This window comes from Chenopodium album, chromosome 21, assembly GCF_948465745.1.
Source record: "Chenopodium album chromosome 21, dcCheAlbu1.1, whole genome shotgun sequence".
In the NCBI taxonomy this organism is placed as follows: Eukaryota; Viridiplantae; Streptophyta; class Magnoliopsida; order Caryophyllales; family Amaranthaceae; genus Chenopodium; species Chenopodium album.
In genome coordinates, this window is record NC_137854.1 from 20,108,897 (window position 1) to 20,180,985 (window position 72,089).

Consider the following 72,089-nt stretch of genomic DNA (forward strand, 5'->3'; position numbering starts at 1 on the left):
TAAAAACCTCTAATCGCATTAAAGTGCAGTTTGGTTTAAATATTTTTGAAAACCGCACCGAACCGCAAACCGAAAATTGATCAATTTCAAAAACCGCACTACAATTTTCAAACCGCACCAAACCGTAAAATTGCAGTCTAAACCACACTCTGTACATATCGACATTTAAATGATTGACCTCATAAGTGGACCCATAAGGTTTAACCCTTCCACCGTTGATCATCAGAAGTTCTCAACCCACCGGATCTAGGGTTTTAGCCTTTCTCATATCTAAAATATTTACCCAAACAACTTCACTCCAATTTCCTCTCTCCTACCAACCAAGCTTAAGCTATGGAGTCCAGAGAACCCGACACAAACTACGAGGCCGAGGTTAATGACGACATCAACGATAATCCTTCTTCACATCACAACGATGATGATGATGATAGGTCTCAGCCTCTTACTGGCGATGGCGCTAGTCCTGGGTTAGTCCTTTTTATCTCTACTCTTTTGATCAAATTAACATTGAATAGTTTAATTGATTTGAGTTTTTTTTTTTTTTTTTTTTTTTTTTTTTTTTTTTTTTTTTTCTCTTCTTAGTTAATTGAATATTTAGTGTTTGTTTGAGTATGTGATGCAATTTGAAAGATTTTGAGTAGCTAAATTTGTTAAGAGTTTGATTTCTTGAGAAGTAAATTCTAGGGTTATTCGAAGTAAGAAGACTTGTTGTTTGTAGTTTCCAGTATTTTTATTTGATTGATTTCTTGTTCTTAAGTTTGTCGGCCGAATAATTAGATGTCTGCTCTTATTCTTTGATTTGAATTAAAACCCAGAAAAGTACTTAATGTTACATAAATAATCCAAATTATTGATATTGAATTCGTCTTTAAATTCATATTTGGAAGAAAGAGAGAAGGAAATACTGTTTTTAGCGATCTTGTCATCAGGGATTGGGAAGGTTCGCACAAACTTATAAAAGAAGAATAAACCAATGATTACCCTGCTGGTGAATAGGAGTATTATAATTCAGTCTCTATTTGCCGCGTCCAATGCAAGAATTGTGATTTTCTCTGGAGGAACTAGGAAGAAGCAGACTAAGATTTGGTTCTGTTGTAGATATACAATTTAAGTAAGTATTGAATAAAGAAAGTGGGTGTAAGATAATGTAGGATTAAGTAAAAGGGTGGGGATTGTGTAAGAAAAAAGTAAATAAAGTACGAGTGTGTGTGGAAAAGTGTTAAAACATAGAAATAGAGGCATAAGATGGTTTTGAAGCTCGCTCATGTAGAAGTAATCCCATCTTTTATTTTTTATGTCTACATGGCATGTGCTTGTGGTAGGAATGGTTTGTTTACTGTGCTTTATGACTTATTGGTGTCTAGACGGTACAAAGATTCTAATTCTAGTAAACATTTAATTGCAGAAAGATATTCATAGGAGGTTTAGCTAGAGAAACAACTGCTGGTTAGTTCTTTGTTATCTTCTGTTCTTGCTATATACACTTAGGATGCAAGGTTGCTAATGTGAATGATTTTCAACTAAAATATTCTTGTAGCGCAATTTGTCAAGCATTTTGGCAAGTATGGTGAGATCACAGATTCTGTAATAATGAAGGATCGGAGGACAGGTCAACCACGTGGATTTGGCTTCATCACTTATGCAGATCCTGCTGTGGTGGATGCAGTCATTCAGGATACTCACATTCTAAACGGAAAACAAGTATGTTAAGTCATGCATGCTTCTGTGGTCATACTTTTGTGCAAAAATGTTGTAAAGAAGATATAGATATATGATTGGGATTAAGAATTCAGGAATTGAACTGATCTCATATGTGGATAATGATCAGCCTGTACATTCAAAGATGAATCAATATATACTCAATTAGTTCATATATATTGTAGATCTTTTTAAGCATATTGGTCCTCTCCTTTCCTTGGAACTTTTCTAAATTGTTTGTGGTAAATTTAAAGTTATTTTGGTAAATATTGTACACTTCTCCATAATACTCAATAAATTCTGTCATTTAAACAATTAATAGTTAGAACTATGTGAAACATAATTGCCACAGTTCTAATTTATTTGCTTGGTAATGAATACAAAATGAATGTCAATCTTCTGATAATGTAGAGATCATCTTTACAAGTATATGTTTGTTTGTATATGTTTGTTTCTCATTTTTTTTTTACTTTTGTAAATTTTAGGTTGAAATCAAGCGGACAATACCGAAGGGTGCAATTGGCTCAAAGGATTTCAAAACAAAAAAAATATTTGTTGGCGGAATTCCTACATCAGTGAATGAAGGTCAGGTCACTCTCAATTGCATTTTGTATCGACTTTTTTTCTTGATTGATTCAATTAATAGGGAATCTGATCTGAGGCTTTTTGTTGTATTTAAACAAATTGCAGATGAGTTCAGTGATTTCTTTTCCACATTTGGTGTGGTAAAAGAGCACCAAATAATGCGGGACCATGCTTCTAATCGTTCCCGTGGCTTTGGATTTGTTACTTTTGATTCAGAAGAAGCTGTTGATGAACTTTTGTCAAAGGGAAACCGGATAGAGTTTGCTGGAACTAAGGTACTATCTTTAGCTAGGCAACTGGTATCATTGGAAAGTTTTTTTTTTTCAAACTTTTATATCATTGGGTATATTGGAAAATATTAAATTGCGTATTGTTGATGCGAATTTGGGTTTTTTCATCAACTTCTTTGGTTTTGGTTAACTGTGACTTACCTTATTGATGATACATGAGGACTTAGTTTTTTGGTATTGTCTGAATCAATCTTTACTCACGTGTGAAACTCTAGTGGTCATTTTGTTGACCAAAGTAAAAACTTAGGAAGTACAACTTTTTAGCTTATTAAAAATTTGAGTTGTTTTGGCGTGCAAACATCCAAGTAATAATTATGTGAAGTACTTTGCGGTCCTCACATAATGGGATATGTTTTTCTTAACTTTTGAAAACTTGAAATTTTTATAGGTGTAGTTAACTCAAATGGGATGGGAATTTCCCTTGGGAATTGCAATTTTCTATCAAATCTAACCAAGCTTCCCCTTAGGTAGCGTTCACTTCACCTAAACTTCAATTGTATTATCTCATATGCTTTTATTAGCTATGAACTTATCTTATCTAAACCTATTAGTCCTAAACTTATATAAACTTAAGTCCTAAACATATACTTCGTATTAACTTAGTAGTCCTAAACTTGCTTTAACTTATTATTCCCTTACTTATCTCATATTAGTTTATTAGCTTTGAACCTATGTGGTTTGAACTAGTGGTGTTCATAGTTACTTAGCCTGCAATACCCGACCTGCCTGTTAACCCGATTCAAATGAACCAGGTCATAAGATTAATTCAAATGAATTGGGTCGTTGACCGCATCTTTGAAAAAGCGGGTACCTAAGAACCTGTTACTTTTAATTCCTTTGGTTTGTCAATTGGCAGCTTTTTGAGTTAAGGGTTTTCACTTGCTTCCCTTTCTCACGTTTCCTTTGTGCCTCTCACCACAAGCCCATCCTTACTTAAGTAAATACTTAGAAAAATCCTCTCTTTCACTCGTATTAGTAGGTTTAATCAATTGTCAATCAATTTGTATCGTTGTTTTACTTTTGCAAATCAATCCAATAACACAATCAAGATTTCTTGGTGTCTTCTAGGTTTCGATCGGAAGCTAATCCCTTTGTTACCTTTTGTTCTACGGCCCTATCCAGTTTCCTTTTAGGTTATGCTTTTATGTTCTACTCACTTTGCTTTCTTTGCTTTATTTGATTTATGGTATACCTTTTTTACCATCTTGCCCATTCAACCCTATAAAATCACACCTTTTTATATTTTCTCTTACTTTATTCACTTTATCTTACATTGACCCACTTTTTTACATTCTCATTCTTACTTTTTCTTACACCCATTGACATATTTCAACAATTTTAAAAATTGCATATCTACAGTTTCGGAGTAGAACATAAAAGAACGAAGGTACTCCGTAGTACTTGTATAATATTGAGTTATAATAAAAAATAAACTTATATTTTTTTATGATGGTTTTATTTAAATAATATAATATGGAAAATTGGCAATTAATATAACATTGTATCATTGATACTACCAATACGTATCTAGGGATAATACAAATTTTATTTACAATTATTATTTAACACTCATAATATTTCATTTAGTAATTTTTAGTTGGAGATATCCAAGGTATAACATTTTCTTCCTTTATTCCTAAAGTTCTTTGTATTTAGAATCTTGCAACTCTTCCTAATTCGAAGGAACTTCTAAATTATTTCTTATGTATAGAAAAAAAAAACACATTGGTCACAAAAGCCGAAAGCTGATTGTGACTAGATGTTTATATTAATTGATTTAAAAAACTGATTGTATAATAGTGATTGATTAATAGATGATTGCATAAAGTTATTTGAGTATGCCAAAGGACCATTAAGCTAATTATGGAGGTATGCGAAATGACCAATTAGCTAATTATGGAGGTAGGTAGTGGATACAATGTTTTAGAATAAATGAGAGTATACATGCAATTTTACTTTACAATATTAAATAAGCTAATGAAAAATTTGAACAAGAAAATATTTAGTGGAATAAGCTCTTTGATTCAACTCTCCACCAAACACTCCAAATTAGCTTATCTATTAGTCAATAAGCTAATGTTAGTCAAATAAGCTAATTTTACCCCAATAAGTTATCTTTTAACCACAGCCAGTCATTTGCAGTCTTGTTTATGCTTTAAGAATATTAAACTTAATACGTTGTAGCTTTACTGATACGTAATAATAGAGGGTTTTCGCATAATCAAAGTAGGGAGAACTTTTTGAGACAGAGAGAGTACTAATTTTATTAACATAGAGATTTTGTTAGCATTGACCTTTTTAGCCTTTTGCTTTATTGATTTTACTAGCCCTGAACTTTATTTTATTACCAAGGAACTAATCTGACCTATTCTGATTTGTATTTATATGAACTTATTGTCCCTAAGAATCTGAACTTAGTTCCAAAGTTATCTCATTTGAAGTTATTAGCCTGATGATTTATTAGCTTGGTACGTATTTAGACAAGCTTGAAAACATATCTTGTATGAACTTTTAACCCTGAACGTATCTTTTGTAATTTATTTTCCTGGATTTAATTAATTAAAGTTTATCCTCGAAACTTTATAGGTTGGAACTAAACTTACGTAAATGTAAATAAGTGAAAAGTGGGCGGGGGAATCAAAGCCTTAATGTGTGTGTGTGTGCGTGTTTGACAATTAGTTCCGTATCTTGTTTCCAGGTGGAGATAAAGAAGGCAGAGCCAAAGAAGCCAAATGCTCCCCCACCTTTTTCCAAACGCTATAATGATTCAAGGCCTTCCTATGGTGGGGGATTTGGCAACGATGCATATGGTGGTGGGTATGGAGGGGGTGGTTATGGTCCTGCTTCCTATCGAGCTGGTGCAGCATATGGGGCCCGAGCTGGCGGATATGGTGGGTATGGTGGAAGTGAATTTGGCAGTTATGGAGGATATGGTGCGGGTGGAATGGGTGCATATAGGGGTGACCTCTCTTATGGATACTCTGGCCGTTACGGTGGTGGTGGCTATAGTAGAGGTTATGACATGGGCGGTGGTGGTGGATATGGTGGGCCCAGTGAGGGCTATGGGGCTTATGGAGGGGCTGCGGCTGGAAGCGGATATGGAGGAGGCTATGATTCTGCAATGGGAGGTAGCTATGGAGGCAGTAGTGGAGCTTCTTTATATGGCAGCGGCAGTAGCAGTAGAGGAGGATACAGCGGTGCAGCAGCGAATGGGCGTTATCATCCATACTCCAGGTAGCAAGATGGTAGAAGAAAGGATCTTATGGTTCCCTGGATAAAATCCCTCAAAAGGACTGCCTTTGCTTCTGCTAGTTTGATGTATTCTGTTTGTTTTTCACTTTAATTTTTGCTTGGCATTAAATGATAGGAAACCTGAGCTCTTACTTGTACTGATGGAGGCCAATTTGTTCATTGTACCAATCAGTTGATATTTCATTCATGGAGACTATAATTTACTTAAATTTTACTTGCTAGTTTACGAAGCATTCTTACTGGCGGCTTTTTAATATATTTATGACTTGCTACGTTTACATCATTATGACTAGAAATTTAGAAATTATGCCCAATGCAAAGCTTTGACCGATGATTGTAATTTCCAATAAATATTATTATAAAAAGTTAATATTTAAAGTGACATTTTGATAGGTATTCCGTATTCACATGACTATATTTTTTTTAATGTATTAATTGCTTGGTTAAAATAGAATATGTGAGCAATGAATTAAAATCAAGCTGCAATATTTATTTATAAAATGTTATAAAATTATATTCAATGTGCATGTTCATTATCATTCATAACTCCCTAGTATTATGCCATCCATTGTAACCCCTATATGTAATTATCTCTATTGTAATCCTCACTTCAATGGAATCTTAATTTTTTCTGAAGGTTACATACTTACATTATGTGTGTGTGTGTGTGTGTGTGTGTGTGTGTGTGTGTGTGTGTGTGTGTGTGTGTGTGTGTGTGTGTGTGTGTATATATATATATATATATATATATATATATATATATATATAGGGGAAGGCTCTTGTGAGAATTTTTCTTATGTGAGAACACTCTTTCTATTTTAAATTTTTACTCATATGTTCTAAATTTTAAATCTGATGTTCTAAGCTTTTCCTTAGGTGTTCTAAATTAAATCAAATGTTCTAATTTAGTACTCACATGTTCTAAACCATAAATTAGTTAAGTTTGATGTCATAAATTTTAAATAACTGGTTCCAAAATTTTAACTTATATGTTCTAAATTTTAAAACGTATGTTCTAATATTTTTAATTATATGTTCCAGATTTTAAAGCGTATGTTCTATTTTTTTTACACGTATGTTTAAATTCTTTACTCACACTTTCTATATTCTATGTCAGTTTGTTCTAAATTTTTATTCACATGTTCATAATCTTAAGTCAGATGTTTTAAATTTTACTCATATGTTTAAAATTTCATAAAGCAAATTTTTTAAATTTTTAATCACTTGTTCTAATTCTAAAATCAGATGTTATAAACATATTACTCACACAAATGTTCTAATTTATTACTCATATGTTCAGAATTTTAATTTGAGTCACATGTTCTAAATTTTAACTCGCATGTTCTAAATTTTTACTCACATGTTCTAAAATTTTACTCACATGTTCTAAATTTTAAATCAGTTCTCATATAAGTATGAATTCTCACATATGGACCTATTCTCACCGGATCCCTCCCCTATATATATATATATATATAGGATAAGAACTCAATTGCCTATCCACATCGCTCTCTAATATTCTCCCTTTCCCCTTATTTTATAATACGTTATCAGCACCATTGCTTTAGTTATTGGCAATCGGTGAAAACATTAATCAAACAATATAACAAGGAGGATCATATTGTTGGCTTGTTGCATCAACCTTAATTAACCGAGTTGCTGACACTTTGTATTGATTAAGCTATTTTGTTCTAATAGATTATTTTATCATAGATAAATATGTCGTTGATTATTTGATATGATTACAATTTGCTACTGTTTCATCATGGAAAATTATTGCATGAGTTGATTACATTTATCATTATTTTATCATGCGTTGATTACAATCATGAAATTTTGGTTTTTTTGTTCTGTGCTGAATTACATTCTTTAATTTGTTAATTATTTGGTATCACATGAGTTGAGATTTACTACCATATATTACGGTTAATTGTTTCGTTTTTATTGTTTAATTTAATTTATTACCATGATTCTTTTGTTTCGTGTATTACGGTTTGTGACATACTTTGTTACGACATATCAATATATTTTTATAATAATTGAGATACTGACGGCTAAAGTTTAGATGTAGTATGAATGTCTCTAATCATTTGTATATAATATAAAAGATATTAGCAAAAATTCTTTTTGATATGATCAGCTTAATTATAGCCAACGTATAATCCTCTTGATACTCTATTACTTTTGACTTTTGAATTTATTTTGCTTATAATTTTATTATATTTGCATATCAGTAAATAGTTTGAGTGAACGTGAAATATTAATTTTTTTTTTAAACAATTTAAATTTCAATTATACGAGTATTATGACTCATTAACTTGTTTTTTTTTTTTTTGAGGGGGGAGATTAAAATTCATTAATAATAAGCCATACGGCGGCACTTACATAAGAAATCGTAATCGAATAATACAAAGACAAAAGAACCAATTACAAGTTCGAAATAAAGGAAACTACAATTGCACGCGCAGAATGACTTTCTAAAATACCCTTGGCTCATATAACGCTGTCCTATGCAGCCTCTTGCAAGGGGGTCTGGCAATATGTTGTAGTTTCTGACGAGAACCTTCATTGACTCAAAATCCTGTACTCCTCAACCTGAAATCAAAATTGGTGTCGTACACTTCACCCTTGATAAGACAACCTCCGATTTAAACACAGATATCGGCATGGAAGCAGAACCCTTTAGCCCAAACCAACAGAAGATCAAACCAAAACCCCATAGCCAAAAAACCCGGTTCAAATCCTGCACCAGAAGATCGGTATACCGATCTGCATAACCCATAGCACACCAACACACCACACAAAAAGAAAAACTAACATACCCAAAAAACACACAAAGACGGAAACAGGAAACCCAAACACTACACACACCACTAATAGAAAAAACAGGAACAAACTTAAAAACAAGAACTATGAACGGAACCCTAACAACCCACCCCGCCGCCACTCTGAGCACAACCACCAAAGCTCCGAGGTTCACCAACCCAACCCACCTACCGCCTGACAATAAAACCCGAACCACCAAGGCCCGCCCGAGAAGCCCAAACCCTCTGAGGACTCATGAACTTGTCATGCTATATGACTATTTTATTCTTAATATAATTTATTTAGGCCCTGTTTGATTCACCTTAATTTTGCTGAACTGAAATTATTTTTATTGAACTGAAATTATTTTTACTGAATTGAAATTATTTTTGCTAAACTGTGTGAATGTTGATAGAATCTTTTTATACCAAACAACTATGAAGTATATATTTCTTTTATAAGCTCTAATTTTGAATATTATTTTATATAGTGAAAATGTCGAACCTTGCCAAGTTTGAATTTGTGGCCCTTGATATCACCGGAAAAAATTATTTGTCATGGGTGTTAGATGCTGAAATACACCTAGATGCTAAAGGGCTTAGTGAAACTATTAAGGAGGGTAATAAAGCAACACCTCAAGATAAAGCAAAGGCTATGATATTCCTTCGCCATGACCTCCATGAAGGGCTCAAAAATGAATATATAATTGTGAAGGACCCACAAATCCTTTGGAGTAATCTAAAGGAAAGGTATGACCACCAAAAAACAATGATACTCCCTAGAGCTCGTTATGAATGGTTGAATTTGAGATTGCAAGATTTTAAATCTGTTAGTGAATATAACTCAGCTATATTTAAAATAACTTCTCAATTAAAATTATGTGGAGAAAATATTACTAATGCAGAAATGCTTGAAAAGACATACTCCACTTTCCATGTAAATAATATTATCCCGCAGACACAATATAGAGAAAAAGGTTGTAAAAAATATTCTGAATTAATATCTTGTATTCCTTGTGGCCGAGCAAAATAACGAGTTGTTAATGAAAAATTATAAATCACGTCCTACTGGCTCTACTCCATCCCTGAAGTGAATGTGACAACCCATAATGGGAATGAACCTAAAAAACAAAGACCATTCCAGCAGTTTTGGTCCAGGTAGAGGTCGCGGTCGCGGTCGTGGCCAATGGCGTGGTCGCGGTCGTGGGCGTGGTTTTAGTGGCTATGGTAGAGGTCGTTGAGGTCATTACACAAATTCACATTCCAATCAGAAGTGGGAACATAGGGATGATAAAGAGAAAAGTGAGACCAATATATGTTACCGTTGTGGAGGAAAAGACCATTGGTCTCGGGTTTGTAGAACTCCAAAGCATCTTGTTGAACTTTATCAAGAATTATTGAAGAAAGGAAATAAAGTTGAGGCAAACCTTGTTCTTGAAGATGGTGGAGGTGATTTTGATTTTGGCAATGCCGCAAATCATTTCGATGTTGCTTCTCCGGAAGGGAATGATATTGATTTTGGCAGTACAACTCATTTAGAAGTTGCTGATTTCTTCACTACCCTAGAAGGGGATAATTAAAATTATAATGTTTTGTGTCAATTTTATGTACTAGACTTATGGTTTCTTATTCTAGTGATCCACTTAAGTTATTTTCTATGGTTGTAATAAGGACTTTTCCTTTATGAATTTATGAACTATTTGAGTGTTTTTATTAATTTATTTATTTATCATCTTTATTTTTATGCTTAATATTTTGACATGTATTTTATTTCGTGAAGAATATGGATACTACTCAAGTACAATTTGCTATGAGTGGTGAAGAATTATGTCTTGCTGACAGTGCAACTACTCATACAATATTTAGAAAAAAAAATATTTCTCTAATTTGATGAAGAAAAGGATTAATGTGAGTACCATATCGGGTAGTACAAATATCATTGAGGGCTCTGGAAGAGCCAACATAAAATTGCCTTGGGGAACTGAAATTAAAATAATTGATGCTTTATACTCCCCATTGTCTCAAAGAAATTTATTAAGTTTTAAGGATATTCGCAACAATGGTTATCATATTGAGACAATCAATTCAGAAAATAATGAATTCCTTCAAATCACGAATATAACTCAAGGCACAAAACATGTTTTGGAGAAACTCCCTACATTCTCTAGTGGTTTGTACTACACAAATATCAATATTATTGAAACTCATGCTATAGTAAACCAGAAGTTTACTAATAATTTTATTGTTTAGCATGACCGGTTAGGCCATCCTGGTTCAATAATGATGTGAAAAATAATTACGAATTCATGTGGACATTCTTTGAAGAGCCAACAGATTCTTCATAATAATTTTTCATGTGCTGCTTGCTCAGAAGGCAAGTTGATAATTCACCCATCACCGGCTAAAATTAATTTTGAATAAATTAGTTTTCTAGAACGTATACAAGGAGATATTTGTGGGCCCATACATCCCCCATGTGGACCATTTAGATATTTCATGGTTTTAATTGATGCATCAACTAGATGGTCACATGTGTCCTTGTTATCAACTCGTAACCTGATGTTTGCGAGATTACTTGCCCAATTGATTAAGTTACGGGCACATTTTCCAGATATTCCCATTAAGACTATCCGGCTTGATAATGCTGGTGAATTTACATCTCAAGCTTTCAATGGTTATTGCATGTTCATTGGGATAAATTTTGAACATCCTGTAGCACATGTTCATACCCAAAACGGTCTGGCAGATTCATTAATTAAACGTATTCAATTTTTTGCTAGACCATTGCTTATGAAATCCAATCTCCCAATTTTTGCTTGGGGACATGCTATAGTACTTGCAGCAGCACTAACTCTGAAAGGAATGGTGTCCTTCGGACAAGTGCATTATTCTGATAGTGGGTTCAGAAGTATTAGAAAGCTAATATATTCAGTAAGGTCAAGTGATCAGAATGCCTGGGTGGAGGCCACTTCCGATCAGTAATATTAATGCATAATTAATATTACAGCTTAATCTTGACTGAACCCTTCAAGTCACACCCATAGCAATAAACAAACCGACTCGACGAATTAATCCGGAAGAAATTAATTCGTTGCCCGAGTATTAAATATTTAGACGTCGGAAATTCAAGCTTGGAGCGTCGAAACCGAGCGTCGGAGAATCTCAAATGTCGAGCCAAAATTTAGGATTTGGCGAGACGGGAAAATGCTTCAAGTAACAAGTGAAGTCCTAACCACACAAAAGGCTAGGAAAGCGCACCCAATAGGAACATGCCACGTGGAAACACACATGGAAAAACGCCATGTGCAGCACACGTGGCAGCCACATTGGCAGTCACCTTGTGGCAGCCACCAAGTGGCTGCGCACCACGGTGGCGACACATGTGGCAAGGGTCGTGGACTCGGGTGATGGGTCATTGTCACGGGCCAAAGTATAATGGGCCAACCGAACCCAACTTGGGGCTCAAGGTTGGGTGACACATGGTTAGTTCACATGCAAGGTTAGTTCACATTGCATGTGAAATGCCTTAGGGACCAAGTGAGAAAGTGGTCTACTCCTAATCATGTGACACTTGTTACTTGTTCCTTGGTTTATTTAACTAAGGGTTGAATTCATCAATCTTTCCATGTGGGATACTTTTGTGAAAAGTCCCACATTGAAAGATGAGTGGAATTCACAAGCTATCCTTCCTTATAAATAGCCAAAGCATGGCATGAGAATTCATTGCTTGAGTAGGAGTTCAATAGAGCATTGCATTAGCAAAAACTCTTAAACTCACATAATACTCGGGTTTTGGTCGGACCTCGCTAACTCCGAGGTAGCGGACCTAAAAGTCGGAGTTCGTCCTTGCGGGTGGATTTTCGTTGGAGGCTCAGTATTTTCGGAGCTAAAGCTTTCAAGTACGAGCCCGTTTGTGAGGGCGAAACACGCTTCAAAGGTATATTCTGATTTTACCCTTCTCGTGTTTATTTGTTATGCTTTATGGTTTTATTAATTTCGAGTGGTTCTTTGGGTCGAGGTTGTTTCCGCGGTGAGTCGGACTCACCAAACCCTAACAAATTCGCATTAGGCCAATAAGTTATCACAAGTTCTCCCCATTACAATTGGTTTATGGTCGGGAACCAAATATTTCCCATCTAAGAATTTATGGATGTGCGGTTTATGTTCCAATAGCTCCACCACAACGCTCTAAGATGGGTCCTCAAAGGAGGTTGGGAATATATGTTGGGTTTGAATCCCCATCTATAATTAAATATCTTGAGCCTATAACAGGGGATTTTTTTACGGCTCGTTTTGCAGATTGTCATTTTAACGAGTCACTTTTCCCAAAATTAGGGGGAGAAAAGAGAGAGCTGGAAAAGGAAATTAAATGGAATGAATTATCATTATCCTATCTTGATCCTCGAACTAAACAATGTGAACTGGAAGTTCAAAAGATAATTCATTTACAAAGTTTAGCAAATCGATTGCCAGACTCGTTTGCTGACCCAAAAAGAGTGACCAAGTCACATATTCCAGCTGTAAATGCTCCATTTAAAATAGATATCTCGGAAGGACAAAATAAATTTGCTAATGAGTCTAAACAACGTCAGAAACGTGGAAGACCCATAGGTTCCAAAGATAAGAATCCTCGGAGAAAAAAGGAGCAATAATTGATGATGGTAAAGTTGAGGAAACAATTTCCGATGGAACTCTAGAAGAGACTTTAGACATGATACAAGAAGAAATTCAGGTACCTGATAATGAAGAACTTTCAACATATTATATCATGTCTGGAATTACATGGAACCGAAACCAAATCGACGTCGATGATGTTTTTGCATGCAAAGTAGCATTAGATGTTAAGGATAATAATGAGGATCATGAACCAAAATCCATTGAAGAATGTAGACAAAGAAATGATTGGCCAAAATGGAAAGAAGCAATTGAAGCAGAATTAAAATCTCTTGGAAAAAGAGAAGTACTCGGTCCTATAGTCCGTACACCTGAAGGTGTAAAGCCAGTGGGATATAAATGAGTCTTTGTGCGAAAGAGAAATGAAAAGGGTGAAGTTGTAAGATATAAGGCACAATTAGTTACACAAGGATTCTCACAAAGACCCGGTATTGATTATGAGGAGACATATTCTCTTGTGGTGGATGCAACTACTTTTAGATTTCTGATTAGTCTGGCAATAAGAGAAGGACTTGACTTACGTTTGATGGATGTAGTCACTTCTTATTAATATGGACCACTGGATAATGACATTTACATGAAGCTCCTAGAAGGATTCAAGCTGCCAGACGCAGCAAAATCTAGTTCTCGAGAACATTTCTGTATTAAATTGAACAAATCTCTTTATGGATTGAAACAATCTGGGCGTATGTGGTATAACCGTCTAAGTGAGTATTTGTTAAAAGAAGCTTATAAGAATGATACTATCATCCCATGTATTTTTGTAAAGATATTTGGATCTGGATTTGTTATAATTGCGGTGTATGTTGATGATTTGATTATCATTGGAACTCCTGAAGAGATTTCAGTGATTGTCAATTATTTAAAGAAAGAGTTTGAAATGAAAGATCTTGGAATGACAAAATTTTCCTTGGGGTTACAGATTGAACACCTAGAGAATGGAATCCTTTTGCATTAATCAATATACATAGAAAAGGTTCTTAAAAGATTTTCTATGGATACATCACATCCATTGAGCAGCCCTATGGTTGTAAGATCACTTGAAGTAGAGAAAGATCCATTCCGACCTCAGGAAAATGATGAAGAAATTCTTAGTCTTGAAGTACCATATCTTAGTGCAATTGGAGCACTAATGTACCTTGCAAGTCATACACGACCCGACATATCATTTTCAGTTAATTTATTAGCAAGGTTTAGTTCATGTCCAACCCAGAGGCATTAAAATGGGATTAAACATTTACTTCATTATCTTCAAGGTACGAAGGATATGGGTTTATTTTTCCCAAAGTTGTTCAAAGAAAATTTGATTGGTTTTTCAGATGCAGATTATTTATCTGATCCTCATAATGGTCGATCACAAACTGGATATGTGTTCACATATGGTGGTACTGCCATTTCTTAGCGTTTTATGAAACAAACCATTGCAGCTACGTCTTCCAATCATTATGAGATTTTAGCAATTCACGAGGCTAGTCGTGAATGTGTATGGTGAAGGTCGGTTGTTCAACACATAAAAGAAGTTTGTGGTTTATCATTTGGGAAAGAGACACCGACAACTTTATATGAGAATAATGCAACTTGTATTGCTCAACTTAAGGAAGGATACATCAAAGGTGACAGAACAAAGCACATCTTACCCAAAATTTTCTTCACTCATGATCTTCAGAAGAATGGATAAATAAAAGTATTGTAGATTCGTTCAAGTGAGAATTTAGCAGACTTATTCACTAAGGCTCTTCCGACCGTAACATTTAAAAAGTTAGTTTATCGTATTGGATTGCGTTGTCTCAAAGATCATCAGTGATATAATAATGAGGGGGAATAATTGCGTGTTGCACTCTTTTTCCCTTATCCATGGTTTTTTCCCACAGGGTTTTTCCTGGAATGGTTTTTAATGAGGTAGCATATATGCACATTAAACCTATTTTAGATAATGCTCATCCAAGGGGGAGTGTTATAAAATTATATTCTATGTGGATGTTCATTATCATTTGTAACTCCCTAGTATTATGCCACCCATTGTAACCCCCATATGTAATTATCTCTATTGTAACCCTCACTTCAATGGAATCTAATTTTCCATGAAGGTTACATACTTACATTATGTATATATATATATAGTATGGGCTAATCAAAGGATGAGAACTCAATTGCCTATCCACATCGCTCCCTAATATTCTCCCTTTCACCTTATATATAATAAAAAGTGACTTCTTCACTGTATATTACCGCGTTTTAAAGCAATTCACCATATACTATAAAAAAACTTTCAAATTCAAAATATACCATTCACAAAAATATCACCAAATGTCCTTTTTGATAACTCCATTAGTCATCAAGAGTTAAATGTAACATGTGATAGCCTCTAATTAATTGGCTCTTATTTAAACTATTTAATTAATTAGTTGGTTAAAATACATTTACAAAAATAATTAAAAAAATATAAAACCACCACCAACTGCCATCCATCTCTCTGCCCCCACAACCGCCACCTAGCCTAGCCTCCCGCCGCCCACTCCAAGCCTTGAACCACCACCGCACCGGCGCTACCCCTCACCAAGCCTTACGCTGGTGCTCGCATCCTTCCATTAAACCACCATACACAACCCAAATTATCCCTCCTCCCTGCCCAAAACGCCTCCCGCAGCAGCCCTTCCACCTAAGCCGAAACCCACCATGCCGAAACCCAACGTTGGCCACCCAGATTCCCCTTCCTCACGTTGCTATCGCCCGATTTAGCTACAAACAACCAACACAAAACCCAAAATCAAAACCCTAAATTTTGATTTTGGGGTTTTAGGGTTTTGAGGTGGTGGTTCAGAAAGGGGAAAAGGGTGGAGTTGGAAGAGGAAGGGTGCTTTAGGTTCGTTGGCACGGGGAATGGGTTTGTGCGTCGGTGTTAGTTGGGGATTGTAGACACCTAACAATGTCTCCCCAAAACCAAACCCGATGATGAACACCTTTCACCGCCGTTATTGGTCGGGTTGAGTATTTAATCTTTGGAGTGCTTAAATCCATGTTTCATCCCAATAAATTTCATAAAACAACCCAATTCCTAACCCATTTCACCAAACCATAGCTTATTTTCCTCATTTCGTGCATTTAAACCCAAAATAATTCATTTCGTGTCCATTAAAATCATTCATTTCGTGTCCTTTTTATAAAAACGTTTAGACCAGTTTATTTTGGTCCATAATCTGGGTCCAATGATTAAATATTTGGATGGGGCTTTAAAAGAGATTTCCAACGATATATTATAAGCCCAAATCCAAGTTATAACGAATAAGTTATGGCTAAAAATACTAAACTGAGTCCAAACCGAACCTAAGCCCACCTTACCTACGACCCAATGACCATGTGGAGGGTCCAAAGGATTTAATCCCACTCCTAATCCAATTAGGATTAATTGGAAGCTTCTATAAGTTTCTAAAATATCTTAATTATCCTTTTTGAAAAGATAAGATTAAAGAGTTTGAAATTGAATAAAACTTTTCTTTTTGAAAGTCCTAATTCTATTCGAATTGAAAGACGTTCAAAGATTGACAGATATTATTTTTTTGCCTCACTGTTTTTACCTAATTCTTAGATGGTTGGATAGATATTGAAATTATCTTTCCAATGATATATTATAATATTAATTCCGAGCTATAACGAAAAAGATATGAAAGAAATACGAAACTCTAACCAAAACTGACACCGTCTCACTATTTCGGCCATATCTTTTATTCTAAAAAATATGTTAATCTTATTCTAATTAGGTTAAAAAGTAGACTTCAAGAGCTTTCCAACGATATCTTATTCATCTTATTCCAATTTCTGGATCAAAAGATATGATAAAAACAAAAACCGCAAAAACTGCTGTCTCTCGCAAGAGTTTTATCCGATTCGAATTCTTATCTTTTCTTGATTCGACCCCTCTTTTTCCCCTATAAATAGAGGTCATATTATCCCATTTTCAATCATCAACAAGCTTGATCACAAAATCATTCTCTCTTCCTCTCTTTTACACCAAAAATCATTATCTCTATCTCTTTCTCTCTTTCTCTCTCTCTCTCTCATATTCTAAGCCTTAAATCTATATTCTTAAACATCATTCTTCCCCTAAGCACTCCAAGGAGTCCATACAATACCCGAAGTTCTATACTTAAACCAAGGCGTGAAAGGTATAATTAACTGAGGGTTTGGACTAAATCAACTCTACTTTTTATTTAATTAAATCTATTTGATTTATAATTTTATTGAAGTTACTAACAATTTATTCATGATGTAGCAATTCAAGGAAACGCGGAAAGTGAGTAATTAATCACTTTATTACTCTTATTATTATTCTTATTGCTAGTATCATGATTAGGATTATTATTTGATTTAACTAACGCTATTGTTGTTAAATTGCTTCCAATATTAATGTTTATTCTTATATTTATTTATGATCACCGTATTGCATGTTAAAGGGAATATGTAATTGAATATAACGCTTAATAAGATAATTTGGACGACCAGTTTAGGTTCCTTTAATCTTGTTATTTAATCAAGTGATCACTAATATTTTAGAATTACGTGTTGCATTGATATTCAACCGATTTAGCATAATAATAGTTTGGAGCGAATTGAATCTTTGTTTGTATGCCTTTGAGATCGCATGAATTACTTTTCACAATAAGAATCGAGTAGAGGCCAATACGGGCGAATGTGACTCCATGACTCACTTCGTACCATCATCCCCGATCCTCCTTTTCGTGGTTCCGAACCATATGGAGTTAGTAATCTCATGGATTATGAATGGGGTGTAACCTTCACGGGTCAATCGTTGTTGCCTATCGTTGTCCCTTTTCGTGGTTGCCTTATAATGATCCGTGAACGGTTTACAAGTTCCTTAAAAACTTGTTGGCGGCTCCCTACTTTCCTTGTCCCTAATCGTGTCCCTAATCGTATATGTCAATTCCCGCTTCCTATGAGTGCCAAACATATTCACACCATGCTTTAACGTAGGCGCACTTCGAGCGACGCCTACATAGAGCGAGAGTTTTTTAAGGCAGGGAGAGGGTTTTAAGGTCGTGGGATAGTAGTGGTGACTGGCTGGACTCCGCACCGGCTGGTCGGATTCCTTATTAGCTGGCTGGTCGAATTCCACGTCTGCAGGCGGTATCAAGACAGGGTGGTGGCTGGCTGGGTGGACGTGGGTGACTGTTTTTTTTATTTTTTATAATTCAATTAAAAAATTAAAAGGGAACTAATTATATGTTGCCATGTGGCCTTATTAGCCCTAATTACTAATAGTGTTAACGTTCGTTTGTCATTAATGGTATGTTGTGACATTTTCATAAAACTAAATGGTATATCGTGAATTTGAAAGTTTTTAATGGTATATGGTGAATTAAGTTAAAACTCAATGGTATATGGTGAAAAAACTGTTATAAAAAAATGGAATTTTTAATTACTCAAACTCAGTATAACATGCTATTGGGGAATTTGGCATGTATCATCATTCTCTTAGTATGACTTTGTGCCACATGAGTAATGAGAATGCCTAGGAAAGTTTCAAACTTGCAATAATTCTCATTCTAAAAAAATGTATTACTTATCAGTAACTGGTAGTACAGTGAAAACGGTTTGACAGTTCGGTTTCGGTTCGGTTTGAAATCGGTTCGGTTTGAATTTAGGTCGGTTTGGAATTGGTTCAACTGTCTTACGGGTCAGTTTTAGTTCGGTTTAAATAATTATCGGTTCGATTCGGTTTTGGTTTATTCTTGAGCAGTTTTAATTCGTTCGGGTAGTAAACAATTCGAATAGTAAACAGTTCGGTGCAAACGAGCTGCGGTTTGTTGACGGTTCGGTGTGAACGGTTTTTATCACGGTTCAAACATTTTCGGGTTGGAAACAGCTCGATTCATTTTTGGTTCAGTTTTATTTTAGTTCGGTTCGTTAACGGGTTCGATTCTTATTCGGTTTAACATTATTCGGATCGGTTCTATTTCGGGTTTACTAAATTACGGTTCAGGTCGGTTTTTGATTTTAAAAAATCGGTTATTTATCGAGTCTTTTGGATTCGGGAAATTAAATAGTTTTGGTTTGAAATTTGATTGTACTTGCTAACTTTTTGTTGGTTAACAAGGATTATATCAAGCCGAGACTTCATCACATGTGTGCGTAATAATTATGTTTCAAAAAAAAAAAAAAACAAAAAACACATGTGTGCACAATTAGATTTCATTTAAAATTCCTTTTTACTTGGTTTTAATACTTTTTTTTATAGTAGCAGTTTGTAAACGATTCAATTTATAATCGGTATAGATTGTTCGGTTTATTAGCAGTTCGGTTTACAATTAGTTCGGTTTATAAACGATTCGGTGCAAACGTGTTGCAGTTTGTTAATGATTTGGTGTAAGTGGTTTTTACGCCAGTTCAAATGGTTTCGGGTTAGATACGGTTCGGTTCTTTTTCGGTTCGGTTTTCTTTCAATTCGGTTTAGATATGGTTTGGTTCGTTAACATCGGACTCCTAGGCAAAAGTTTTTAAGGGGAAAGATTAAAGGAAGGGGCAAGTGATTAGGAGAATTAAAAAGGGAGGGAAAAGTTGTGGTCCCTTAGGCAAGTGGGTGCATGTGCCCCTTTTCTTTTTTTTTTCTCTCTCCTCTCTCTTTCCTTTCCCCATCTTTTCCCCACTTTTTCAGTCAGGAATTTGGAGGCTAATTCTTTTAGCCTCCATATTTCATTTTGGCTCCAAAATTTTTCATGAAAAGTTGAAAATAAAACACAACATTCAAATCAAAAGCTCCTTATAAAAGGAGCAACCTGTTTCATTAACACCCCATAATCATAATCGTTTGCAAAAGGGATTGGGGGGGGGGGGGGGGAGGGAATTCGAATAGTATCCAGAAATTACAGACCAAATTCTTAAGTTTGAAAATTACAAAATCAACATCAACATCTAAAATTAGCCCTAATTCCTAATTGCTGAGTTAGTAGTAGAAGCATTAGAGAATTTGTAAAGAATTAGGCTCCATTGAAAGCTCTCAAAAAAAGGCAAGCCACCTCCACTTCATCACCTACCATCAAATCTGCATAAAAAAAAGAGAAAGGGATTCATGGCAGAAATCGAGGATAAATTTTTTAACATCAACCAACTGCTCATGGAGCACATGACAAAGATGGAAGAGAATTCCATGCACACAGAGTCAGGGTCATGGACAGATTCTCAGCATTCAAGTGAACAAGAACACAGTGAAGGCACTCATACAGGGGACTCAGAAACAGAGGAAGAGCAGGACATTCATGCAGCAAACAATGGGAGGGACAGCAGAGAGCTAAGCATCCAACAGAAAAGGCAGATTGTTGATGACATTCTGCTAAATATGGAAGGTGACACACTCCCAAGAGGAATGCTCACCTCTTTGGCAAAGAAAAATCATGTGCACAGGTCTACAACAAGTAGGTGGCTAAAAGAAATCAAGAAACACATGCAACTGGGAGAAGCAGTAGATGTAAGAAACAAGAAATTGGGCAAAATAGGAAAAAGCCAACTGAGTACTCAGATGAGTGGCTAATGTATGTGCCACTGTACAAGAGAACAACAAACAGAAGCTATGGTGCAGCTCTGAATGTGAGTCATGTGCTTATTCACAGATTAAAAAAAAAAGGCAGACTTAGGGTAGTATCAGCAACCAATCACCCTGCATTAACAGACAACCACAAAATTGCAAGGCTCAAGTGGGTTCTACAGCACATAGACCCAGTTCCAAGTGAGGGAGACCCTTCATTCATGGATATGCAACACTACATCCATATTTATGAGAAGTGGTTCTACTTGAACCCAGAAACAAGGACATTTTATCTCACACCAAATGAGGAGGTTCCATACAGAGCACGGTAATCAAAAAGGTTTAAACTCAAGGCTATGTTCATGGGAATGGTTGGTAAACCACTATATGCAGAAGATGGGACTCTGCTTCACTCAGGCAAGTATGGGTTGTTCCCATTTGTCAAGCATGAAAGGGCCAAGAAGAAAAGCAAAAACAGAGAGGCAGGCACAATGGAAACCAAGGCCATTCAGAGTGTCAACAAAGATGCAATTAGGGACATGATTTTGGATAAAATTATCCCAACAATACATGCAGAATGGCCAGCTTAGTTGTCCAAAAACATAATCATACAGTGGGACAATGCTAGGCCACATCAAGTTCCAAAAGATGAAGAGTTTTTGGCTGCCACTCAAGCAAATGGGTTCAATATTCAGTTTGTGTTCCAACCAGCCCAATCCCCAGACCTTAATGTGTTGGACCTAAGTTTATTCAAGGCTATACAGTCCATACAATACCAGTCATTCCCAACTAATTTAGATGAGCTAATTGAGAAGGTGGCTGAGGCATTTGACATGTTTGATCCAACACTTAACAGGTACACTTGGATCACACTACAATCTTGCATGATTAAGGTGTTGGAGAAACAAGGTGGCAACAACTTCAATCCACCACACATGGGAAAGGCAAGACAACACAAGGAGGGGACTTTGGAAGACATATTGAAGGTAGATAGGGCCCTAATTGCAGAGACAGTGGAATACCTAAACACTCTGTTTGTGCCAACTACAGGGGCTCAACCACAACATGAAGATATGGAAGTAGATGCAGATTGATGACATGAGAAGTAAGTAGGTGTTGAAGACAGAAATGGGGACTACACACAACTTTTTGTAAGTAACTAACAACATTTTGGAAAGGAACACACAAGTCAGAACAGATTGAAGATCAGAGACTGCCACACATAACCATTTACACTAAAACTAGGTTTTTTGTTTGTTTTGTAATGGTTAGGTGTCTTATGTTAAATTCAGTAGGTAGGCAGTCATGACAAGGTAGTGCACACATATTTGTGCTTTTGTAAAAGCTATAATTTTTTGCTAATATGAAATGGATATTTGAACATGAAATCAAACTTTGCATTTGGGTCAGGGTCAATGTGCACTAGATTCCATCAGATGGGATTTCATTAACCATATTAGCAACCATAAGAAGGCACCTCAATAACATCTTTTTTAACAAAAAAAATGTTGGAGCATCCTTCTTAATGGGCTCAAGTCATAAGAGTCCCTTCATCATTTGGAATTACATACAAATATGATGCAAAATAAGTGGGGGGGGGGGGGGGGACTCAATGCATCAGTTTCACAATCATCTAGAGGGACTCTCTAGCATTTGCACACACTGCCACCAACATATCCACAAAGCACAGCAACCCAATCATAGCCCTTTTCCAAATCAGTCAAGGTCATTACAAAAAGAGCACAACACTTCCAAAATTCATCATCAACCATCCAACAAAAATCAACAACCAGGCATACAGAAACCATCAACCATGGCAGCTCAAAGGGACTACAACCATGCATAAGTCATTTAAAACAAAGACCCATCATAATTAAATCATCCAACATCAAAAACAAGGTTCCAACACTATGATAATCAGGCCAAAGGGACTACAACAAGGCTGAACTCATTTAAAACAGACAACAAGCATAATCAAATCATCCAACATCCCAAACAAATTAACCAAAACTATCATAATCAAGAAAAAGGGACAGCATCATTCAACAACAAACAACACAAACAACATGAACCACCATAAACTAGATCAACCATCATAAACTAGAACCATAACCACAACTGCATAAACATCAAAATAAGGGACTCATATTTAAACAAAAATCAAGCATTTAGGGTTTAGAAATAGTTACGCTGCAAGATCAAAGATCTGGGGGGAAGTCATGAGGGTACTTGTCCCTCAAATAAGCCAAATAGCAGGGATCCTAGTCATTGTAGTCCTCCTTCCAGATAGATCTGCTCCTCTTAACACCACGGGGTGACCCACCGCTGCTAGAAGCCTTCTCAGGGCTCTCCTTCTTCCCCGATTCAGCTTTTTTAGGGCTTTCCTTCACCCCATCTGCACCGTCAACCACTTCTCCGGCATTGTCAGGCAGATCAACAACCACCGTGATAGGAAAGTGGACAGGCTCCACCAGATCTGACTCCCCAGCCTCCTTCTCATCGTCGCTGGAGATGTACTCCACCAATTTCGCCCTAATTTTCCCTCTTTTGTACCTTGAAAAGGACGCAGAGCAACGACGAACAGGTTTCATGAAACCTGTTCCTCGTTGTGGACGGTATCGAGTCACAGTGTTGTACTCTGTCTCAAGAATATCAAGGGACTCCTTTGATCTTTTTTTGGAACTCATTTTCACAGGGAAGAAGAAGGAAGACAAAGAATAGAGAGGTAGAAAATGAAATTAGGGTTTGATACAAGAGAAGGAAGAGAGAGATCACAGGACGAAGAAGAAAGAGAAAGGAGGAAAGTGGAGTAGATCTAGGGTTTATGGTGTGAAACTGGAGAAATCTCCAGAAGAAGGAACGAGAAGGCTCCATTATCGAGGAGAATTGAATGAAGAACATTCAATTCTGGTAGTTGAGAGGTTGGATGATTTTTTGAAGAAATCTGTTGGGGTTGGGTTTTTTTTTTTGTGAGAATGATTAGATTAAGTTAGCATTAGTGATTTAGATTAGAGTTAAATAACCATAGATTAGGGGAAATCAGATTAGGTTTAAAAAAAAGTAAGGGTAAAATTGTCATTTTACCATTAAAAACATACCATATAAGGAAAGAAAAAAATTTGTTACAAGTAATGTGTAACGGCCAAATATACTAATTGTTACGAGTAAAAAGTAACGGAGCGAGTATTTATTAAAACACGAAAGAAAGGAGTAGAGAAGAATGTTTTTATGGTTGTGTGTTATTGCGTAGAAAATACACACAAACACAGTCCTTTTCATTTATTTTAGAATATTAAGATTAGGCATATGTCTTAGTTCCTTTTGTCTCCCTTTTTACACCTTCTACTTCTCATGTATTAGCTGGCTTTGTATATATGACATAAACTAGATAAATTTTGTAAATTTGATGATCTAATAGTTGGTGGGAACCTCTTCAAACTTCAAACTACAAACCGCTAACATACAAACCCGTAAACGTAAGCCTTTTCAATTTAAATTGGTACTTCTATTTTTATACATTTTTTTAAATCTTATTTTGAAATTATAAAAATATATTGTGTTACTAATAAAAGAAAAGAAAATTGAATAGTTAAACCAAACGTTTACTCACTTCCATCTACCAACTGAGGTTTGTATTTCTTTATTTATACAACTTCACATACCATTTTATGCTCTATTACCTTCTTTATTACTGTCTGATTCTCCTTTCATTTATATGTAAGTTTTTTTTTTTTAAAAGAATTTGTTAGAATACTTATATTTATTTTTTTCTGGGTATTTTTTTTTTAAAAAAAAATTTAGATTTTGAATGATTAATTTTTGTGAATGTTGAATTGCAGCTGGAGTGGAAAAAAGGGAAATCGAACCCATTTGTTGGGAATTTGAAGGGAAGATTTAAGTTAAAGCAGATGCCTGTTAATCTGATTGATAATGATGGATTTCCCAGAGTTGTTTTGACTGAACCCATGGGATCATCTGCTGAGGTTTGATCTCTATTTCTTTCTACTTATAATTTCATTTCTTGTTTTTCTCTGTTAAATTCATGTTTTTATTTATTTGATTTTCTTGGGTTTTGTTTATACAAGTAGAATTAATAGGTTTTTATTAATTTTGCAAAAGCTGTAAATTTTTGTGTTTATATTTCTGTTTTTTTATGTTAAGAAATGGGTGCAAGGGTTTCTAATTGATTGCAAAGCCAAGCAGAAGTAAGAATTATTTGAGTAAACAGTAAAATCACTATTTTTGAAGTTTTCTGATCAAATGGAATTTTCCGTCAAAAATTTAGGTAGTGAACAACTTGTATGTATCTGTGACAGTTCTAATTTAGGGGAAGGATGAAGGGAATATTTTTTTTTTTAAAAAAAATATTTTTTAATCTGTGTGATATTTGATTCGGGTGATGAATGAATAACTTTGTTTCAATTATGTTATCTTAATTATGGTGAATGTCCCTTTTCTTCTTGTCAAAAAAAAAAAAGGGTGAATATGATTGATATTGGAGCTGCTTTGGAAGATGAAGGATTAAAGGAATGTCATACATAATCAGAAGTTAGTTTTGTTTCCAATTAAGTTGACCAGGCTCTTCATGCTATTGACGACTTCACCCCTGCGTCTAATGACCCTTAACTTATAACCGAGTCTATATCAGTCATGAAGCAGCCCTATCTGTGTTTATTGATATTAACCTAACTTCTAACTGAGTCTCACAACTCAGCTGGACGGAGCATGAAGAAAGGTTGGATTCTTACATTCATTTCGTAAAAGAGGTCTAGTATCAATCTATCAAAAGGACTATAAATTCTGTTTAAGGAGAAGGGCATGCATAATAATGTGAATAATATTGTTGCAATTCAGTTCATAATTCTGTTAGATTGAAGACTAACTTCTGATCAATTATTTTCCAAAAAAAAAAAAAAAATTATCTGCCAAAAATTGCATTCTTAGTTCGAGAATTTTAATTTCCTTTGGTTTTTAATTGACTGCTTGGTAATCAAGCAATTGTTTCTTGTAATTTCTTGTATCATAATCTAAGTGGCTACAGGACATAGCTGTATAGTATGGAGAAAACTTTGTTTTTTGGTGTAGCATAAAACAAAAATTATACAGTAAGCTAATTTCATATGGTCATGGACATCATGTCATTGAGGAAGTAATTTACATATGTGTTGCAGGTGCTACTTTATGGTGGGCAGGTTGTTTCTTGGAAAAATGAACGAAGAGAAGAATTGCTTTTCATGAGCAGCAAGGTAAGGGAGGAAATTATGTATTCATATTAATTTAGATGCTAAAACATTTGGGAGTATAATTCCGGATATTTACAAATTAAGTTGTAAAGGATACATGGTTTAAGATAATGAGTTTATTGCTTACGTCTTAGTTGTTGTATCTTAAAGTATGCTTTGAGTATTTGATCTTAGATTTGTAAGTGTTGTATTGCTTTCTTTTAAAAACAAAAAAAAAACAAAAAAATTGGTAGCCTGGTAGAATTTTCCTTCTGGCTATATTTGAGAGAATAGAACGAGTGGACAAAGAATAGGATGGGATCTATTCTAGGCTTAAAATATGCAAAGGTAACCAAACATCTTTTTCCCTTTCTGTTGCCCTTTAATGGATGAATGAGGATATAAGTATCACTTTCATCTTTTAATCAGGATCACAATTTTTTTATGGTCTTCTTAATCACCATTTATTGGCTTGAAGATTCCATTCTTTGTCACTATCATCTTAGTGCTACAAACAATGCCCAAATTCCCTATAATTACCAAAGGGTAATTTAGTCAACAGGTTTATTGCTAATATTTTAATTCACGGCTGGTTTAAAAACGCCTTATCTGGTGAATCAGCTGAATGCCATTTGCATTGGAGAAGATACCATAAACGGTGCTTATGAGAAAGATATAATGCATTTTGCGTGAATCTAATTGAACTATGTAGAATTGGCAGGATGCAAACTCATCACTAGTTCTTGAAAATCTCCTTGCTATCCCATCTTCAATAGCATCTTAAACCTGTTAACTTTTGGTATTTGGGATTTGCTTATATTTTTTATTATTGAATTTTGGATTAAATTCCTTTTAACTTTACAAAAGTTTCAAAACCCTTTAGATTAGTTCTAGATATCCAACTTTTACCTAATTAAGCATGGCCTTGCCTAGCCTAAGCTAGCAAACTATTATTTCTCTGAATCACTCTTTGATGGATGACTACAAGGAATGATGCTTGACAGGCAATCTGGAAGCCACCGAAAGCTGTTCGAGGAGGGATTCCTATTTGCTTTCCACAGGTTAGCTTGAGACCAAGGAATCATAATATCACTGCTTTCATATGTTTTGAAAATCTGCATTCTTATCAGCTTTACTTGTTTTAGTTTGGAAATTTTGGCTCACTTGAGCGACATGGATTGGCAAGGAACAGGATGTGGTCACTGGATAGCTCTCCTGCACCTTTGTCTCCTGCAACTAACAATTCAACTGTGGATCTTATATTAAAGTCCACTGACGATGATTTGAAGACATGGTCTCAGAGGTCTGCTTTTATTGTAGTTTCATCATTTCAGATATAAGACCCCGCATGTATAATAATCATTTATTGTTTTCATTCAGCTTTGAGTTGAGGCTTCGAGTTTCTATTAGCTCTGGAAAGCTCACTTTGATTCCTCGTGTGAGAAATACGGATAACAAAAGCTTCTCATTTATGTTCGCCCTGCGTAATTACTTGTCTGTGTCAGATATAAGGTTTGCTATAGATACCCTTTAATTGTGTTTTATCTCAAAACTATCTCACTCTTCTTGGCAAAACTCATTCCTAGACATTTATAAATTGTGTGTTGTGATGGAACTAATGCTTTTGTAACTTCTGTCAACTTCTGTTGCTGCTTTGGTGGTTTTCTAGCTTTACAGGCAGTGTGATTACCTTAATAATTCGGCTGATTACATGATTCATTATAATTTGCAGTGAAGTGCGCATTGAAGGCTTGGAGACTCTAGATTACCTTGATAATTTGATGAATAAAGAGAGGTACACAGAGCAGGCAGATGCAATCACTTTCGATGGTGAGGTACTTTATTAATCACTTTTGTCACAAAAGTTTTGTCTACCAATTTGAGGTTATCCTGTATAATAGGCATTTGAGCATTTTAGTAGGATTATAGGAGTGTTACTGTAATTTCAATCTGTAATGGCTGCTCTATTGTAGGTTGATCGTGTATATCTGAGAACACCATTTAAGATTGCTATTATAGATCATGAGAAGAAGCGCACCTTTGTGTTGCGTAAAGATGGCATGCCTGATGCAGGTAATGTATATGTTTCAAAATTGCAGTTTTCAGGAACTCTACAAAAATTTTCCTTATTCATATCTTTGTTTTATTATTATTATTATTTTTTTTTTTTTGAAAGAAGCCCTGAAGAACACTTATTTTTATTGATTAAAGCCATATGGCATCTACAAATGACAATTAATGATAAAAACAAAAACTTTAACAAAATCAAACAAAAATTAACCAGGGATGGACTAAGAATTGAATTAAATATTTTGCAAAAGACAGCTCATTGTATGTTATTTAACAAAAAAATTATTATATAAACTAAGGGGCTAAGGCCTAAGGATTGGGTCTTAGGGCAAGGAAATACTTGGAATTCAAGTAAAGTAAAACTGAACAGTTCCAGATTTTGAAGTTTGAGGTTAAGCACCAATGCAATTGTTTGTTGCATTACATAATTTAAGATATAAATAACAAATAACTAGCATGGGGAAAGGAAGTTTGCTCTTATTTCCATTGATTATTAATGCCATTCCATTTGGGTTACTCTCAATTTTTGTTGATCATAACTTGGTACTCCGTATTTGTGCTAAATTGAACAGCTGAACCCCTTCTTTCTTTCTATTTGCGCTTATTTTTTGTTTTTTTTTCCAGCTGTGTTTAGTGAGCTCAAAATAACAAAATCTGCTAGTAGATGACAGTGCACAGCCTGTGATCTCTGCATGTTTTAAGATTCAGAATCTATTACGTATCATTTTTAAAATATACTGTCTAGGCATTTACAGAATCCTTAATCTTATTGTACAGCTGTTTGGAATCCCTGGGACAAGAAAGCAAAGGCTATTCCCGACTTAGGAGATGAGGACTACAAATCCATGCTCTGTGTAGATTCAGCTGCGGTTGAATCAAACATAGTCTTAAAACCATCAGAAGAGTGGAAGGGATATCAAGAACTCTCAACTGTATCTTCAAGTTACTGCAGTGGCCAGCTCGACCCCCGTAGAGTGCTTTATGGATTTACTTGACTTCATCCTCGGATATAATAGCTCTTAATATATTATGATTTCTGCTCTGTTTTCCTGATAGAAGACCATGCAGATATATTTTGTTAACAGTATTATATTTTGGCAGAACATATGAGGACATTTTTCTGTGGACTGTATGTATTACTATGAACCTATAAAATGCTACTATGACCTTGAACTGACTGATGCTAGGCTTGATCTGTTGATTTTTTCTGGTGGAAAGAGTCAAGCTATCAGGTGAAAAAGCGTGGCTTGAATAACCATGACTGAAGCAGAAGATGGTTACATGTTTTTTATAGCCCAGCGAATTTTCTAACAGTGTTTTGTGTATAAAATTCCCTCAACTTCAGTTAAAAGTTTAATCTATCCTCTGTTAGTTGATGTTCATGTCCTTCGGAGAACGCAAACGCATCTGCAAAGAAGCTATTTGAACTTAAAGATGGAATCTGAACAAGACCATTTTGTTGTGGTGATTGCTAAACTTCATGTTTCTTGTTACCTCTTACAGCAAGTCAAGAGATTGTGAAAGAGAGATTTAATGAGGGTTTTTTTTTTCCTCCTACTAGAAAGTGAATAACCCTAAATTCAAAGGGTTTTAACAAGTTGTAAACACCAAAATATGTCTGCAAAACAATGTCTATTGATGAGACGTACAACACTGCCTAATTTGGACTAAGTTAACTAATGTACAAAGATTGCATAAATAAAATTTTTCTCTAAGCCAAGCCATTTTCTTCAATCTTACAAGCAATTCAGAACGTTTACCTACTGTAGACACCTAAATGTGTCTCACCAAAACCAAACCTAGTGATGAATACTTTTCACGTCATTTGATTGTCGAACAAGTGAAAGTGTGAAAAGTCTAGTGATGCGGTTGTTTTTATCAAAACGCCTTTTTGTTTTAAAAAATCTACTCTATTTTATGAAATTAGTCAGTCCAATTTTAGTTTGGTCCATGATAAGGGTCTAATAATAGAGTAGTTGGGTTGGGCTCGAAAAGAGCTTTCCAACGATATAAAATAAGCTCAATTCTGATGAATAATGAGTAAGTTATGGCCAAAATACTAAATTGGGTCCGAAATGAATTTTATATGCGGCCCAATGATCTAGAGGAGGGCCTACTATTAATTATCATTCCTAAAGTTATTAGGATTGACTTTAGTCTTCTAGAATATTCTACAAGGTTCTTTTAAATCTTAATGGAATTAGGATTGATAATTAGATTTTAAAGAGTTTTATTTGGAATAAAATAAATGTTTTATGATAAATCTCATTTTAATTGATAAACGCGGAGTTTACTACTTATTCGTATTAAGAAAAGGATTCCGCGTGCAAAGCGCGTTTTATCTACTAATTAGCACCAAACGACAAGGCTGTCGCCGTGCGTTATGCTTGTCGTTTAGCGCTGGCTCCTGTCGCTGTCGTTCGCGACAGGAGCCAGTTTTATTTCGTATCGAATTCGATCTATTTTCTATCGTTTTCGGACTATTTTTCTATAAATAGGGTCCTTGACCCCCGTTTTCAAGGCATATAGAATCATCAACATATCAATCAATTTTCTCTCTTTCTCTTTATCAAGTATTAGCTTGTTCTTTCTCTCTCTTGCTAACCTTTACAAAAAACACCATACCACACTCATTAGTTCTAGATGAAGGAATTATGTCTTCGATAAGTGCAATTACTAGATATATCAAGGATCACTATTATGGAGATAATAAGTTCATTCTATAGGGTCGTCAATATCTGGTGCTAGATATGATAATTGATCTTTGGGTTAGTTAAATAGCCCAAAGCCTTATAGAATGGATCCTACGAGGTCACACAACAAGGGTATTGGGTTAAACAAGTAAGAGGCCCATTAATGGGCCTCATGAGATTATGACATACCATGTAGAGTGTTGGGCTAGAGTAGTGTGTTTAGGACAAGGGTTTTGGGCTTTTGACATGGGCTCTTATTTAGAGATGTGATCTATAAATAAGATCCATGCCTAGGGTTGCAAGTAAGCGGTAACAATCAACATACAGTAGATTGTGAAAGAAGCAACCAAGTCCCAAAACCCTAAACACTCTCCTCACTCACGGCCCTCCCCTCTCCCTTCACGTCCGTACGTGCGGTGCCCTTCATGGTGGCTTGTGGTGTTCGTCGTGGTGGTTCAGGTTAGCTCGTGTCTCTCTTTTCCGTTGAAGGTTGATTGAAGCGTTCAATCACGACTAACTAGCATTAGTGGAGGTTTAACTTGTGCCCGTGGACCAAGTAGAGGAATCACGCTTGGGGTTCTTTATCTCCCTTGGTTCTTGCTCGATCGCACGTGGAATCACGCTTCAAAGGTACAATTATCTGTTCTTTATGTGTTATGCAAAGATCCTTGGATTAGGTACTGTATGAATATGATTCATGTTTATTACAGTGGTATCAGTTAGCCTATTGCATTTACGCATATTTCCAATAATTCTTTGATAGTCCACAATTTTAATTCAATTAGGAGGGAGAATAATTTAATTATGGGTCAATTATTACATTAAATGTGATTTAACTCTTGGAATTGATTAAATGTGATTTAATAATCCTCAAAATAGCCATGAAGAGATCCAATTTTGCTCTATTATTACTCGAAAATTTTCACCCCCCATACCCTAATTTCGAAAATTTCGAAACCCTAACCCTAAATTATGAATTTTGTGTTTTGGTTTTGATTTAATTCGTTTACTATGTAATTAATGATTTTAATCAATTTGATTTCATGATAAATTATGAATTTTTCATGATCAAATTATTTAATTTAAGAGTTAAATTGAATTGGGATTAAAATTCATAAAGAATCCTAATTTTGAAATTGAATATGATTTAATTTTGAAATTAAAAGGACCACATTAAGTTAATTTAATTTTAACAAAAATGTTTTGTTTTAATTAAAATCATCAAAAAAAAGGAATTTTGTGCGCGGCAACCGCGGCTGGGTGGCGCAGCCACGGCGGCTGCCGCTGCAAGTGGTTCGGAGGGAGGTGGGGTGGGGCAGGACGTCGGATCAGCAAGGACAGCGACAGCAGCACCGTGCAAGGGCTGCGCGACACTACTGCCGCTGCTGCTGCACCGCTGCTTCAGCAGCGTACACCGCAAGGTGTACGGCCACCGTGGCCGGCTTCGGCTGGCCACACCACGGTGGCTGGTGCACAGTTTTTCAAAAAAAAAATAAAAAAAAAACAGTTTTTTGAAAATATTTCAAGATAATTACAAAATTATTTTGGGATAAAATCAGTTTTATTTTGGATAAGTTAAAATATTTTGAAAATATGATCTTTTATTTTAAAAGATAAAATTGGTTTTATTTGGATAAGATCTTTTATTTTAGGATAAAATCAAATATTCAAAAGTTGTTATATTTGTTATCATCCATATTTAAGTTGTTAAATTAGTAATTATCCATAATTAAAGTGGTTAATTTTGGATAAGATTTGTTAGGATATTCTGAGCATATTCCGAAAGGATAATAATTAATTTAAATAATGTGATTATCCCATAATTATTTTTGGATATAATTGATTTAAAAATATTGTGATTGGCTAGTAATTAGGAGAGAATTTACTAACTTTGTTAGGATAATCTTTGAGGATAAATATGATTTATCTTTTAAGATTAAAATAAGATTTGATTCTATCTCATGACTAATTTAGAATATATGATATTTTATTGATGATCATGAATAATATATGATATTATCTAATTGCTTTAATTAAAATATGAGATATTTAGATGCCATGTTTCCTTAATTGTGAACATTCGATGTTGTAGTTTAGGAAAGCATGATGAGTGATTTATTATGTGGCAATTTTATAATATATGATGTTGTTTATTGCTATATAATGACTAGTATGGCCCAGTAGATTGCTAAATACGATCTGCGCATCGTGATGTATTTTTGTAATCTTAGTACGGTCTACGAACCGATAAAGTATTTTGTAATTTTATTTTATTTTATTTAATTAGTAGATAGAATAGAGTACAATTACAGGTTGCAGTTAATCCAAGAAGCCCATGAAGTGAAGGCCCAAAGGAGCAAGGTGGATGCGATCCATGATGATTCAAGTGGGAGCATTTACTTTATTAGTTTTCTTAGGATTAGGGGCCATGCTATGTCTTATTTATGCATTCAGTATTTTATGCATGTTAGATTTTATTGATGTTTTGTGATGATGCGCTAGAGTTCACTATTTAATCACAGCATAATAAATCTAGATCCCAGTAATATTAAGGCAGCTTTTCCAATTAAAAAACCGACGAAACCTTTGATCGTTTATGATGCGTCGGCCTCAGCAGAGCGTCATAATATATCTTGGGGAAGTGGGGGTAGATCACGTTCTACACTTTTAATTGGTTATACTCAACAAGGTTACCCAAAGATCAGTTTAGAACCTTGAAGCTAAGGGTAATAATTAAACATGTGATGGTTAATTATTCAACCAAGAGTTACAAGAGTTGTAATCAGTAAAGAGTTTACTCACCTTGAAAATGTAATGGTTGATGGCAGGGCCTCAGTCAGTTCAATTATTGCACAAATAAAGGATCTTGGAATCACTTAATTCAAGTTGGAATCACTTAAATTGAATAGAGTGCTTTAAAGTTACCAATTTAATTCGCTTATGGTACTTTAATTTTTAATAAACATGATTGAATTTTGCGTTTACTGATGAGTAACATGTAGTTCTAATTTTATTGTTATATATAATCTCTTCGATTGAAAATAAAGTTGAGAAACGTTCTCAAAAGGTTAAAAGATAATCCATAAACCTATATTCCAATTTTGCTAAGATTGTTCTAAAAGGTAAGTTTTAGAAATTCATGTCACATGTCTAAGGTTGGTTTTATTCAAAATGTTTGAGTAAAATTCCAACACATCTTCATTTTGAAAAATGTTTCAAGGGATATAATGAGATGAGAGGTACAAACCCTCTAAAAGACAAGTGTAAAAATCCAATAAAATCTCTCATCTTCAATATGATTGAACATAAGAAAGTGATTGGAAATCTCTATGATCAAATGTTGATCAAATGACGCTATTTTCATCCATTTCATATAGAGTTTAATATTTGATTAAATTCAAATATAAAAAATGATTGAATAGACTTAGCAAAATCATAAAAAGTGCTTAAAGAAGTTAAGCGAAGTATCATTTTGAACCTAAGAGAAGTGTTCTAAGTGGCTCAAATGGGAAAGGTTTAGGAATATATGAGGATTGCATTAAGATGTTATAGGCTAAGAAATGCAAACAAGTTGCTACTTCTCAAACCTAGAACTACTTACATGCTAAAAGTTGTTATGAACAACACATGTTTCAAATTAAATGGACCAATTCCAATTGATTAGATACTACCTCATATAGTTGGAAGGTAAAAGAATGGAAATGTTCCAATTTAAGAATTATATTATAGAAATTGATTTAGCATATTGCTATTTCTTGGACATATGATGTCTTGTTTAGATCACTCATTGTACAATATGGTTGAACTAAAGGAAGAAGATAGCTAAAAGAGAAATAAATCTACAAGTTTAGAAGCAAATGTTGCTACTTCACAAGTAGAATCTATAAGTCTGGAAGCAAAAGTTGCAACTTTACAAGTAGAACCAGTATTTCACCACTAATAATTGGCTAGAATTAAATAAATGTTATTCATTCTTGCCATTCTCAAAACACCATTCGATGTTAGTAATGACTAAACATCGAAGATTCAAAAACGTGGATCGAAGATTCAAAAACGTGGAATAAATGTTATTCTATGCTATATTGAGTCATAATGTGTTTTAAATTGCTAAATAGGTTTAAAATTCTATATGATAGATATAATTAAACCATTTCTATATATATAAATTGTCTCTAAAAATGTCAATTAATTCGAATGAAAATGAAAATTGCATGCGGAAGATCCAAAGGGATGGACTTTCAATATCATTGGATTATGAATCCATTGATATATGTAATTATCATTCTAATCTGAAATTTTAACTAATTCACCATTTAGAGAAATGATGATGTGAAACTCGAGGTCGAATACATATTGATGTAAGGAAACCAAAGGTTCAAAGGCTAGAGACGGACAATGAAACTTCATTTGTGATACGATCACTACTTGTGCTTAGTTGAAGCATAATAGTGAAGATTTTGAAAAGTTCAAAATTTTCAGTATGAAGTTCAGTATCAACTTGACAATAAAATGATTACATTACAATATGATTGTAATTGTGAAAATTTAAGTCAAAACATGTACTTGGCAACACAAAATATTGTGATATGATCGTAATAATGGGAAGTTAAGCCAAGACCTTAATAGACATCCAAGAGTTGTGAAAATGTTTTATAATAAACTCCAAAAGAAACCTTGTGAAGTGTTTATGAAAGGAGATATCAATCTATATGAGATACATTTTGATAATGGATGTAAATTACCTATCTTCCAACCATTGTTCAGGGGATATACTTTTTAGATAAGCTACAAAATTAAACAAACTACATACGTCAAATCAAATGTAGCAAAGGCTTCATATGTGATATGGATAAGAAAAGTTCTTATTAAGTCTTTCTACAAAGCAAGGAATAAAACATGTATTAAACTGTTTGATGCACGTTCGATTCCTATATAGAGCACGGGGTACTACTACACAACCATACTTAGCACAAAATGTTTGTTGCTCAAGTAGATGCCCTTATGGAAATTGTTCCAAAAGGTCAAGTGGGAGTAGTGTAAATCTCAAAAGAATTTGAGAAAAGCAACAAACGTGGTTCAAACCATGATTGGTTCACCCTATGCTAAATATGCCTCCTCAAAAGGCAAGTGGGAGTATAAGAATCTTGAAAAGTTCGAGAGCCTTGAAAGAGTTCAAGAAAAGTGATTTTGAAAATCTCGAAGAAATTTGAGAAGTTATCGAATAACAGCAACAATATGAGCATGATTCACCTCATGTTACAAATGACAACGCGTGGTCTCATTAAGTGTAATGGGATTAATAACCATGTGTCGAAGGTAGTACATTCCAAGTACAAATCCTCTATTGTCGTTTCTCATTGAAAACTAAACAAAGTTGTTGTATGAGTTTCAATTGTTGCATAAGAACCCACAATGATGACCATCATATGTAAAACTTAGCCAAAGAAATATGATTTCATATTGACTAAGAAATCTAAAATATTTATTTTGGAACATGATGATTATGCAAGTAATAAGGATGATTTGACAAATTATAACTCCAAGTGGTTTAAAACCAGGAAATCTTAAATAGATTCTAAGTCTGTAAGCAAGTGTATGACACTTGAATAATTTGCCTAAATTGGGTGAAACCCATTGTAAGCAAAGCAGACAAGAAAGAAAAATGTTCTCTAACTAAAGCAAAGACTTTTTAAAGGATTCAACTGATTCTTAGTATGACTATGATTACGATAAAATCTTTACATTAGTCACATTTAAAAGATCTATTAAAGATATTTTAGTGATTACTACCTTATGAGATTTGGTAGATGGATTTCAAAACGCTTTCTTGAAATTGTTCATGAAAGAAGATTTGTATACGATACAATCAAAAGTTTGGAGATCCAATAATCCTAGGGATGCATAAAAGATCCATAATGGATTGAAGTTAGCATCAGGGAGTTAATGTTCTTAATTTTATGAGTTAATCAAATCGTTTGATGTTCTTGTAAAATGAAGAAAAGGTCTTGTGTGTACAAGATGTTTAGTGGGAGCTATGAAGTCTTCTTGGTCTAGCTAGTACAGAGAGCAATTATTCATTGCTTGAAGAGTCAAGTGGTGGGTAATGCATTTTGTATGAAAAACTTTGAAGAGGATGATGAGTACATTTGGGATTCAAGATCTATAGAGATAGGTCTCGAAGGATGTTTGAGTTTTGGTTAAGAAGCTTATATTGATAAGATTCTTATAGGGTTCAACATTATATTGAAAAGAGTTTCATTCCCCATGTGACATGGCACGTGCTTAAATGATTCAATACCTTGAGAAAGGTTGATGAAATTAAGACTTTGAGTGATGATCCTTATGCAATTCGCAAAGGATGCATCATGCATGCCATGGACTATACTCGTGTATTTGATTTACGTGTTTTAAAGAACAAGTGATGATAGATTTCAATCGAAATCCAATGTAACGTTGGAATACAAATTAGGAATTCCTAAGTTCCTTGCGAAAGGGCGGATGAAAATTCTTAGTGTATGGAGATTAAAATGATTATAAGATTTAGAAATTGCAAAGTTAGTGTTTATGAGAATGTCTCATGAACTCTACTTACTGAACCCCTTTCATGACCAAGGTATGAATTGAAAGTCATACAAAGGTTTTTGGATTGAAGCAAGTTATGTAATTTTAGTTGTGTATGTTTTGAGAAAGCATATTACAAAAGTAATACATTAGCTTGCAGAATTATGTTTATCAATTGAAACAAAGTTTCAATCTTATTTAATCGTGGTTTCAAGATTAAATAAAATGTCCAAAATAATTATGAATTGATGGGCTCACTAGGTTGATGACCTTTTGAATGAAACCCCACAGGTGAACTAAATTCATATATTATTTAAGTTCCTAGTTCGGAATCATTAAACTGGACATAAATGATTTCATTGAATGGACTAGCATGTTAAGATTGATTGGATAGTGCAGTTTCATGGGCTATAGGAGCGTAGTGATGCTCGGTCAATCACATGGATATGCATGAATGATGCATGATCGAACTATACACCTACTTTGAAGTTCAAGTATAGAGCTTCCGGATATATTAGTGGATTCCTTTGACATGAGTGGAACACTGATTCCATTCAATGATTGTTTTAACTGTGGTACATTCAAACGTTTAGCCGTAACTGGAGATTATAAAGGATGTTTCCCGGTTATTTCATGAGTTGAGTGGGAGCTTTGGTTGCCACAAGATTGGATAGAGTCTACCTATTTAATTAGGAATGTGTCTTGGCCCCTTGAAGAGGGAGAATTCAGAAAATGCATGGCCGTGCTCAAATGGATTACATTGTAACCATTTGTTTTGTAATTCTAACTCAGATTTCAAGAAAGATTTGTAGATTAATATGATCACGACATGAGATGCAATCATATTATCAAATCGACACACATTGACTTAAGGAATTTAAATATTGTGCACTTGTCTCAGACAAAAGTGGGAGATTGAAGGAATTATGTCTTCGATAAGTGCAATTACTAGATATATCAAGGATCACTATTATGGAGATAATAAGTTCATTCTATAGGGTCGTCAATATCTGGTGCTAGATATGATAATTGATCTTTGGGTTAGTTAAATAGCCCAAAGCCTTAAAGAATGGATCCTACGAGGTCACACAACAAGGGTATTGGGTTAAACAAGTAAGAGGCCCATTAATGGGCCTCATGAGATTATGACATACCATGTAGAGTGTTGGGCTAGAGTAGTGTATTTAGGACAAGGGTTTTGGGCTTTTGACATGGGCTCTTATTTAGAGATGTGATCTATAAATAAGATCCATGCCTAGGGTTGCAAGTAAGCGGTAACAATCAACATACAGTAGATTGTGAAAGAAGCAACCAAGTCCCAAAACCCTAAACACTCTCCTCACTCACGGCCCTCCCCTCTCCCTTCACGTCTGTACTTGCGGTGCCCCTTATGGTGGCTCGTGGTGTTCGTCGTGGTGGTTCATGGTTAGCTCGTGTCTCTCTTCTCCGTTGAAGGTTGATTGAAGTGTTCAATCACAACTAACTAGCATTAGTGGAGGTTTAACTTGTGCCCGTGGACCAAGTAGAGGAATCATGCTTGGGGTTCTTTATCTCCCTTAGTTCTTGCTCGATCGCACGTGGAATCACGCTTCAAAGGTACAATTATGTGTTCTTTATGTGTTATGCAAAGATCCTTGGATTAGGTACTGTATGAATATGCTGCGTAGTACCTATAAACTCCTACACTAGATACATCTAGCCAAGCTCGAAGTTGCCTTCACCCTAGATGTGAAAGGTTGCTAATTTTTGAGGGTTTGGTCCCAAATCCTATTTTAATTCTTTAATTTATTTGTTTGATTTAATATTTTTTTGAAGTTTACTAACGCGTGTATTTTGTTATTATAAAGAGGTACGAGGCATCAAAGTGAGTACTATTCTTGTAGAAAGCATGTTTAGAGTTAATTAATTCCAAGTATTATGCTAGGATGTTATTATTTCTTTCTAGTATCATGTTTAGGGTGTTTTCTATGTTTTCTAATATCATGTTAGTACCATGTTACGGCTAAAGCTTTCATTTTTATTGTTTAGTGACATGCTAGGGTTTGTTATTAATCTTGTTAATATCATGCCTAGGATCTTGCTAATATTAGTAATCTTTATTGTGATTATGATTATGATGATGATTATTGTTGGGTTTATGATTATTATTATGTTGCTTGATATATATATTGTTGTTATTGCTTGATCACGCCTTTTCTGCAGGTTTAAAGAGAATTTGTACTTGAAATCACGCCTTATAAGATAATTAATAATTTGATTTAGGCTAATATGATTTTAATTCAAGTGATCGCAAATAATATATCCATTTGTGCATTAATAATCAACCAACATGGATTAAACGGGTTTAGGGTTAATCTAGTGATTGCACGTTAGTCAGAATGCGCACATGAATATGAGAAGAATAAAGTAAAGGCCTATTTTATTGAGAAGGTTCTTTCTCTTTTAGATTGGATTCGTACCTTCATCCCAGAATATCCAGTCATGGTTCCAGACCACTATGGAGTTAGCGATCTCTAGGATCGTGAAGGGGTGTAACCTTCACCCTGTGAACGGTTTACAAGTTCCTAAAACTTGTTGGCGACTCTTTTGCTCTTGTTTCCTTCCCTTTGGACGCCACCATGCTTAAGTGTATGATCATAGTGGGGTTCAATTTTGGGATGCTTGAAATATTCCCTACAGTTTTTGGCGGCTCCACTAGGGAGGATTTCTATTTTAATTCCTAAAATTTATTTTGGCAATGATTTAGAAAGAGCGGATGAGACTCGAAAAGTTCTAAGTATTTCATGTGCGTAATTTTGATTAACATTGTGGCATATGCATAAAAAGGTCTACATTGGAAAGACCATCCATAATGCATCAAAAACATAGCAATTTTACACGTAGGAAATTTGGGAAATATCTTTCACAACTAGAATTGAAAAAACGCTGCAAAAAACTAGAAAATTCTAAGAAGAGAAAGTTGCTGAGGCATGTAGGAACTGGCGCTGAGAAAATAGTGCCCATCGTAATGTGATGGCTCTGTCGCCATGCGACACCAATGCCGTTTGGCGACAGAGTCATCTCCTCGTGACGGTGCCTGTAGTCGCGCGCTAAGTTCTTCTAATACCGAGCACGAAATCTACCTTCTTGCTTCGACTAATTCTAGAACTGTTTGCTCAGTTCTACCTCTTGATTGAGTTTTTCCCTCTTTTCTGGACCCATATGTGTTCTACATATGGCTATAACCCTCTGGGAATTCACGCTCCATCTACCCAATTGAACACTCATGGCAACGACGGGTACATACGAGCTTGTGAATTCACCAAACCATGGAAGCAAGTTTAACTTGCGGGGTCCTATCCATAAGTGCCAACCTTCCAAAGGTAAGGCTTCCACGCGATGTCCGGACTCATAACCATGGACCTTTTTTTTACTAACCCCTATCCTTGAACTTTAGAGAACTAGAGCAATGGTTAGGTTGCAAACATCATATTGTGCTTACTTAATGGTAGAGGGATATTCGGTCGTTGGACGATCACCCTAAAACCAACAATATTTCTACCTAAACCAACCTAAAACAAGTCTAGGGTAAGTAGAGGATCGTATCCACAGGGAATGGGTAAGTACACCGAGAGTATGAAACGGTTGCAATCTAGTTCGGTCACAAATTGGGTTTTGAATGGTAAGCTACTATATAAAAGAACGCTAGGGGAAACGGGATTCAACACCAACCAAAGCCAAGGAATCAATAACAGGGACAAATCATGAATACACATAGAGGATAGAAAAGGAACTTAACATTGCCTTCTTTCAAAGTCACAACATAAGTACTCCCTAGATTAAGCACTAACACGATAAGGATTAAGTCTCAAGGATAGGAAGTGGGTTTCTAGCTCGAGTTTGTCTCTCGATCGCTCCGAACTAGCATGAAGCTCGGATAATTGGGATTTCTCACCTAATTACCATATTAAAGCAACCTAGTCAATGAAACCAAACATCCAAAATCATGAAAGTAGCATAATCTAATTACACAAGAAAAGACTCACTCCGAAGCCCCATCTTTCGATGTGAGAAAAGGGATGAACACATGGGCATAATGTGGCCAACAAAATACACATGCAATTATCAATTCAAGCATAAACAACTATCAATCCAAGGTAGCACATGAATAATTCCAAGTCAATTAACCAAAGCTTGGTTGGGTCTTTACCCAACCCCTAACTAAAAGACTACTCACTAAACATGGTGGAAATTACTCTAACAATTAAATCTAGGGTTTTCATGAATTCAAATAAGCTAGGAAAGAGATGAAACAAGGATGGATTAAACATGCAAGAACAAATAAACAAGATTAAGGGAGAAATTATCAACTCAAAGCAATTAAAATTAAAAATTAAGAGCAAGAGATAGAGGAAAGAGATTACTTAATAAACTTCAAAGTTGGGAAAATTGTTGAAATTGATGGAACAAACTTCCAATAATTCTACTACAATCATTGAGTTTGAGAAGATCTAAGCTAATTAATGAGGGTTGAGAAGAACTAAGGGCCTAGGAAAACTAAGAGGGAAAAAGAAGATCCAAAACTGAAGCTAAGTCGTCCTATTTATATGCCCAGAAATTACATCGTAAAATCCGTCAAAATTAGTCTTCAGAACAGGAGGAGCGCCCGCTCCAGTAAGTAGGAGCGCCCGCTCCTGGGTGTGGAGCGCCCGCTCCTGGGCTCTCTGCACGCCCTCTCCTCTTGCACCAGTTTGAGGCAGTTTGTAGAGGATTGGGGAGGAGCGCCCGCTCCTTGGAGGCTGCACGCCCGCTCCTATATGTGCAGGGGGAGGCAGAATGTGGTGCTGGGATGAGGAGCGGCCGCTCCTCTAAGGGTGCACGCCCGCTCCTGCCTGATATTGCTCCCTCGAGAAAGTCTTCATGCTCACGCTACTTAACCATAATCTCATTGAACCTACAAACACGAGCACACACATAAAAAGAAACGGGAAACCCAAAAGATGCAAGTATGCACAAAAAGAGTTAGAAAAAGGGATTGAAGTAGGGGAAAGAGTACAAAATTGTGTTTTAAAAAGCCATGATAAGTGGACAAATAAAACACTTATCAAATTCCCCCAAGCTAGCCAATTGCTTGTCCCTAAGCAATTCACTTGGCGCAAAAGAAACCAATAGATTAGTCCGCTCAAAGAAAAGCACATGTACAGATAAAAGAATCCTTAAGCAGTAAAAACTCGAGTATGAGGTATATGCCTAAGATCAACCACGGTCATGACTAGCCAAGGCCTAGCTAACCTTCCCGAATGTACTCAACTTTGGTCCATTCAACCAATCTTACCGCGTCCCCAACACAAAGTTCAAATTCCCCCTAATGGTAGTGTCTCATGACTCCTCGAAGGAGTCGGAAGAAAAATAAACAAAAGAAGGTTTAGAACACTCGACATCTCAATGATAAGTACCCTCTCCATATGCTTGCGAACCAACTCCCTCCACCGACTATGGCTTAAACTACTCTACTAACATTACAAGACTCAAGGATTACGGCACAAAGTTAAGGCATAGAGAAAACTAGAAGTGCTTTGCAATTAAAGTCAAGCTAAGATATATAACACTAAGAGCAAACCTAAAGAGGTTTTTTTTTTTTTTTAACTTTGACCCAAATTACAAACTATGAATAAACTTGAAACAAAAATGCACCCCCAAGCTTGTTTAATTGCTAGGGTGGTAGCTATTCATCACTTCTTTTTCTTTCTTTCTTTCTCTCTTTTTTTTTTTTTTTTTTTTTTTTTTTTTTTTTAATTTTTTTTTTTATTTTTTTTTTCAAACTTGGCATTTACATCACAAACTATTATTTATAACAACTTAAAGATTGAACTAATGAAACAAGAATGACATGCCTTAACTTTGTGCGAATGAACAATACATAACAACCTTCATAATCACTAAGAGTAGTTTAGGCCGCGATCTTGGGAGTTAAGACTCAAGTTCTCGATTTAGGTACTAAATCAAAGAGGATCCTTGCCACTCATTCAAAATGTAGTAGGCTTGAAAAATATTACAACCTCACTTTTGGGAACAATGTAGGATCAAATACTACCTTTCGGGGTTCAAATTCCTTCGATATGGGCGACACCTTCTTACCACAATCCTAGACTTTTGGTTTCGTACATTCGGTAAGGTTATTCTCACACTAGCCTAAACTAGCCAATTCTATGTTCAACCAAGGGCATCTAAACCATACTCGAAATTTTATTACCAAAAGAAAGCAAATATCCATCACATGCAATCCAATATCATCATTGAGGACTATTTTAAAAGCAAAAATGTTTTTTTTTTTTTTTTTTTTTTTTTTTTTTTTTTTTTTTATAAAAAAAAAGGGTAAAGGGACTAAAAGGAAAATATAAACAAGAAAAGAAGGGAAGGAGTTACCATTGATCTTGATGTAGTAGTGTCTCTTATATACAAGGTGATAAAAGAGTAGTGATTAGTAGCAAAGCAAACAAGGACTATTATGAGTGGATCATACACATACGAGTTAAACAATCATTCCACAATTCATAAATAAACCGTCATTTGCAAAACTAGGACAATTATATCACAAGCTCACTTGAATTCATTTTACCATCAAAGACACTAGTCGAATCATCAAGCCAAATGACTACAAGCAAAGATAATATATACAAAGTCTAAACTAATTAAAGGAAACACAATTTTTTTTTTTTTTTTTTTTTTTTTTTTTTTTTTTTTTTTTTTGGAGGAGGGGAAAGAGGTACTAGCTAAAGAATTTGGATTAAGGGAGGAGGAACTAGCTAAAGAAGATTAGGAGAGGGAAGGAGAAGAGGAAGGAAGGAGAAACTAACTAAAGAATTTGGATTAAGGGCTTTGGATTTTTGGGTTTTGGATTTTTGGGAAGGAGAGGAGGCTCATCAACAAATATCATCATCGAAAATGAAGCACATAAACCAAACCAAGCTCATCAAAATGCAAACATTCAACCATTAACTAACCAATCGAGACAAACGGAGCATAATCAAATTAAGCAACAAAACTAGCAACAACAAATCCCAACTCTATGCAAGGCCTGAATACTCCCCCAAGCTAGACATTTGGTCACCGTTTCAATGAAACAAAATAGGCAATGAAGTAACCTCCCCCAAGCTTGGGATTGGCGCCGTCCTCGGTGTCCCAAGAAGTGAAAAGGGGCAATGAAACGGTGACTAGAATGCCTAGACCATCTAACTATGTCGGCGTCCCGGCGAATAGTGATAATTGTAGTTAATATCTACATCACTAGAAGTGGCCGGGGCGTCTACATAAGGAGGTAGATCATAGTTGGGGCAAGTGCGGTAATGGCCAAAGTCCGGCATACCTTGCTCACCCCAACCACCATCATAGCCGGGTGGAAACCCGTAATGCCCCCTTAGGGGGGGATCGAGCACCTCCGAAGATGAACTATCTCCACTAACCTCGGGGACATAGTAATAGCTAGGGTCGCCCCTATAATCACTTCCCCCGGGTTGTGTGTAGTCATAAGGGGGAAAGGAGCGAAGCTCTCCAATTGAACTACGCGGGCCTTGCCAAAAAGGGTAGGTGGGTTGGCCATCGTTCCAACCCGCTACCGGCCCTTCTTGAACGGGACGGTTGGGATAGTTGAGGTAAGGGAGAAAGTCTCCCCTCTCAACTAGGTGTTGGTAGCTTCTCTCCGCTACAAAACTTTGGTACTCATTTTGTTCAAGAAGTCTTTGATTGGTTAGATTTAATTGGTTGAAAGCATTTTCCACATCAAAGAGAGAAGAGGAGGAAGAGGAACCATCTACCCTAGATCGGGGAATGGAGGATGTACTCATACGACGGGGTATGGGTACATTCTCGCCACCACCGGCCATACCTCGTGGGAGTTGATCACTTGGCACTTGCCACGTGTCCCCCACCGAGTTATTAACCGCCGGATTTGGGAGAGTGCAATAATGCGCCCCATTGACCTTCCAACTATAGCGAAGATTTCGGCCCGGAATTTCACTAAGGAACTTCATATCACTAAGTGCCTTAAGATCAAGCATGTTAGAGCCTTGGACCGGGGTCATTTGGTCTAGAAAAGACCCAAACCCTAACTTCCTCGCGATAATTGAAATCATTCCCCCGCATCTAATCTCTCCGCTCATCTCTCCACTTTCTCTTATTTCAATACATCTCTTGATGAACAAGTATCCCATGTTCACATTCCCTTCCACATTTCCTTCGAATCTTGAAGCTAGAAAGAGGCATTTGATCTCCTCTTTAGTTAGCTTCCCTAAGTCTTGTTTAGAAAAACAAGCATAGCTCATGATTCGCATGAAGATTCGAAGGACGGGGTGGATAATGTGGCTAGCATGGCTAGACCGGGTTGTGAAATTGGGATACCCCACAATGGTATTCCACCACACTTGCTCCTCATAACTTGAGAAGTAAGTACCATTGGGGTCATAGATTTGGTTGAGGGTGGGCCATTCAAAAATTTCGTTCAATCTCGTCAAAGTTAATGTTTTTTCGACATTGAACATTCTAAATTTTATTTCACATTCTAATGGCTCATCCTCAAGGCTTATGTGCTTCATAGAAACCGATGATAGGAATTCAAGAGTTAGGGAAGAAAAGGTTTCTTCCCCAAGGTCCAAGAAGTCTAGCCAACCGAAGTTTCCGGCTACTCTTCTTATTCCCTCATCGACCCCTAGAAGTCGCATTGAATGTTGATGATAGAATCGGGTTGGAATAATTTTTCGTTTGGAAAGGTCATCGAAAGGCTTTTTAAATTGTTTATCGATTTTTAAAGTTGGTGGTGGGTTAGGGTTTTCTCGTTGTGAAGGGGATGAGGATGTTTGAGGTTCACTTGTTTTCCTTTTCTTAATCCCTCCAATGAATTTCTTCATTTTTTTTCTTTTAGTTCGGAAAAAGGTAATTAGGAAAAATACTCAACAACAAACAACTCCACACACACCCTTAACTTCAAACCCCCTTTAAAAATCCAAATGTACCTGTTCCACAACACAACCAACAATATATTCCAACACAAAAATCCCAACAACAATGCACTTCACTAATTTCACACAAATCACATTCACAAAATCACAATGTTTATGGTTTTTCAATCACAATTTCAACTATTCTAAAAATCATTCACAATTTTCTCTAACAATTCTCCATAAAACATCAATAATTGTTCAATTCCAACCAAACATGCAATCAACTACACAATTTGTATGAAATAAACAATAATTAAGAAAATTTGAAAAAGAAAGTTGAGTAGAGAAGTGGATTATACCAAATAGAGTATGAAAATGCTCTAAAATCCTCCAAGACTACCCAAATTTGCTCCTCCTTCTTCAAGCTTTCACCTTCTTGCTCTTGTTCTTCAATGGAGATTTTGTGGGTTTTCGAATTTTTGACCAAATTTGTGAATTTTTGTGATTTTTAGAAAGAGAATTGGAAGGAGAGTAAGAATTTGTAAATTTTGAGTGAAAAAAATGAAGGATTGATGATGATTTTGATGAGAGAAGGTAGAGAAGATGGGGTTTTTAGAGTGAGAAAGAGGTGGGTAAAGAGGAGAGAGAAGATGAATATGGGTAAATGAGAGGTGGAGAATGAGAGAAGGTAAAAAGAGATAAGGGGAAATCCCCCTTTTTTTACACGGCTGGGATTAGGAGCGGGCGTGCTGGGATTAGGAGCGCCCGCTCCTGCTGTTAGAGGTACTTACTGCCTCGTTTTTGATAGTAGGAGCGGGCGTGCAGGGATTAGGAGCGCCCGCTCCTACTTCTTGGTATCGATTCTGCCATTTTTTTTTTTTTTTCAAAACTTTTAAATTTTTTTTTTTTTTTTCGAGAGCTGAGTATAGGAGTGGGCGTGCAGGTGTTAGGAGCGCCCGCTCCTACATTTTCTGAAGTTCCTGCCAGATCTTTGATATAGAGGAGCGGGCGTGCACTCCTTCAGGAGCGCCCGCTCCTATAATTTCAAGAGTTCCTGCCCAAATTTGAGTATACAGGAGCGGGCGTGCACTCCTTCAGGAGCGCCCGCTCCTATATTTTCTGGAGTTCCTGCTTTGTTTGCTGCTAGTAGGAGCGGGCGTGCACTCGGGTAGGAGCGCCCGCTCCTATCTGGAGTTTCCAAATTTACATTTTCTTTCTCCGAGCAAATTACCTACAGCAAAACAAAACACTAAACAAAACATTCAAAATGTTAAGTGTTAGTTTAAGCTCTTTCATCTCCCTCTCTCGTTTTTTTTTTTTTTTTTTTTATTTTTTTTTTTATTTTTTTTTTATAGTAAAAGCAAAAATACTCGGGTTGCCTCCCGGGAGCGCTTCTTTAACGTCACTAGCTTGACGCAAATTCGAAAAGTATCCTCAAGGTGGGATAAAGTTCGAAACCAAATTGTCACCATTGTTTTCATTGTTACAACTTGCCATCTTGGGCAAAACCAAATTGTTTTCTTGACTAACACCTACAACAAATTCATTTTTATCATCTCTCTTTGAATCCTTCTTCCTTTTTCTCTTTGACTTTCCCTTCCTCTTCTTCTTGGAAGCCTTGATGTCACCCTCTTCATCCTTGTGAGCGTCGGGCTCACCATCTTCAAGCATAGTCTTGAGGCAAGCAAGCATGGAAATCACCTCATCAAACCTATCCAAACCTTGCTTTGACTCATGGACATTGAAAAGAGGGTTAGTAGCACAAAGCATTCTCAACATATGCAAATCATTATCATTAATAGCATCTAAGGTCATGCAATCTTTCATGGGGGAAGGACATCCTCTCTTAGGGTCAATGGTAAGACAAAATTCATCATCACCCACATTTAATATGAGTTTTCCTTCCCTAACATCAATGATTGCACCACCCGTTGCTAAGAAAGGCCGACCTAGGATAATAGGGGTGAGGGCATCTTCCGTCATTCCTAGCACAATAAAATCAACGGGAATGGTGAAATTACCTACCTTGAGAGGGACATCCTCAACCTTACCCTTAGGGAATTTGGTGGATCCATCGGCAAGTTGAAGAGTGACATTAGTGGGTACCAAACCACCTATACCAAGCTTCTCATAAACCGAAAAAGGCATCAAACTCACACTAGCTCCTAGATCACATAGGGCATTCTCAAAGGAAATGTTCTTAATTGAGCAAGGAATAGAGAAACTTCCGGGGTCTTTTAGTTTAGTGGGAGAGTGGTTTTTGATAATTGCACTACAATTTTCGGTTAAGCTCACCGTGGTGGACTCACTCATGACAACCATCTCATCCTCACTTGACTTAGACACCTCACATTGTTTTTCTTCTCTAGCCTCCTCATTTTCACTCTCTTTTTGCAAGCTCATGGGTGGAGTTTCATCTATGCTAGTCCCACATCTAGTCATGATTTCCTTACAATGTTCTTCTTGACTAGGTGAAGAGATGCTAGGATTGTTGCTTTTAAGTGCATTAACTAGTTGAGTTAATTGAGTTTCTAGCATCTTATTGTGAACTTGCACTTGCTTGATGGACTCCTCTAAGTCATTGGTTTTCTTGGTTTGAGCATTAACAAATTTTTCCATTGTTGCTTCTAGACTTGACTTAGGAGGGGGAGCTTGAAGTTGGAGAGGAGGTTGAGGGATAGGAGCAAGGGTAGGTCTATTTCCTCCATTAAAACCGGGTGGGTTATGATTAGACGAATATTGACCTCTTTGGTGATACCTATTGTCATTTTGTTGATTAACTTGGTTGTTTGACACATAGTTACCATTACCTTGGTTCCTATAGTTTCCTTGATTATTTTGAACATTTCTTTGGCCACTATATTGACCTTGACCATTTCCTTGGGTTTGGCCCCCTTTCCAACCAAAGTTTGGGTGATGTTTCCATCCCTCATTATAGGTGTTGGAATAAGGGTCATACCTAGGATTGGTTTGACCATTGTTGATTGCATTTACTTGTTCCATGGAAGGGGAAGGGGAACATGCATCATTTAGCAAATAGCATTCCGAAGTCACATGATCATCACTTCCACAAGCATCACAAGACATCATTTGTATTGACATGTTTTCATTCAATGAACTAGACGCATGTGAATTATGACGTGGGGAAGGGGATAGAGAAGAGGATTGCAATTGATCAAACTTAGAAGATAAAGCATCTAATTTTGAATTAATCATGTTTATAGCATTTACCTCATACTTTCCTCCTTTCTTGGAAGTGCTTCTCTCATCGGGGCTCCAATCGGTGTAGTTTTGAACTACATCCTCAATGATCTTTAGTGCCTCCGTGGGTGGCTTGTTCATGATAGGTCCTCCCGATGCTCCATCCAAGAGTATGCGGTCCGATCTCAAGAGTCCTCTATAAAACCCATGGAGCAAGAGCCAATCTTCCATGCCATGGTGGGGGCATTGTTGTTGGTAGCTCTTGAATCTCTCCCAAGCATCATAGAGGGATTCGTCGGGCTCTTGTTGAAAGTTCGAAATCTTGGACCTTAACTCTGCCGTTTTCCCAAGAGGAATGAACCTCCCAAGGAATGCCGAAGTCACCTCATTCCAAGTATTCAATGAGTTTGGAGGCAATCTATCAAGCCAATCACTTGCCTTGCCCGTTAAAGAGAATTTGAACATGCTTAAGAGAATGTACTCCGGAGTCACCCCATTTGCCTTCACGGTGCTACAATACCGTGTGAATTGCTTGAGATGTGCAATGGGATCTTCATGCTTTGCCCCGGAGAATTGATGACCCTCAATCAAGGTGATAAGGGCGGGCCTTATCTCAAAGTTGTTTGCTTCAATAGCGGGAGTAGCAATCCCACTTGCTTCTTGATATGGAGGAGGAACACCAAACTCTCTTAAAGTCTTGTTCGGAGCGGCCATTTCAAATTGGTGAAGAGGTGGAGAAGTTGGAGAATTTGTCCTTGGTGACTCTAATGGAATGGTGTCTCCACTAGACTCACTAGAACTGGAATGATCGGACTCAACTACCACTTGTGCCTCACTTGATGTGGCACCCCTAGCTATCGCCCTCTTTTCTCTTCGATTTGCCCTTACCACTTTTTCAAGCTCAAGATTCAACGGCACAAGAGGAAGTGTCCTATTGCTGCGTTTGGGCATAAACAAAGAAGACTAGAAGGGAGATTAGTAGGTTAGTCAAAGAAAACAGAGAAAAATAAAGCTATACAAATGAACTAGTCTCACATATCTCATAAGTAACTCAATGCTTAACGCCATTCCCCGGCAACGGCGCCATTTTGGTAGAGGGATATTCGGTCGTTGGACGATCACCCTAAAACCAACAATATTTCTACCTAAACCAACCTAAAACAAGTCTAGGGTAAGTAGAGGATCGTATCCACAGGGAATGGGTAAGTACACCGAGAGTATGAAACGGTTGCAATCTAGTTCGGTCACAAATTGGGTTTTGAATGGTAAGCTACTATATAAAAGAACGCTAGGGGAAACGGGATTCAACACCAACCAAAGCCAAGGAATCAATAACAGGGACAAATCATGAATACACATAGAGGATAGAAAAGGAACTTAACATTGCCTTCTTTCAAAGTCACAACATAAGTACTCCCTAGATTAAGCACTAACACGATAAGGATTAAGTCTCAAGGATAGGAAGTGGGTTTCTAGCTCGAGTTTGTCTCTCGATCGCTCCGAACTAGCATGAAGCTCGGATAATTGGGATTTCTCACCTAATTACCATACTAAAGCAACCTAGTCAATGAAACCAAACATCCAAAATCATGAAAGTAGCATAATCTAATTACACAAGAAAAGACTCACTCCGAAGCCCCATCTTTCGATGTGAGAAAAGGGATGAACACATGGGCATAATGTGGCCAACAAAATACACATGCAATTATCAATTCAAGCATAAACAACTATCAATCCAAGGTAGCACATGAATAATTCCAAGTCAATTAACCAAAGCTTGGTTGGGTCTTTACCCAACCCCTAACTAAAAGACTACTCACTAAACATGGTGGAAATTACTCTAACAATTAAATCTAGGGTTTTCATGAATTCAAATAAGCTAGGAAAGAGATGAAACAAGGATGGATTAAACATGCAAGAACAAATAAACAAGATTAAGGGAGAAATTATCAACTCAAAGCAATTAAAATTAAAAATTAAGAGCAAGAGATAGAGGAAAGAGATTACTTAATAAACTTCAAAGTTGGGAAAATTGTTGAAATTGATGGAACAAACTTCCAATAATTCTACTACAATCATTGAGTTTGAGAAGATCTAAGCTAATTAATGAGGGTTGAGAAGAACTAAGGGCCTAGGAAAACTAAGAGGGAAAAAGAAGATCCAAAACTGAAGCTAAGTCGTCCTATTTATATGCCCAGAAATTACATCGTAAAATCCGTCAAAATTAGTCTTCAGAACAGGAGGAGCGCCCGCTCCAGTAAGTAGGAGCGCCCGCTCCTGGGTGTGGAGCGCCCGCTCCTGGGCTCTCTGCACGCCCTCTCCTCTTGCACCAGTTTGAGGCAGTTTGTAGAGGATCGGGGAGGAGCGCCCGCTCCTTGGAGGCTGCACGCCCGCTCCTATATGTGCAGGGGGAGGCAGAATGTGGTGCTGGGATGAGGAGCGGCCGCTCCTCTAAGGGTGCACGCCCGCTCCTGCCTGATATTGCTCCCTCGAGAAAGTCTTCATGCTCACGCTACTTAACCATAATCTCATTGAACCTACAAACACGAGCACACACATAAAAAGAAACGGGAAACCCAAAAGATGCAAGTATGCACAAAAAGAGTTAGAAAAAGGGATTGAAGTAGGGGAAAGAGTACAAAATTGTGTTTTAAAAAGCCATGATAAGTGGACAAATAAAACACTTATCACTTAACTACTTGTGCATTCTTTGCTTGTGGATAACCTATGTGTGTTCAAACTAACCGTTTGTTTGACTTGTGAATTGAAAGAGTCTAAATAAACTAATTAATGACTAAAGGATATTGCTTAATTAATTAATTTATATGAGTAATTAAAGTCTAAATAAATTGATCAAATCTGACTTAGTACGACTATAGGCTTGTCCCTTTAGAGTAAAACACTGGAAACAGACCTAGATTAATGGTCCAGCAATGGCGCAAAAGTTTGGTCTGTGGTGCGACACCCTAGTGTCTGGCGCGATGCGATAGCAATGTCGTTTCGTGCTGGGTCCTGGCGTGTGGCGACAGTTCTTTTGCTTTGGCGACAGTTCAATTTTCTGCTCGAGTCTTAACCCCGAGTCTAATTATTTAGTTTATTAATCAGCTTAATCAGTTTATTAATGACAGAAGTCATGTTTAGTCCTTAATTGAGTCTAAGCACATAGTCCCATGGTCTTACACAAGAGTCAAAGCATGTCACTTTCACTCACAATTAAATCACACACTTTATATTTGTTACACCTTGACCATTTCTAGAGAGTAGTCTTGTGTGCGTGTTTTTCCGTCATTTTTTTAGGAGGGTAAGTCGAATATTAATCCTCCAATTAAACCATACATGTTTGAATCCATACATGATTCCCAAAAATATGCACCGTATTTTTGCTTTTTTGTTTTTAAAACCAATATAGTCAAAGTCAATTTGATTCAAGTCATTTAAACAAATAAATGATTTAATTTACAGCGCTTGGTCAAGAAAGGAACACTACTACAAAAATATGAATATAGAACGCCTAAAACAAGCAATATAGAGCGCCTCAGAGGCGTTCTTCTGAGGGGGTGCCCTATAAAGTCTACAGAACGCCTCTTTGAGGCGTTCTATATCTAACACAATACAGATCGCCTATCTGAGATAGGCGCTTCATATTCTAGGTACAAAGTACATAAAAAACACGGATTAGAGAGGAAAAGAGAACGGTTATTTTAGGATAGGCACTCTATAATTTTATGAAAAACAAACGTCTATCTGTGATAGGCGCTCTATAACTTTATGAAAAGAAAACGTCTATCTGTGATAGGCGCTCTCTTTTCCTTACATTTTTTTTAAAAAAATAATATTATTAGTGTTATTATTATTATTTAAATAATAATAATAATAATAATAATGATAATGATAATGATAATGATAATGATAATGATAATGACAATGACAATGACAATAACAATAACAACAACAACAACAACAACAACAACAACAACAACAACAACAACAACAACAACAACAACAACAATAATAATAATAATAATAATACCCAATAAATAAAACACTGTAGCAATAACATTAAATCAATTAAAAATTAACAATTGTTTCAATTACAATAACTAAATTACCTACAAGAAATTTACATTACAAGTTCTCTAATACAATTTATTTTCGATTGTGTCGAGGCTGCCGTTGTTGAGAAAATTTCCACTCTAATATCTGTAAAAACGTGCAACAACAAATAATAAGATCATAATTGCAATTTTTTTAAAGGAAAAAAGGAAATATATTAAAACTTAATCATCCACCACAAATTTGATAATGCTGCTATTGCAGCTACAAGTCCTACAACAAAACCACCAAATTAAGCTAACAAACAAAGTCCCAAAGCTACTGCAAATAAGTTTTGGAAATCTTGTACAACTTAATTAATTAAATTTTATACAACTTCAAAACCCAGAATTCACCCCAACAAAATAGATCTTAAAACAATTTTAATTACAACCTTAAAATCTCATCCACAAGAAACTAAACCATCAACGCACAAAATCATAACAAATTGCACCAGACAGAAAATTTAGATCTAAGTAATTTTAAAATGAGAATTAGAAATTTTATATCGAACATAATTGAAATAAAAAACAAAGCTAATGATGTAAAATCAGAAATCACTCATATTAGATCGAGAGCTAAAAATAGTTAAGGAAATTAAAATGCAAAATGCAAATAGAATTAATAAAATCATAATCTTTAGATCGAAAAAAGACAACAACCATTTCGAAGGGCGATTAATCAAGGACAACACTTTTGTTCAAGTCTTACTCTTTGATAAACCGATTTAACAAAAGAGAAAAGCTAAGAAGATAATGACAAGTCAAGAAGAAGTCAATGAACTTAGGCAGAACTTGGCTAATGTAACTGAAATGATGAAGGCTATGTCACTTCATATTAATGACCCTGTGAAACAGCAACAAATAGAGCGAATGGAAGAAAGCTTGAGCAAACTCTCTAATGACTATAGATTCCAGGGCATTAGCTCACAAGGGGTCTCGGTGGACAAGGAGCTTCTTCCGCAGAAGTTCAATGCCAATGACATCCCTATGTTCAAGCCAACTAACAATCCTTATTTCCATTTAAGGGCTTTTGAAACTATAATGAATATTAAGGGGATTGATAGAAAAGTTTTTCATTCTTTGTTTTCTTTATCTCTTGAAACCGTTTGCCAAGAGTGGTTCTTTTCTCTTGATAAGGAGAAGACCGCAACTTGGGATGGAATGGTAAACACTTTCATTGATAGATGCAAATGTAATATTCAAGTTGAAATAGAGAACTTGAAATACTGAAACAAAAAGAGAATGAAGGTTTTACTTCTTTCTTTAATAAGTGGATGAAAACTTCCACTAAGATGATTGAGGTTCCTACTGAAAAAGAATCTGTGAGGATGTTTATTAAAAATCTCTAAGAAAAGTATTAGAAGCATCTCAAATACCAAAGCAACTTGAACACTTTCAAGGCCGTTTATGACATTGGAATCAATATTGAAGACGACCTTGCAAAATAAAAAGATGCTAACAATAAATCCAACAGTGGTTGGAAAGGAAAGAAGAGCGACAATCCTTCTTCTTCCAAAACTACCCACTCTAACAATGTTAGCACCTTTAATCTGAATGAAGTCCTCGCTATGAATAATCAAGGACAGAATAAACCATTTAGGAGAAACTTTACTCCTATTGGTATGAGTTATGACACCGCATTTGATCGCCTTCATGCAAAAGGTCTTATAACTCCGATTGGACCATTTGGAGATCCACCAATCGAAAGGAGAACGGCTAGTTGGAACCCCAATGCACATTGCAAAGACCAAAAAGGTAGGGACCACCCTACTGAAAATTGCTGGAAGTTAAAGGAAGCCATTCAAGATCCAATTGATAACAACAAGCTTCCACTGCCTCCTGCAAGCAAAAAGCCAAGCATTAATAATGCACCACTTTCTGACTCCTTGGCTATTTTTAATGAGGAGAACCATGTTGACCCATCATCTCTAATCAAACCAATTAAAGAAACTCATGCTATTGAAAAGGAGGAGGAAACCTTTTTCGATGCCATGAGTGATTTTCCTCCAGGAAATGAACCTGCAACTAGAGAAGAAGTATGGAGTGTCATAAGGACAATGAGAGAAGCAATAGACATGTGTCACGAGCCTGTTGAATGCGCAAGGAAAGATCGAGAAAAGATGGCTCAAAACAAGCATATCGTTAAAGAAGTGACACCCATAGAGACTACCAAGAGGAAGCCATTTTCTCTCCAAGTAGTCGAAACACCCAAAAGGAGAAACAAACCCTACACTCCAATTGGGACCTCCTATGCAAATATGTTCAAAATGCTCTTCGAGAGTGGTAAGATCAAACCTCTCGAGCCAAGACCATTTGAATCATTAAAAAGAACATATAGGTTCTATTGTACATACCATCAATCAGGAGGACATACCATAGAACACTGTTTTAAATTCAGGGATTTAATCCAAGGGTTAATTGACAGTAAAAAGTTGGTCCAAAATCGGTCACACAAAGATATATTTCTAGATTTGGTCAGCGGGGTTTGGGAAAGTGATGATGAAGACGTATACCTCAAAGATGTGGAAGAAACTCCACTTTCCACAATATACCCAGTAGATGACAATTGGGATGAAGAGGATTCACCCATAGATGTTCTCACAAGATCTGGGAGAATGCAACCTCCCATCACCACACAACCTATTCCTACTACTCAACAAGTTCCCATACCTATCCTAAAAAAATAACGATATTGTCAAACAACTTTAAAAGACTAAGGTCAAGATGAATGTATGGAAACTACTAGCTACATCCCATGAACATAGAGTAGCAGTAATGGATTCTCTAGCTAAAGTGGGAATAGATTCTAAAACCACTCCTGATGGGTTGGCTAACTTTCTCACAAGTGATCTTCCTAGTCCCATTAACTTGATCACCTTTTTTGACAAGGATCTACCTTCAGAAGGTGACAAACATAACAAGGCTTTAAACCTCACATTAATCTGCAAGAGAATGAATTTCCCAATGACTCTTGTAGATAATGGATCAGCAATTAATGTTTATCCCCTTGGAACTGCGAGGATGTTAGGAATAAGGGATGAAGACTTGTCTCCATTAACACAAGGAATAAGAGCTTACGACAACACTCGTCATCAAGATCTGGGGATAATCACCATGAATGTAACGACAGGAGTTACTAAACACAACTACTACTTTTCAAGTGGTAGACATCAAAGCTTCATAACCTTAAGGTCGTCCTTTCATCTCTTCATCAACAACTGAAGGCCATAGTTGGAGGAATTCTTGTCACAATCGATGCTTCTCCAATGAGAATTAAGGCAATCAAAAATCCAATCATAAATGTGGAGGACGATGAAAACGACGAAGACTTATGGGGATTTAACAAAAAGGTCTCCTTAATCGAGGAAGATGGAAGGACCCCTCTTTTCTATGACCTTCATTCTAACTTAACAATAAATGCTATCCTTAGGAAACAAGGAAACTTTCCTGGAATGACTCTAGGGAAGAAGAAAGAGATAGAAAAACGATTGGGACTACTTGGCCTCCCTAAGTTAGATACTTTTGGACTTGGTTTTGAACCGACTCTAGAAGATCTAAAGCGAGCCTGGGAAAAGGCTAATGCACGTAGGAACGCTCGTACCCAAGAGAAAGTAATCCCAATGGATCACTATCCTCTTACTCTGAATGGGCAATTCATAAGAGAGGGTGAAGATTATCCATGTCGTGAATATCCCGAACCCTTCGTCAAGAATGGGATAAGACAACTTGGGTTTGAAATCTTCTTGGATTGCAACTTTCTAGATGATATCCCAACTCCTATTCACAAGGAGAAAGCACGCACCTCCATGCTTTGACTTTAATGTCATGGGACTTCTCTTTGGGCACGAGAAGAATGAGCCAACATATATTAAAGACAACTCCTTGCTCATTCAAACAATACTAAAAAGTGAGAACTTCCACCCTTCGAAGCTTATCACTCCAGCATAGGTATTAGTTCAAGGATGGAGAAAGATAGTGAAGGTGACTACTCTAAGTGCGTGGAAGGAAAATCTTCATAACAACTGGACAAGGACCAATCTTCGAAGAGTCATTTGAGTCAAAGTACGAGTTTGAGTCTTCCCCTATCAAGTCTTCTAAACCCTTAGCTATAGCACCTCTCCCTAGTTCTTCTACTTTAGCACCTACTCCTAGAATAGTTAGTAGTAAAATCCTAACGGACATTGATCACTTTATTTGATGTAATATTTTCTGAACTTAATAACATGTCTTCATTTGCTTACTCCTCGTGTCATTTTCTAACCCAAGATGACAAGCATTGCTTAACTAACAATGAAAATGACAAAGAAATAATTAAAGCAATGGAAACACACGAGAATAAAACACTGATAATTGAATACACAGAAATGGTTGACATCTCAAAAGATCCAACCATTAAAAGAGAAGATAAAATCGGACTAACACTTAATAAAGAAGAAAGAACCGATTAAATTAATCTACTAAAAGAAGTTGCTTGGTCATATGAAGATATGTCAAGAATAAATAGAGAAATAGCTCAACATACAATACCACTAATTCCAGGAATGAAACCTATAAAACAAAAGTTACGTCGAATGAAACCCGACGTAGCTCTTAAAATAAAAGAAGAAGTTCAAAAACAAATAATTGCAGGTTTTATCAGGGTATCCAAATACTCCGAATGGGTTGCAAATGTGTTCCCAGTTCTAAAGAAGGATGGAAAGGTATGAATGTGTGTCGAATATATATCGAGATCTAAATAAGGCAAGTCCAAAGGATGATTTCCCTTTACCACACATCGACATGCTAGTAGATAATACAGCGAATCACGCGCTTCTCTCATTTATGGACGGATACGCAGGGTACAACCAGATCCTAATGGCTGAAGAAGACATAGAAAAGACTACATTCATAACACCTTGGGGGTACTTATTGTTACACGGTAATGCCATTCGGGTTGAAAAACGCGGGTGCCACTTACTAACGAGCAGCGACTGCCATAGTCCATGACATGATGCAAAAAGAAGTTGAAGTCTATGTGGATGATATGATTGCGAAATCAAAAGATCGTCCTGGACATCAATTAGCCTTAGGGAAATTCTTCGAAAGGCTAAGAAAATACAACATGAGGTTAAACCCATCTAAGTGTGGTTTTGGAGTCACCTCAGAAAATTTCTTGGGATATGTCATTAACTCTAAGGAAAAGAGATAGACCTAACCTAGATCAAAGCGATCATGTCAATGCCACCGCCCAAGACCGAGAAACAGATTCGAGGATTCATTGGCTGGTTACAATACATAAGTAGGTTCATATACAAGTTAACCACAATATGCGAACCAATATTCAAGAAGGTTAAATAGAATGTGCCAGTAATATGTGACGACGAGTGCCAAAAAGCCTTTGAAAAGATCATATCATATCTCGCTAATCCTCTTGTTTAGCACCATCGCTCCCAAGAATCCCTCTTTGATTGTACCTAACAGTCACAAAAAGATAATGGGGGCTATGCTTGCACAAGAAGTAGAAGGAAAAGAATACTCCATCTACTATTTGAGTAAAAAGATGCTTGAGTTTGAAGTACGATACACACCACTTGAGAAATTGTGCCTCGCATTAGTGTGGGCCATAACCAAGTTAAGACACTACATGCTCGTGCATACATTCTTCGTAGTATCTCGGTCGGACCCACTTAAGTATCTTTCTGAGAAATCTACCCTCAATGGGCGAATATCAAGATCGATAGTCAACTTAGCCCAATTCGATGTAAAGTTTATGCCTCAAAAGGCTATCAAAGGATTAGTGGTCTCAGACTTCTTAGCGGATTTCCCAATAGAAGATTCGACGGCAATACACGAAAATGATTTTCCAGACAAAGACTTGATGGTCACCTAAGATGATACTTGGATTCTATACTTCGATGGAGCCTCAAACCAAAAGGGATGTGGCGTAGGAGTATTATTAGTATCACCTAAGGAAGAACATGTTCCAATATCCATAAATTTAGATTTCGATGTTACCAACAATGTTGTAGAATATGAAGCATGCGTGGTAGGCCTCAAAACAGCCTTGGCAATGGAAGTAAGGAAGCTTCGAATATGCAGAGATTCCACCTTGATCATCAATCAAATTTCCAAAAGATGGAAAGTAAGGAGCGAAAGCTTGGCCCCTTAACAAACCTATTTGGAAACTCTAACCAATCAATTGGAAAAGGTAGAATACACATATGTACCTAGAGTGGAAAATCAATTTGTTAATGCCTTAGCAAGACTAGCCTCAATGGTTAGAATTCCTACGGAATTTGAGCAAATGCCTTTGACAATAGAAAAGAGGCATAAACCGGCTTATATTCAAGCCATTGAGGATGATGAAGTGGTTCAAGAAGAAGAAGAAGAAGAAGAACCTTGGTATACAGACATCCTCAACTATGTCACCAAGGAAGAATATCCACTCCACGCTGACAAAAGAGCTGATGAGGGAATAAACGCGTCGTCAATTGTCTATCCCTAGACCAAATACAATTTATACAACCTAAACAAACCTAATACGAGTATAAGGCAAGCATAGGGGTCGAACCACAGAGAACGGATAAACACCACCAAATGTTATTGACATTTAAGCTAGTCCGGGATAGGAGATAAATAAACTAAAGTCTAAATATGCTAAAACAAGAAAATAAACAATAAGGGAAATGGTTTAGGTATAGCATTCACTTGAACATAAAGGCATAGAAATTGAATTAATTATGAACTAAACATGCTCAAATATCGAAATAAAGGGTCCAATCTAGCCGCCTTCCGGGGTCAATTGGCTTCTCCTAACATAGCCTCTATGTTTCCACATTAGAACCATATACTAGGAGGTACTATTAAATAACAATCGATAATAATGAACCTTAACTAAGTTAACTTCCGTTCCTTGTTTGCAAAGATTCACCTTTAATCAACCAACAATGTGCACTTGCAAGAAGATTAAAGAATATCAAGCATATAAAGACTTTAATCACAAATAAATCAACTCTAAACCTAGAACATGCTCAAGATCTAACTACACCACAACCATCCCCTCAACGGGGAAATTACTCACTAATCATGATAATAACAAGATTAATCAACAAATAATCAAGAATCAACATGATCAACAAGCAATACCAACAACAAAAATAATAATCAAAATAAAACAATAAAAATAGAGGAGAGAGAGTTAGAGATTCTCATTGATTGAAGATGTAAATCTATAGAAAAGATGATCAATTTCTTCTTCAAAATCCAAGTTCAACAATGGTGAAACCCTAACTTTCTCTCTCTAAACTACCCTAATCCTAAGCTAATCCTAGAGAGAGAAGCTCTCCAAAAACTAGGAAAAAGCTCTAAAGGAATCAAGTTCTCCTTTTACAAAACAAGCCCCGCAATATATAAAGAATCGCGCAAAAATGCTGAACAGGACCCGCTGTGCGCCCGCGCAAGGATCTGTGCGCCCGCGCATGGTAGCTGTGCGCCCGCGCGTGCGCCCTCGCAGCGGTCAATGCGCCCTCACAGCGGCCTATGCTCCCTTGCAGCAGCCTACGCGCCCGCGCAAAGTAGCTGCGCGCCCGCGCATTTGTGGGTTGCGCGGCTTGTGCTTTGGTGTGTACGCCCGTGCTGCTGGCTGCGCGCCTGCGCACCGTAGCTGCGCGCCTGCGCGATGTTGGTGTGCGCCCGCGCACATGTTGCGCACAGGCCGCGCAAAACTTTCTGCCTCGATTATGCAATTTCGCCAATTTCGCGCGGGTTCTCACAGGGCTGCGCGCCCGCACATTATTCGCGCCCTTGCACCTTGCTTTCTTCGATTCTTCTCTCATGATTCTTTGGGTTCTTCTTTGCAATCCAAGACTTCAAATACCTAAGCACAAACACCAAGGGAAGCAATAAGGTATAGGGAACGGTGCAAACACGCAATGAAGGCAAGCATACAACAATATACGCGATTTCATTAAAATCACATCGAGACATGTATGCACGCATTATTTGAACAAAACAACTACAAAACACCCTAAGACAAGCTAAAACAAGGCATAAACACTATCCTAGGAGTGACATAAATGTCACTCATCAAGAGCAAAACGAGCTTTTAGACTTTTGGCTTCCCAATATGTGCTCATAGACCACGAGTTACACAAAAGGATACCTAAAGGTGGAGCTCTTCTATGCGTAGGCATAAAGGAAGCCTAAAGGGAAATGAGAATGGTCCACGAAGGAGTATGTGGAACTCATGTAAATGACAAGATGCTAGTTCAAAAGATAATGCGCGGAGGATATTATTAGACTACCATGAATAGGGATTGTCATCATTATGTGAGAAGATGCCCTAAATGCCAAATATACGCTACCTTACAACATGTTCCTCCATCTCTCCATTACACCTATACATCACCATGTCCATTCTCAACATGGGGAATAGATATCATTGGAAAGATTACTCTTCCTGGGACAGGAGGTCACGAATACATCTTAGTAGCAATTGATTACTTCACCAAATGGGTTGAAGCAGCATCATATGCAAAACTCACTGCAAAACATGTAGTAATCTTTATCAAAAGGAACATTATTTGTCGATATGGAGTCCCACATGAAATGATTAGTGACAATGGAACTCACTTTCAAGCAAATTGTGAAGAATTGCTACAAAAGTATGACATTCAACATCATCATTCCTCCCCATACAAACCTCAGGCAAATGGTGTAGTTAAGGCGGCCAAAAAAAATCTAAAAACTACCATCGAGAAAATGACAGAATATTACACAGATTGGTTTGATAAACTCCATTTCGCTCTTTGGGGTTATCGCACGTCAATTCGCTCATCAACAGGAAATACGCCATTTTTCTTAGTCTATGGAATGGATGTCGTACAACCTGTCGAGCTAGAAATACCGTCCCTACGCATTGCGTTGGAAAAAAAACTTGATGAAGTCGAATGGACTAGAGCAAGATATGAATAGCTAATTCTACTTGATGAAAAACGACTAGAAGCTCTACATCATACTCAATGCTACCAAACTCATATGGCTAGACACTTTAACAAGAAGGTCAAGACAAGAAACATCAAAGTAGTAGACTTGGTGTTAAAAGTATTAAGGAAAAATGTTTTAGATCCAAGAGCCAAATTTAGGCTTAATTGGTCAAGACAATATTTTTTCAAAAAATCCTATCAAGAGGTGCCGCAAAGCTAACTAACATGGACGGCAATAAATTCTCAAATATGACAAATCACGACCAACTTAAGAAGTACTACCCATAAACACTTGAGTAAGACACTCAAGAGAGCTACGTTTGGCCTGATCTCTTAGGAAATGATACGTAGGCAACCCTGTAAAGGGTGCGACCACTTTAATTTCTACAAATCTCGCATCCCCGCATCAACTAGTCAACACAGAGAAATCGGCGCCCAGAAATCAAATTCAGCGCAGCACGCAGAACCTGTCGCACAACGACAGCATCCAGCGCACATCGATAATGGCGTCGTTTAGCGACAAATTCAAAATGTCAGCGCCAGTTTTTTGAGACAATCTGGGCAAATTTCGGTGTATTTCGGGAATTTTCAACTTCCATACTTGAATAATTTTCGAAAATAATTCAAGACGTTTTCATTGCTTTAATAACAGTTTAATTGTAAAAGTTAATTTAATTTAACAAGCTTAAAATTGCATTAATAAAATAAAATAAAAATTACATTATTGATGGAATTTAAATAAAGCTTAAAAATTAAATTGACTTAAAATTAAAATTGTCTAATAAATAGAAAGAAAAACAATGCTCGAATCTATTTTCTCTTTCCTAGCCCTTTTCCAATTCTTGTCGGCGTCTTCTTCATCATCCATCACTTTTGCTAGTAGACATCCTTTAGAGGATCTACACTCAATTTTGGTATGGATAGTTTCCCCTTTAGGCATCACTCTAATCCTTTTTTCTACCCACACTTTCTTTTCTCTTTTCTTTATTCTTAGTAGTATTTTTCTTAGGCATAATAGAAGTATTGAATTCAACTCTTACACCTAGGTGTTCCTTAGAAAAAATAATTTTCTTGTCTCCTAGACGGTCTTTTACATTGGTCTTGTTTCGAACTTTGTTCTTGTCCTTTTGAGATCCACCAAGTAACCATTACTTCACATCCCTAGATAAAGAAGGTCGAACCTTTTAGGTAACAGCCTCCCACAAAGGTCTAGCACACCAATAGTCATCAAATCTTTCTATATCTTGTAAAACAGGAAATTCATAAGGGCGATGAAGATCACCAGAGGGAATAGTTTGAGTAAGGCCATATTGTCTTCTTACCCTAGAAGGGTAATAAAAAGTTAACTTTGATAAGCTAGGAAGATGGAGAAAGGGTTGATTGTTGACACCAACCATCTTCTCAATTTTCCACCAAGGATCAATCCACTTGATAGCAAAATCACAAGATTCAAAAATTTATTTTGCTTCACTCCCGGCGACCCATCTTTATGGAAAAATATTTCTTCTTCCTCACAAAGCAATTTTATGTATATTTTTTGACATTATCAGGAGGGCTAATTAATTCTACCCTTCCATTAGCCATATCTACAAAAATTCAATGTAAATATGTAATTAAAAATATTGTTTTTCTACCTGTAATAAAATTAGAGAACCACGAAGAGGTGCTTTTGGATTTTCCTTTAATTTATCTAAACTAAGCATAGTTTCTCCAACAATTAATGGAATTGGATTTCTACCTGGTTCAATTTGCTCCATGACAAATTTAAAATTGCTTGATCCTCACGAATATTACCACTACCGAGGAGATATTAGCTAAACATGCAAAAGAGGAAAGCTCTTCTCCTATCAACATGAAAAGATTCAGAGTGTGGTCTATCAAAATAAAAACGTGTAAATTCTTTTAAATTAACTACATTCCCATGCGCTATATGTTTTAAATCCTTATCCCTAAGGTTAAGGAATCGCTCAAAATCTTTATAATAATATTCACTCACTTTAGGAACTACTGCAAGATCTAAAGAAGGGAAGCCTAGAATGGCACCAAATTATTTCGGTAAAGGACAAATTTCATCATACCCTAGTCTAATGCAATGAGTGTCTGAACCCCAATATTCTAAGGCGGTATGAATAAAGTCTATGTCAAGATCTACCCCTTAATGTCATAAATACCCCCAAATAGAAAAAGTCAAGTTCTTTCCTCTCCTTAGCAGTCAAAGACTGACACCACTCACAAGTAACATCATTAAACCTCTTAAACATGATTACCTGATGAGAAACTAAAGGCTATAATTATTTATAATCTATTCGAAGTATACAGAATCGGAAGATTAGGGGCTATTTATGCACAGATCTGGCGCAATTTGAATCCCGAAAGGAATCGGAGAAACAGTCTAGCGCCATGCGACAAAAATCACACATTGCGACAAGGCCTGACGCCTCGTGACAGAAGGGCGGTTGCCATGCCAACTTCTCGCGCTATGTAAACCGTGTTCTTTCAACTTGGTTTTGTACTACGACTTTACATTTTTTACCTTCTTTTTCAAAGCCTTATCCACTCAAATCCAACTTTATCTCAAACACTTATTCCATATTTGATTAATTTGAGCTTAATTAATATTGGGCTTATTTAGTCAAAGTTTATTTTATTTTTCATATTTTCTTTTTTGGGGGAGAAAGTCGGATACCCTCTATTGATAATAAAAATGACGGAATTTTTTGCGCAAAATTAGTCATAATTTTTCACACACTCACATGCACATAATGTGAAAAATAAAAAATTTCAATGAATAAATAAACATAGTAAGTCATAGGTTATATATACAATATGTATAATATAAGAGTCATATAATACAATAAGGAAAGTCCTACAAGTCAAATAAATAGAAGTACAGGTACAACTTAGATGGTGGAGGACACAAATGAATAGGAACTCCGAATGTATCAAAGAACTGTGCAGTACGCGGAGTATGCTCTTCACCGGCTCTACGATCACTGATGGTCGGGATAAAAAAAGTAGGGCCAGCCCATCCAGGGTCACCCTGATGTTGAACCTCCAGCGGCTGAGGCTGCTATAGCTGCTGCGACGACGAGCCAACATCGTACGTCCCACCACCCACTATAGGAGCCGATGTCATGCCTCCTTCGCCTATCGGCCTAGCCGATGCACCCTCAAATAAAGAGTCTTAACCCTCCAATCTCTCAGCAGGAGCGGCCTCCGCTCGACCACCGTGGCTCTCAAGCGAACTACGGCGACGCCTCGAGGTAGACCCAGATCTCTCCCTTCCAGCCTCGGGTCTCGTACGAGTGCGCGTTGGAGGAATAGGCTAAAATACAAGAAAGCAAGTCAAGTCAGATATAGAAGATAAGTAAAAAGACATAAGATAAAGATAAGAGAAATACCTCTGCGCCAGCATCGTCACGACGACAGGAGGCCCAGTCTCTTAATTTCACGAGCTGATAACGAAAGGCGTCCATACCTCTCGTCATCCTTACTACCACGTCGCGAGAAAACTGTCACGAGACAATGTCAGTAACAATCAACAATACATGCAAATAAGAGCAGTGAACAAATGACTCACCCAAGTTTGATGACAAGGTATCGACCGCTCTATGAAGCGATACCCCTTAGGAGCCAGAGGAATCATCTCCTCGACTAGACCAAACGTCCCCTGGTAGGTAATAGATACTGGTGGAGGCACAAACTCTACAGTCAAAGCCTGTCAAAATAAATTTTAGTAATTAGAATCTACTTGCACTACTAAAATTCGGTCGAATTGCGACCGTTTTTCTACGACCGTCATCAAAACGGTCGCAAAAATTGATATTTGCGACCGTTTTTAAAGCGGTCGCAAATTTGCGACCGTTTTTAAAGCGGTCGCAAATTTGCGACCGTTTTTACAGCGGTCGCAAATTTGCGACCGTTTTTGGGCTATAAAACGGTCGCAAAGGTACTGAAATATTTAAAAATAAAATTCATGTGAAAATTTATTCAAAATTAAATTGATTCTGTTACGACCGTTAGTAGCGGTCGCAAAATGCTTTAATTACGACCGTTTGAGAAACGGTCGCAACATTACGACCGCCATAACGGTCGGAAAAGTTCTTTTTCAAATTTAAAAAAAAGGGTATAAAACAAGATCACCCAAACCCTAGTATTAGAAGCAGCCGTCCTCTTTTCCTCACGCATCCTGTATCTTCTCTCTCTCCTCACACATCCTCTTCTCCTCTCTTTTTCTCACACCCTTCTCCTATCTCTCTCTTCTCTTTCCTCTTTCCACCTCCCAGTGAACGCCCCTCTTCTCACTCATCCTCTTCTCCTCATCTTTTTCTCTTTCTCTCGCATCTCCTCTCTTCACCAACCCGAAATAGAGCAGCCACCTTCACAAGCAAAGCCCACCGTTAAAAACACCATACGAACTTTGGTGTTTATGGTCAAATTCGACCTCAAAAATTCCAGATCTAGAGCTTTCTTGGTCGAATTTGACCATATTGACCTAAAGAGGAAGATATATTATGAAAGGTATGTTTAATTTTCGGAAATTTTGTTTATTTTCGAATTTTGTGGTTGAATTCGTTTTCCGTTCGAATTTCCATGTTTGTTTTGATTTTATTATCGATTTTTGTTTGCGTTTCTGTTCGAATTCCTTTGATTTTGGTTTGATTTCGAGTTTTTGTTAATTTTGTTCGAATTTGTTCTTTATTTGTTCGAATTTCATAGATTTTTGGTTTGATTTTGAGCTTGAACTTCTCGAATTTAGGTTCGATTTATGAGGGTTTTATTTCGTTTTTGTTTGATTTTTTTGTCGAATTTTTTTGTTCTGGGTTTAATTGTTGTGGGTTTATTTTTTGGGTATAATTATGGGTTGAATTATAGGGCGATTTTTTTGGTTTAATTTTTGTGCATTTTATTTGTGGGTTAAATTGTTTTGATAAATTTGTTCGAATTATGTCTTTTTTGGATTTTTGTTCGAAATTGTTTGATTTTTTGATAATGTTTTATTTTGTTTTTGTTTGCTTTTTTTTGGAATTTTTTAACTGTTTTTCTGGGTTAAGGATGGGTGGGTGGTGTTGGGTATTGGTGGGCGGCGGTGATGGTGGGTAGAGGGCGGCAGAGGCAGGCTAGTGGTTGTTTAGGGTGAGTAGTGGTGGTGGTTTACTGGTTTGGGTGGATCTGGGCTAAGGGTGGGTGGGTAGGTCTTTTTCTTTTTTTTGTTTTTTAATACTTTTAGCGACGGCTTATGACGGTCGCTAAATTCGATATTTGCGACCGTTTCATAAGGCGGTCGCAATTTTTTATATTTGCGACCGTTTTTTAACGGTCGTTGAAAATAGTTAAAACGGCCGTTAAGAGTTTGCGACCCTCAAACGGTCGTAAATTTTTTTTTTTTGCGATCATCATAATAACGACCGTCATGTTGCGACCGTTGACGGTCGCAATTACGTTTTGCGACCGTTTTCACTATTTTTTGCGACCGTTTGCGCCGGTCGCAATTTGGCCAATCTTTAGTAGTGTTGGGGGCTATCCAAAGGACAAATACAGAAAATGCGAGACATACCGCTACCTCCTTTGACAAACAGGGTGGTGGAGCCAAATACGGCAGCAAATCCTCCCCATAGCTCCGGTCCGCACGGGCATGACCCCGCCAATTTGTACCCGCCGGTGACCTGGCCGCTAAAGTCCTTATTCTCGTCTGATCGAACATATGCCGAGAAGGGCGAGCGGGAACCACAAAAGACTCCGAGGAGTGCTGAATAGCCAATCTCTTGCCTATATATAGTACAACGTTGTACGTCCGCTGAAAGTATCGACGCTGAGTAGTGTACTGCACCGCAAGTGCAAGAAGATTGAGCTCAGCCCACGGTTGAAACTGTACATCAGTCTCCTACAAAACACATGTTCCTAAGATAAAATCCTACTAAAGGTTAAAAAAAAGTATCAAAGGAAAATACCGAGAGGATCAACTCTCGAACGCAGGTAGTAGCTGTTTAGTCATTGAAACGACCTCCCCAACAAGCAGCAATGGGGAGCCCTTGAGGTGAAGGTCTCGCCAATAAAAGAGATGAGAAATACTTGTAGAACTAGACCTATGAAGATAAAGAAGCATCAGTAGGAGCTAACATTAAATCTAGAGCAAACTTCAGCTGAAAAAACCAAGTATACCTGTAATACCCGAATATTTTATGATTTAATATATTATATTTTATAAAAAAACAGTTATTTTTATTTATTATATAACTTTCCTAATTTTATATTTTTATTTTAGAGTTCGAAAAGGTTTAACACCTATTTTAATTTTAATAGGATTCTTATTCAATCTATATTAACTAATTTAAACCCTAAATATGTTGGGTGAAACTCGCAGCTTTTATTAAAGTCTCCTGACTTTCTTTTCTTTTTCTTTGTTCCTTTTTCTCTATTCCTACGCATTTTTACTCACCATCAAATCCAATTCATCACTTGATATTTTGCTAGCCATATTATGCATGTTGTCAGTACCCTTATCATATGATTTAATTTATATTAACTTGATCATCATTGATATCCACAATGTTTGTCGCCAGTGCTTGCCCCTCGAAATTTGGAGTTGTTGGTTCTCTTTTTTTTCGGCTATTAATATGTCCCTATGTGTGGGTATCAATAAGAAAGGTAATCACATTGCCGTAATTAATTTTTTTTATTGTTTGATTATAAATTGTTAGTATTAATTGTACTTCGTATTGTTATGTGTATATTTTATAATTTGTGAATTATATATGATCATAATATATATATACATGATTAGTGTGTGGTATAATATGATTCTAATTGCCGTATTATTTTGTGATATTGATTGATTGTGTTATTTTTCTAGGGTTTTTAATGTTGTTTCTATAGGGAGTATTGTTTCAAGGTTTTAGGGTTGTTATTGCAGAGTATTATTTTGGGTTGAAAATTAATTAATTTTGGGTACTAGTATTAGCCATATAAGAGTTGAGATATTTTATGAACCGAATATGTCGTCATATATGAATTGGGAACTTGTGCCAATATTGAGATATTATTTATTATCATGTGAAAGATTATTTGATCAAGTATGAGATCAAAAGGTTGAGAATTATTATATTTTATTCTTGGTTTAAGGCTCGGCGTTATAGACCTTAGTCCTTGGCATGTTGGTAAGGAGATAATGATTATGAGTTAAGAATGAGGTACAATCTTTATTAATTATTTTTTTTTCAATGGTCCCCTACAGTGGGAATTGACCCGTATGTGGTCTGGTTCAAGGTGTTTTTCTGGTTATTGAGAGTATTCAAGTTTTTATACTTGTTGGTTTTATTCGAATTACCCATGTCCAAGGCTAGGTATAGAACAATGAGCATGGCACACTTATGGGTTATATGAGTTGATGGTTGAGTAAAGGTTCGTATTATTATTCGAGGTTGAGTTGATCAATGGTTACTTTTCTCAGAGTACAATGTGTAATGTAGTTTGAACTACATTGTTTAATTGAGCTAGTAATGTTGATTATTTTGCTATACTCTGTATTCTGATATGTGGTGATTACTCAGCTTTTTGCTGACGTGTGTGTACTATTTTGTTGTGCTACTTGTGTTTGAGGCCATGTTTTTTTTTCTTATGGTAGCCCTGCGACGATCTATTTTGGAATTTGTCCTTAATGGTGAGCAGAAAAGATTGTTTAAAGAGGTTGATCAAGTGATCGTAGCTAAAGGAGCTCAAGGGTTTCGATTAGTTTGTTATAACGAGTTTATAAAGTTGTACAAATAGCTCACTTAGATTTATTGGGTTGTAATTATTGGGATTTTGTAAGCCTTAACACTTGACAGGTTGTCCAGTGTGGCGGTAATACCTCTGATTTAGGTGTATGCTTCTGCAATTTTATTTTAAAGGTTGTTTATTTTCCCTTTAATTCATGTTTATTTTAGCTAGTAAATTGGGGGTGTTACAATACCTCTACGAGCCTCTGGAAACTGGAAAGCGTGACGTCCTCCTCAAATCTGCTATGGCGATAGGAGAGTCGTAATCCAAGCAGGAAGTCCCCACAGGCTAAGCTGGCCTAGTCATATGAACCAACCATATGAAGGTCGCAAAGAACATGTAGGTAGTAGAGCAGGAGTCGGCTACCCCTGTCAGGAGAGAAAATCCATGACAAAAGTATGAGAGCAAAGATGCGCACCCGCTGCTCTGTATGGTCGAACCAACTCAGAAAGCCTCCGTAAGCGTGGACAGACGGATACACCGAGCTCTAATCTGCGTTAGTTTAGCCTCGCTACGGGCCCGGAAAACGATAGGACCAAACAGCTCCTCTACCTCCGCAGAGTATACCGTGATGTCGCTGTCGAATGGAAGCGCGGCTGACTGAAAGTCAAATCCCATGATGAGAGTGAAGTCGACAGGAGTGATAGTCATCTCACCTAGGGAAACTGAAAGGTGTTGGTGGTGTCTTTAAAGAACTCCACCAAAACTCGAACCAGATAGTGGCTCGATGCAAAAGAATATAGAGCCCGAGTGGCTCGAAGCAAGGGAGTCAAACCACATGACTCCCACAATCCGCGCAGCTCTTCATAGTCGTGGAAGAAAAGATCGTACAGGTCCCCGATAGTCTCGTTGCCCAAACCATGGCAACGAATTCTCTAGTCACGCATCCCAAGCCGAACGCGCTCCGAGATATGGAACCTGGGCACGAAGTACATAGTGCGCTCGTCCCACTCAGGGAACTCCCCTAGACTAGTGGAAGTCCCCTTGCCTGCATCGATAAGCTCGTCCTCCCGGTGAGCCTCGCGGGAATGAGATCCAGAGCCGCGACGTCGAGACATGCTAAATCATGCAAAGCAATAGTAAATTAAAGGTTCTGTGGTATATAAGGTTTGCCTAGCCGCATGATACTATGTTCACAAAAAACAGAGTACATAGTACTAAAACAAAGCATGATTTTGATTCAAGAAGAAATGGCATTTTCGAGCAATCAAACAATTTCTTGCAATACTATGACAAATATTGTGACAAATTATTGAACAAGAATAGCTAGCAAAAACACGAAGAACGAGCCACATTGTTCTCACGAACTCAAAGGGCTCAACACTGGCAATTTGCTCATTTCATCACCAAATTGAGTCAAACAAGTCTCAAAACACTCCCAAAGCAATACAGAAGCATAATCAAATAATTTCATGGCATAAAATTTGACAAACAAAGCAAATTAAGCAAGACAAGCTTTGAATTTCTCAAAAATTCGTGAACAAACATGCAAAATTCAACAAAAGCCGAAGTGAGTTTGAAGAAAACTTACATAGATCGGGAAACTACATGAGAAAAGCTTCGATTTTCAAGAAGTTTGAGCGAATTTGGTTGAGAAACGAGCAAGAACGAGTGATTTGAAGTTTTTTGCAAAACTCGATTGAAGAACAGTAACCAAGGCCAAATGGAGAAGAAAGAGGATTTTATTCGAAAAAACCGACTCTAGCGCCAAACGATAATAATCACGCATCGCGTTGTAGGGAATATTTCAAGCATCATAACCCCTATCTTGA

General features: G+C 36.6%; 3 protein-coding genes and 1 non-coding gene across 4 annotated transcripts; all 4 read left to right on the top strand.

The window, feature by feature from the left end:
- Positions 1 to 267: 267 nt before the first annotated feature.
- On the top strand, positions 268 to 6,063 carry LOC145603113 (uncharacterized). Its single transcript, XM_081659245.1, has 6 exons — positions 268 to 467; positions 1,406 to 1,446; positions 1,538 to 1,701; positions 2,184 to 2,283; positions 2,389 to 2,558; positions 5,272 to 6,063. Exons 1-6 carry the CDS (start codon positions 334 to 336, stop codon positions 5,809 to 5,811), a joined length of 1,149 nt encoding a protein of 382 aa, XP_081515371.1. The 5' UTR covers positions 268 to 333; the 3' UTR covers positions 5,812 to 6,063.
- A 15,139-nt stretch (positions 6,064 to 21,202) lies between these two features.
- LOC145600541 (uncharacterized) lies at positions 21,203 to 21,934 on the top strand. Its single transcript, XM_081656426.1, has 2 exons — positions 21,203 to 21,355; positions 21,455 to 21,934. Exons 1-2 carry the CDS (start codon positions 21,203 to 21,205, stop codon positions 21,932 to 21,934), a joined length of 633 nt encoding a protein of 210 aa, XP_081512552.1.
- Positions 21,935 to 24,165: 2,231 nt separating this feature from the next.
- LOC145601511 (putative glucose-6-phosphate 1-epimerase) lies at positions 24,166 to 29,261 on the top strand. Its single transcript, XM_081657541.1, has 9 exons — positions 24,166 to 24,316; positions 24,680 to 24,823; positions 26,012 to 26,086; positions 27,067 to 27,123; positions 27,208 to 27,365; positions 27,443 to 27,574; positions 27,795 to 27,897; positions 28,036 to 28,135; positions 28,910 to 29,261. The coding sequence occupies exons 2-9, from the start codon at positions 24,749 to 24,751 to the stop codon at positions 29,125 to 29,127; spliced, it is 918 nt and encodes a 305-aa protein (XP_081513667.1). The 5' UTR covers positions 24,166 to 24,316; positions 24,680 to 24,748; the 3' UTR covers positions 29,128 to 29,261.
- Positions 29,262 to 49,731: 20,470 nt separating this feature from the next.
- On the top strand, positions 49,732 to 49,838 carry LOC145603188 (small nucleolar RNA R71). The gene has a single exon (XR_014104719.1). It is a non-coding gene; the product is annotated as a small nucleolar RNA R71 (small nucleolar RNA).
- The last annotated feature ends 22,251 nt before the right edge of the window (positions 49,839 to 72,089 follow it).

What these genes read in the sequence shown, in the direction of transcription:
- LOC145601511 (XM_081657541.1), top strand. Translation starts at nt 24,749, where the DNA reads ATGCCTGTTAATCTGATTGATAATGATGGATTTCCCAGAGTTGTTTTG. An exon ending in TTGTCTGTGTCAGATATAAG is followed by an intron (nt 27,575 to 27,794) that starts GTTTGCTATAGA and finishes TATAATTTGCAG; the next exon opens with TGAAGTGCGCATTGAAGGCT. An exon ending in CAATCACTTTCGATGGTGAG is followed by an intron (nt 27,898 to 28,035) that starts GTACTTTATTAA and finishes GCTCTATTGTAG; the next exon opens with GTTGATCGTGTATATCTGAG.
- LOC145603113 (XM_081659245.1), top strand. Translation starts at nt 334, where the DNA reads ATGGAGTCCAGAGAACCCGACACAAACTACGAGGCCGAGGTTAATGAC. An exon ending in ACATTCTAAACGGAAAACAA is followed by an intron (nt 1,702 to 2,183) that starts GTATGTTAAGTC and finishes TGTAAATTTTAG; the next exon opens with GTTGAAATCAAGCGGACAAT. An exon ending in TCCTACATCAGTGAATGAAG is followed by an intron (nt 2,284 to 2,388) that starts GTCAGGTCACTC and finishes AACAAATTGCAG; the next exon opens with ATGAGTTCAGTGATTTCTTT.
- LOC145600541 (XM_081656426.1), top strand. Translation starts at nt 21,203, where the DNA reads ATGGGAATGGTTGGTAAACCACTATATGCAGAAGATGGGACTCTGCTT. An exon ending in AAACCAAGGCCATTCAGAGT is followed by an intron (nt 21,356 to 21,454) that starts GTCAACAAAGAT and finishes ATAATCATACAG; the next exon opens with TGGGACAATGCTAGGCCACA.